Source organism: Pimephales promelas, chromosome 2 (genome assembly GCF_988280905.1).
Source record: "Pimephales promelas chromosome 2, fPimPro1.hap1.1, whole genome shotgun sequence".
Lineage (NCBI taxonomy): Eukaryota > Metazoa > Chordata > Actinopteri > Cypriniformes > Leuciscidae > Pimephales > Pimephales promelas.
The window spans coordinates 13,093,883-13,154,830 of NC_142770.1; the positions used below are offsets into that span (position 1 = coordinate 13,093,883).

The 60,948-nt window shown below is 37.8% G+C and overlaps 3 protein-coding genes across 4 annotated transcripts in view; 2 read left to right on the forward strand and 1 right to left on the reverse strand.

The window, feature by feature from the left end:
• The window catches only part of foxq2 (forkhead box Q2), a 1,748-nt gene extending 133 nt beyond the window's left edge, over nucleotides 1-1,615 (forward strand). Inside the window, exons 1-2 of the mRNA XM_039695023.2 lie at nucleotides 1-544; nucleotides 1,252-1,615. The exon at nucleotides 1-544 is cut by the window's left edge and continues 133 nt beyond it. Coding sequence (XP_039550957.2) covers nucleotides 149-544; nucleotides 1,252-1,608 — 753 coding nt within the window. The 5' untranslated portion in view covers nucleotides 1-148 and the 3' untranslated portion in view covers nucleotides 1,609-1,615. The remainder of the gene's footprint in view (nucleotides 545-1,251) is intronic.
• An 18,138-nt stretch (nucleotides 1,616-19,753) lies between these two features.
• Nucleotides 19,754-39,786, forward strand: onecut3a (one cut homeobox 3a). Its single transcript, XM_039695013.2, has 2 exons — nucleotides 19,754-22,058; nucleotides 33,702-39,786. The coding sequence occupies exons 1-2, from the start codon at nucleotides 21,002-21,004 to the stop codon at nucleotides 34,004-34,006; spliced, it is 1,362 nt and encodes a 453-aa protein (XP_039550947.2). The 5' UTR covers nucleotides 19,754-21,001; the 3' UTR covers nucleotides 34,007-39,786.
• Nucleotides 39,787-39,909: 123 nt separating this feature from the next.
• atp8b3 (ATPase phospholipid transporting 8B3) lies at nucleotides 39,910-58,300 on the reverse strand. 2 transcript variants are annotated; one of them, XM_039694995.2, is made up of 28 exons: nucleotides 57,997-58,296; nucleotides 57,074-57,124; nucleotides 53,981-54,072; nucleotides 53,479-53,592; nucleotides 52,355-52,453; nucleotides 52,141-52,202; nucleotides 51,933-52,005; nucleotides 51,617-51,687; nucleotides 50,940-51,031; nucleotides 50,664-50,822; nucleotides 50,250-50,338; nucleotides 49,580-49,773; nucleotides 49,272-49,480; nucleotides 49,172-49,194; nucleotides 48,154-48,310; nucleotides 47,542-47,730; nucleotides 45,797-45,909; nucleotides 45,543-45,707; nucleotides 45,326-45,437; nucleotides 45,169-45,244; nucleotides 44,288-44,408; nucleotides 42,876-43,062; nucleotides 42,158-42,381; nucleotides 41,896-41,979; nucleotides 41,575-41,799; nucleotides 41,344-41,482; nucleotides 40,529-40,659; nucleotides 39,910-40,449 (listed from the first exon to the last, which is right to left on the reverse strand). In XM_039694995.2, the coding sequence occupies exons 2-28, from the start codon at nucleotides 57,096-57,098 to the stop codon at nucleotides 40,216-40,218; spliced, it is 3,459 nt and encodes a 1,152-aa protein (XP_039550929.2). In that variant the 5' UTR covers nucleotides 57,099-57,124; nucleotides 57,997-58,296; the 3' UTR covers nucleotides 39,910-40,215. The 2 variants fall into 2 exon arrangements, with proteins under 2 accessions (XP_039550929.2, XP_039550930.2); XM_039694996.2 differs by lacking the exons at nucleotides 42,158-42,381; nucleotides 42,876-43,062 and having other exon boundaries at nucleotides 57,997-58,300.
• Between the last annotated feature and the right edge of the window lie 2,648 nt (nucleotides 58,301-60,948).

Here is a 60,948-nt window from a genome sequence, read left to right on the forward strand (position 1 = left end):
TGTTACCGAATTAATTGTTTGTTGGACTAATCTTGAACGGCGCTTCTTGAAAAGACAGAACGCACAAAGTCGAACCAGGACAAAATGTTAGTGGGTTCCAAAAATTGAATTTTCAACCACTAAGCGACAGAGATCCAACAATACAGAAATGGAGGACAACACATGCCGCAGAAATCGAGAACAACTGGGACTTCAGTTCACCATTGACTACCTATTGTACAATAAGGGACGCAACACTGAGAGCGCAGAATCAGAGCACAATGTCCCTCCATCTGAATGTCTTCAAACCACAGTCGACGAAACCGAACAAAAAACTCTCTCAGAACAGGAGAGCGAAAAATCGGAGGACCAGGAAAACGAAGATAACGAATGTGAAGAGGAACATGAGCAGGCGAGTGAGAAGAGTGAAGGAACGGATGAGAAGCCAGCGCAGTCTTACATCGCCCTCATTTCCATGGCCATCTTGGATTCAGAAGAAAAGAAACTCCTGCTGTGTGATATTTACCAGTGGATCATGGATCACTATCCTTACTTCAAAAGCAAGGTATTGTACCTTTGAAAGCAACTAAGCTCCTTCAAAGAGTTTATCGGCAATTTTGCAACAAATCTCTTGTCATAAAAAAAAGTCATGAATATATGATCAATAAGTTATGACATTTGTTTTTACATTGCTTTAACTAAGTCATTTTCAACTTTTTTTATAAGTTACACAAGATTCGACTCATTTTCAAGTCAGTTTAATGGAAGATAAGTTAAAATGACTTAAACATCCAAGTTGATTTTACTTAAGAAATTTGTTTTTACACTGCAATTTGTAATCACTCCCAAAACATTATTTTCTAATAAGTGCTAAGGAAGTCTACAAACCGTAATCCACTGCGTTTGGCAAAGCACTTCTTTAAAAGACCTACTACACAAAGACAAGGAAACTCAAACCACAGCAAAATATTGGGATCTGATTTGGCTATATCTAACAAAGTCATTGGATCTTTCTCTGTTAAACCAAGTTTGAATCCCATGATCTGACTTACATTGATATTTTTATCGTTAAAACTAAAAGATTTGACTCCAAGTGAAAATGCACGAGACAATTTTGACGGGTAATTCTTAAATGACACTATCCCTCCGCAATTTCTTGATACTAATTTATACACTGACCATTTTGTGTATAAACCTTTCATACTCAAAGGTCCGAGTATCATCTTTGACTTTCATACGAGCCATAATTCACATTCTCTACTCTTTAAACAGGACAAGAACTGGAGAAACAGCGTCAGACACAATCTCTCTTTAAACGACTGCTTCATCAAAGCCGGCCGCAGTGACAACGGCAAGGGCCATTTCTGGGCTATTCATCCGGCCAACTTTCAAGACTTCTCTAATGGGGACTACCACCGGCGTCGAGCCCGGAGAAGGATCCGCAGAGTAACGGGGCAGCTGCCCTTCGCTCTACCTGCGCACTACCAAACACTCGGCCGACAGAAACGGACACCGTGTTGGTGTTGTCCACCATCCCATCCGTTAATGATGAGCTTCTCGCCCAGAGTCTACTGGAGCTGGGCTGCACTTCAAACACATTGCACACCATCCCTTCATGGATTGATATAACTGAATCAACCCTGAAATAATGTCCGCATGTAACAGTGTTGGAAATTTAATTGTACAAATGTTCTAATTCATCTTGAATACGTGCACATTTATTTGTAAAATGAAAAACAAATAAAGTTAGATAAAAAAAAGTAGGCTATTGCATTTTCTTATTCATTGCATCCTCTTAAAGGAGTATAATGTTACCACAAAAAAAAAACTCTTAGCCTATATAATACAAGGTCACACACATGGCACTTACAATGGAAGTAAATGAGGCCAATTTTTACAGGATTTAAAAACAGAAATGTGAATCTTATCATTTTATAAAAGCACTTGTTCTGGTAAAATATGTGTATTATTTGAGTTGTAAAGCTGTTTAAAATCAGCGTTTTTACAGTTCTTTTAGGGTTTATGGCATTGTGAAGTAAAATTTAAAATAACCCTACATAGAAAAGGTTAATAGGTGATTTTTTTTATGTTAAAGCTCATTGTTTTGCCACTTTTGAAACAGTGATATTTTAAGGTTTACAAAATGGCCCTATTCACTTAAGTAACTTATAATCCCTTTTCCCCCCATTTTTGTGGTATATAACTGCATCGTGCAATTAGAGATAGAACTAATAAGGTCCATAAGGATAGAACAAAATCCTGTGCGCTTAAACAGATATAGGCAAACTGTGAAATTAGGTTAAAAAATCTTAGAGGGCAACATAACAAATGATTAAGACTAGTAATACAATAATACCATTTAATTTCTCACCAAGTGTGTTAGTGTGCGAGCATCACTTTGGGAGGACGTTATGCGTGGTGTAAAAAAGTGAACACATTCCTCACGGATGTGGCCACTCCAGATAATAATTAGACAGAAGAGCTCAGAAGCCAAATCTTTAGTCTAAGAGATTTCGGCAGGCTGCCCAAAGCCGACTCCGGGATAAGTACCCAGATAATCCCATAAATCGCCATGCAGTTTCGAAAAATAGGAAGCTTATCACACAGCATAATCTGGTAAGCGTTCCTCGGGTGAGGACCTACACTTCTGCCGGAGAAGAGGGAGGGGGGAGGGAGGGATGAGTTAGCCGAGCGTGGGGCGAGATGTAGCCTCAAAAGTGTATTACCGTGAGGAGAACAAGAGGGTCATGAGCTAATGTGGGACATCTGGACAGAATAATTAGTGGCTAAATTATGATTTCGGCTTACATCCTTTCTGACGCCTTCTCTGATTCCTGTCAGCTTCAGGAAGATAGCAGTCTTGACCCACTTCACTTTCGAAAGGATGAACTAAAGACGCCATGTAGATGTAGGCAGTCATTCGCATAACCCTGACCTGCCTGGAGAAAAAGAGAACTCAAATTAGTGACCCTATTATACATTTTTCAGTCAAAATTCACATTTATTCCTGTAAAGACGCCACTGCTATGAAATAGATTATTTAAATTTAATATAAAGCTAACACTTGTTCAGAGAGGTCTTAATGATAGTGCACATTATATAGACACCTAATTATATATTTAATTGCTAATTATTTAATGATAAATTTAATATATATTAGTGCTGTCAATCGATAAAAAATGAACTAATTAATCACACGTTTCATAATTAATCACACAGTAATTAATCGTGATTATCACACCTAACATTAAAGTTTTTAATATATTTTTATATTGTAATAATTTCACATTTAAACTCCAAAATAATGTGGAAACAACATAAAGACAGAAGCCTATATTTTAAATATTTGTTTAATACTTCAATACATCAGGGCTAAAAAAAAAATTACATTGGCTCAGTCAGACTGGTTCAGATTTGTACATGCCCTGGAAAAATGCACAAAAAGTTTGTTTTTGTTATTTTTGACCCATGTAAACAGTGCTTTAAGATTTTCAGGAAGGATATACAGAAATTGAATAAAGTTATCAAACACTTCACAGTCTTCACTGCATAAATTATCAAATAAATATAGATTAATCCTTACTAAAGCTAATAGTTATTCAGTCAAGAATGAGTGATTTATTTGTTCTTTGATTATCCTTAATGACAAACAGCAGCAGGTTTATTAGGCTGCTGTCACTTTAAGAACCAAAGTTTATTAGGCTGCTGTCACTTTAAGACCCCGGGCACATCAAGTGTATTTGACACAACCCATTTTCATTTAAGACTTAATTTAACTGTGCTTGTTGTGAGAATGCTTGACAAAACTGGCATTTTGGTAAAGTTTTGTGTGCTTTATTTATAATATATAGCTATAACAAATTAAATGTGTATTTTTATCAACCAACAAAAATACAACGCATATTTACTTGAAGAAAAAATGTTCTCCTTTTTCATTGAAAGATAACTGAGATATACTGTATATCCACAATTATGGGAGAGAGGAGTGGGAACCTACCCAAAAAACAAGGGTTTTAAGCAATTATCAGTTCCAAAGCCATCTAATTAAATTTTCTCAACCAAATCTTTCTTTTCTTTGCATTAATTTGCTTAATTCCCATGAAAGGTCCTCGGCATTAAATCCTCTTGCCTTTGACAGCTTTAGGACGTTAATTCTCTTGCATATGTGTGCCTTATGTTTATAAGATACAAGCTGTTGGTCAGGTTGCAATTTGCACTCTCTCTCTCTCTCTCTCTCTCTCTCTCTCTCTCTCTTCAGCACAAACTCACACAGTTTTGAGTGAATCTGTTTCCATTGCTGTTAGCTATTTTTCATATAATTTTTGGTCTATCATGCATATCAAACTGAACTGCAATCATGATGTGATTTCACCAGAATGGCAAAAAAAGCTCACAGTGTAAATGCTCAAGTATTTTGACTCCCATCTCAACACAGTGCATCTCTGGTAAAGAGACACACATGCGTGCGTTACTGACTTCTGTTCATTTTCTCATTCTAATCAAAGGCCTGTCCCCTCAACCCCATTAAGCTGTGGAGGAGTGCTTGGTGTGTTGATCCCCTTAATCTAATTAGGTACATGGGAGGGGGCGGAGATTAACGCCGGAGACGTGGGGCTGATTAACGGACAGTGGGGTAAGAAGAGATGAGTCGTAGGGCAAAGGCCGATCAAAACATTCTGGCCCCGGTTTTAGTCCTATTCAGCATTCCAAAGCTGATTTGATCAAACGCCTTCACGGTGCCAAAGCTTTCTGCTACCTGGTGATTAACTGTGCAACGTAGGATCAACACAGTTTGCTTAAGACAGACTTACCCCAGATCATCAGACATTTGAGGCACCTAACAGTACAGATTTGGATTCTGAAGCGCAAAGGCTGATACTGACAAGTTATTTTCTTTTCTTTTTTTTTCCTGAATACGTATTACAATATAATTTACTATAAGGTGCTTGGGGAGATTCTTTAAAAAATAGCTTGATTAATTGCAATCAGAATGACTGTTAGGGTGAAAGTATCGTTATCTTTGCATGACCTTTCAGGTTTGTTTTATGTTTAGCAATCTATACACAATGTAAACACTAGGTGGCACAATACACTCATTCTACTCACAGGAATTATTTATCCAGAGGAGCAGGCGCCGCTATTTTTAACTTGAATGTGCAAGACGCTTCTAGACTGATTTATTTTAGCTGTTCTACAACAGTCCCTTACGGTGCTGGAGGTTGCAAACTGATAGCCTATTTGTTAACATGTTATATTATTATCATTATCATAAACACGCTGGTTTGCAGCGCAAAATAATCGGATTTCTCGCACATTCACAGGAAATTATTTCAATGGTATCCGCTGTTATAAGCTCATGGATAACAATACATTTCTACAGCTTATGGAGTTTTTTTTGCCTACTGAAATTCTCTGTAAGATATTTTTGCAGTTTTTCGTCAGCAAAACGACCCAAAAAACACATTAAATAACTGAACAACCCACTAAAGAGATGTAGCCTCTGTCAATCCCTCATATAGCCTCGCTTTCATTCCCGTTAAAAATCAAAAATGGCGCCGCTGTAAATAAGGTCTACAACTGTGGACACAAGAACGCCAATGTGCTTGTTGAGCATTTAATTTCAAAACCAACCCTCCACATTGTATGTAAGTCGCAACCAAGGGAAACCATTTGGCTACAGACTATAGCCTATTTGATGTGATCTGAACCTGCAAAGAAAAATCACTGTATATGAAAACAATAGAATATGCTTTACACTCTAATAATATGTGTTTAGTAAGATAAAAAGCAACCAATGACCTTCTGATTTAGTTTTCCACCTAAAACCGTTTGGTTTTGTCCAGCAGGTGGATCCTAAACCCATAAAACCACTGGGCACTAAAACAAAGGACCTTGGCAAGCGTCAAGCATCCCCTCTACCTCCCTATCTTCATATATCTCCAGTGGTTTCCATGGTGACAACTCTTAGACCTGCCTGCCAGTGATCTTTTCTGACCCCTAAGGGTAACCTTTGGCCTGAGGGGTCATGGCCAGGGTCAAGAGGTCAGAAGTGGCCAGAGGGCAATAAAAAACACTTCTCTGATTGGCTCTCTTGCCAGCCCACTTATTTTAATTTTGAGGCTTAAGCACAGTCCTCGTCCCTCAATTCTCCTGATGAGAAGACTGTAGCTTCCCACAAATAGATGGACACTTTGCAAGAATCTCAGTCCGACATGGTGAGCATTTGATTACTCACTATGTGAGGCGTATGAATGCATCAGAACACTCTTGTGAAAACAGAAAACGTAGCATCGATCATATTCCCTCTGTGTGAATGTGTGGGTGTGTGTTTGTATGAAACTTCTTGTTAAGAGCTACGGTATCTGCTTTGCATCACCAAGCGGCCTATTCATTTCTTTCACACTTCGTTCTTTATCAGTTGAAGAGAAACGGCAATGAAGTGCTTTTAAAGACGATAATGCGTCTCCTTCCACTGCCCTGCATTGAAAGGACTTCATTCCATATCCCTGTGCATAATGGCGTCAACTAAATAGCCGAAACATAATGTAAAACCTAGCGGTCACATGACCATCCACAGTCCCGTAATTCATCCTTCGGATGATGGGTCGTCAATATTGATTTATGAGCGTAATGGTCATGGACTGATAGAAGGGTATGATGATGGGGGGGGGGGGGGGGTAAGAGAAGATGGAGAGAAAGAGATAGAGAAGGATAAAGGGGGTGCAAAGGTGAAGGTGGACGCAGAGTGAGAAGGAAGAAAAGGATGGCGTCTCCATAACAAAGACACCAGGTTCCTGAGAGATGGTTCTGCTGTTGTTACATTAAAGAATATTCTTTAATACTCTGCATTACAGTGACATTTGTTGTTGCATCTATTACAGGTGTAAAGTCAAAGACAAAGTGCAGAGCAAATTACACGTTGTCCATTATTGCTTAGTATTATCCATACTGCTTTTTAAATTAACTTAATTTACTTATATTTCTACTTAAATTAAAACAGTTCATTTAGATTTTATCACATTATGTATGTGTATAGGTTAATTAACATTTTTACAGTTTAATAGCCTGATAACCTTTTGCAGTTATGCAATTATTTATACTACTTGCTATTTATTTCATGTTTTTATGAAAATAGTTCAAATAAGGTTATTTTCTATTGCACTTGATCAAAACCGAAAGAGCTCTAACTTGACCAACATTTCCACATTCTCATTAACCTACCAGATCAAAATATATTCAAAGGAAGCACTCCTCATATACAGGTCAACAACCTGGTCAACCTATTACAAAAGATCTCTGAAGGACTCTTAAAAGGTATTTTAGGAGCAGTGACCTGTCACCTTCTAGCACTGACTCTAAGCTCCTGACCCCACTTACAGACACTAGTGACACCATCACTTAGTTCCTTCCTCCTGTTCATCTCATTAAAACGGCTGTTTACTGTTCCACTATAGCAAGTGTTAGGTTGTCGTATCATAATTTCTGTTATAATGAAAAACAAAAATAATGTTTTTGTTTTTACACTTGGATACATACATATATTTTCTTTTTACATAAAAATAGGTATTTTTACCAAACAGTGTTTAAATTAGCCTAGCTGCTACCACAAAATTTTAATTAGGCAACAAATTAGAAGTGCGTTAAGTCGAACATGAATAGTCTACCGAAGCTGTTACGGTCGGTACGAAATGGTAAACAAACAAACCATACACAAAAAAACTTTATTTAAGATTTAAACTGTTGTAACTAACAAGTAATATGCTAAAGTTTAAATCTATAATAAATTCGTTTTTATTATATCTTTTGCTTTGTTGGTCTTCCTCGTTAGACGGTCGATGCTGTGTGGAGGACAAAACGCTATTTTATTTTCGCGAAAGGAAGCTTTTAGCATAGAAATGACTTGAAATGCCCTAGGCCTATCTTCTAGCTCAATTCACACACGAACTCACCTTTCTTTTGTCTTCGCTAAAGAGTGAATATGATGCTGCCTTCAAGAGCACCTAATTCTGCTTCCTGTACAGAGTCCCACGAGGCATGGCACACAGTGGCGGTTCTACTTTGAATTACACCCAGGGCGAGACCCCCTTCGAGCGCCCCCCCCCCCCCCCCCCCCAAACCAAACCAACCAACCAAAAAAAAAATAAAACCACCCCAAAAATAAAATCTCATTCCGTTCATTTGAAAAACACAGTGAATAGAATCCAGTTCTTTTGCTAGATTAATCTAACTTTAAAGGGAGGAAGTAACCATTAGCGCATTGGTTATTGCCTTGAATTATGTGCATGGCACACTTTTAGTTATGACTTGTTAAAGTATACTTTGTCACTAAATGGAGTATTTAAAAGTAAAATCGTCAGAGAGACACTTAGGCCTATTTTGTAACACAATACTTATCTCTTAAATAATTTTGAACAGCTATCATATTAACAACTAACCAAACTGTTATAGACCTAAAATAGCTTTTGTAGCCCTATGTCACTCTTAAAATGTCAGAGAAAAGGACAGAATCAGAGATTATTTAGAAAATAGAAAATTGTACTTTGCATATTATAGGCTACTATAAAAACACATAAAGTTGATCATTATGTAAATTATTTTCATTTCATGAATATAGTGACCAACATGATCACAGAATCTTGTTCAAAAAGCCTAATACACAATGAAATCAATTCACCAAGTTAATAACATTAAAGATTTGTTTTTAAGGAGTGTCTTTTATTTTACCTACTAAACTTAAAAAAAAGGTTAACACAAAAGATTTAAAAAAAAATATAAACCTCATATTTCAGCATTCAATCATCTCTATAAAAAGAATGAGTCAATAAAGATATATTCCTGACATTTATAATGCACAGTAGCTGATCTTTTAATAGTAAAATTCGGTCCGATTTTCCCATGGCTGTCGTTGCTATACAACCATGCACTGCGCTCTCCACAATGGCAAAGAAGTTTTAGTAGCTAATGTATTTCCACCACAGAAAAACGCTTGCTGAAGCTCTGCTAAAAGAGTTATTTACGGAGAAGAGAAAAACAACCCAAGTGTTTGGGTGCACGTGCACTCCCATACTGAAAAGATTATGAGCGCGCCTCCCGCGAGCGCGTAATGAGCGCGCTTCCCGTGCGCCTAATCGCCTATTTGAAATAACGACCTCAAGCGCGCAAAAGACGCGATACGTGAACTAATCAAGAGACCCCCTTGACATCGCTTCTGTGCACGGCACCTTCTCCGCAAGCAGGGGCGCCATTGCCAATAATTGAATTGAAATGATAAAAAATAGAAAACCTTCGCGGGACAGAGGATTTTTTTTAACTGCTCGTGCCGCCCCCCATGTGACATAAAGAGATGCCGCCCCGGGCGACTGCCCGGTTCGCCCGTGCCTAGAACCGCTACTGATGGCACATCACGTCATAAAAAACATTAGGCCTAATATATTTTACATTACTTTTCACATCATCACTGTCCTTTTCTATCACTTAATTTTACATGACAGGTCTGTACCAAACATATTTTTGCATAAAGCAAGTTTACACTGACACTACCTCAACGAGTTTCTCATGTAAATACGATGTTGCTGCTTGGTCGTTAATGTGCTATATTTTGGAAATAGTAAATAGGCTTTGTGCATGCTCATTAGATTCAACATGTCAACTAGCTCAGGAAACAGATTTTTGGAATAAATTGAATTAATGAATTGAACATAAAATTACACAATGTTTTTCTCATTTGGGACAATTGCTTAGAATTTTATTTGAGCTTTATACTAACATAACATGCATTAGCCTTTATTTACAATCATTACATTAGCCTAGATTTTTACAGTATACGCTATTCAAATACTTCTCCCTGCACAGCTGCATAAGGCAAGTCTACAAGGAGCTGTTTGTGGGAAGAAACGTGGTTAGTGACACCATTACAATTGACAGAGGTTAAGAGATGTCAAGACTCTTGGAGAGGAAAGAAGGACGCTCTAAAACTATAGGACGAACACTCTACAGGACCTCTTGACTGATTAGCTGCAGTGTCCTCCACTAAAGAGGCTCATGCAATCACACACACATTTAACACAATGACGATGCAACATGTCGAGGCACACAAGAGTGCTTTTCTTGAGACGTTGCGATACGAAGCTGTAACACCTCTGGTTCCCGTTCATGTTCTCTCACTCTCGAGAAAGCTGCGACCATAACAGCCAATGTCCACTCTCTCACATGAGCAAGCAATACAACAGCTGAAGGTATGGATCTCATACACTATTACCAGAGGTGCGAGGAGACCAGTGGTCTCACATAAGAAGGCCCGAGACTACGGAAATGGATTTCTCACACTTCAGAAAAGTGATGGGCATATGGACAATAAGGTGTGTCAGCTCATGTACAGCTCTTACAACACACATATGAAACAGTATGCCTTCATATAGCATTTTCTTAAAATACATATTTTGACAAAAATAAAAAAAGTCATTTAATTTACAATTATGACAAATACATGAATACATTCATTGTACCTTTTTGAACACTATAGATAGTAGTAAAGAAAAGCTAGATAATTGATCATGTATTTGAATAAAATTGACAGAAATTGTGACAGATTTTGCAATGATGAAGGTTGTAACAAATGGAAAAGCTTTGAAACCTTTTAAAACATGCAATGAATCAAGGTTTGAAATATCATCTGAGATTATGTGGCCTTCACTGATCCAAAGCTAAATATCCCAAAAGGTCAACATCTATGGCCTTCCAGGTCAGTAGCTGGACCCCAACTTTTGGCAGGTTCTTCAGCAAATGCAGTATAGACGCCTATTTGAAGAAACATATGTGCTCAATTGAGCTAAAAATCTTGCAAACAAAACTTTCGTATCTAGATATCTCCAGGATTTTTGATTTAATGTTCTAATCGATTAGTCCCGCAGGCCAAAACAAAAAGCGAGAGAGATTAAAGACCTGCAAAAGTAGACCCCGCAATATTTATCAATTCTTCTTCCTCTGGGCTGTGATGTAGAAAATGTGAGGATGCAGGGAATGGCTGACAGTGATAAAGAGAGGAAGGAACAGATAGGGTTGTTGGGGTGTGGATGACGGTTCTCCACACCTTCGCTCGGTTCCTTCGCTTTGCCTCTCTCGAAAATGTTTTTATTATCCTGTCAGGTTGCAATTTGCCTAACTGCAAATACACACAGCAGGCTTAATTAAGACTTTTTGACCAGGGAGACTGTCAAGTCCGGAAACATTAAGGAGATGAAACCAGGTGTCGTAAAGATAGATGGACACCAAAATGGAAGGATGAGGGACGAGGAGAACAGAAAGAAGGGAGGGGGAGGAGTGCCCGTGGAGTTCAACAACGTGGTATTCTTCTGTTGCTCTGGGCGTCCAATTGAGATGGGGAGGAAAACATGGGGACAAACGATTTTTATGCATTAACAGCCTGGCGGTGGAGAGCAATAACAAGGACGAGACCGCCGCTAAAATGTTTGACATCCTGCGCAGGGATCAATGCAAGTCCAGCTTCACGCATTAACACGCCATACACACGTATCGCCACACATCCGCCTGCGATACCGGCCCAGATAACATAGCCTGCACCCCAAACACTGCAAAGTGCAGGCCAGTCGCCCTCAAGGACAGATCAATTGGAACTTCCTCTCAAATGTGGAGATAAAGGCCTGATAATGATTGAAATTTTGTATTTTCTGAGAGTTTTGGTAGAGTAAATTGGTGAGGTGGACTCATTTCCTACAATGGGTCAGACTCAAAGAATATAAGGACAGTTCACCCAAAAATGAAAGGTATACTCACCCCCAAGTTGTTCAAAACCTTTGTGAAGAACTGTTTTTGTCTGTACAATGAAAGCCAGCGGGGTCCAAAACAACACTGGACTCCATTGCCCCTATTATATGGACAACAACCATTTATCCAAATATCTTCTTATGTGTTCCACAGAAGAGAGAAAGTCATGCATGTTTGGAACAACATGAAAGTGAATAAATGAATTTTCATTTTGGGGTAAACTGTCCTTTAAATGCTGCAGAGAGAAGAATGAATAAAAAAATGTGTTTCTTACTGGTAGACTTTCGACATAAAATGACCCAACAGACACAGATTAAAGTTCACACAATGTGTTTTGGCAACATAGTTTAAGGAGCCGAACTATGCCCCGTGAGTCAGCCAATCCCACAATGCACCAGAACAGTTTCAAAACAGGCAAGCGTGAGGAGACAAACAAGATCACCTGCTTCCAGTAGAAGCATTCATCTTCTAAACAGAAGATTTCAAAAACCTGCATTTCACAGTCAGCCCCCACCGCCTTTCTCTTTCTTCCTTGTTCGCTTTCTCTCAATTCCCCCAACTCCATCCAATGAAAATCAATAACCTATTGATCAGTTCCCTCCATTTCCATTATGCCCCGACGACAAAAGAGCCTGCGATTGTTGCAGCAAAATTATATGCTTTTCATCCATTTTGCAAATGACTAACTTGCAGAATTCATAGTGTACTTGAATAGGATTGTCTGGTAAAAGTTAAGCATGTCAGATCACTCCAAGGAATTGAGGACATGTTGAGGAGCAAAGTTGATGAAGATGATCGTGTGGTGTCTGGCGATTCAAGGGTTTTATTAAAAGTGGAAAACACGTAGTATTTGAATGCGTTTTCTGCTTTAATGTTGACACCCCCCTTCCTTACCCCATAAAACACATCCAAAGACTCACTCACACACACAGACCATAGACAATGCTACAGGCAAAATCAATATTTCGAGAAAGAAAGGGAATATTTTTAGCAGTGTTTGATACAAAATGTTTGGATAAATCATGACTGTGGTAAACGAAGGGAATTTGTGGAAAAAAAAATAAAGGATGCAAAACAAAGAGACAGAGAGCATCAAGAATATCTCTAGAATAGAAACTGGAGATTTCAGCAGGTCAACACTGAGGGTCAGTGGGACATTATTATGTACAATATGTAGATGTACAGATGCTAGCCGGGGTTGACGGCCCATTTAATTCGATGTCAGTGAAAAAGATGCAAAAACAAAATGCTGAAAAGCCTTCACCCAACAAAATCCTGAAAATCTATATTCCCAAGAAAATTCCAGTGGCGAAAAAACTTAACAGATTAAATAGATTCGGGTCATAAAATAATAAGGGAAATAAAAGGAGTTTAAGAGCAAGACTGCAAATTTATATTTATGAATTTATTAAATTTACGTATAAGACGTATAAAAAAATATGGCATTTCTACTTATGTACTTGATTACAAAGGAAAGGAAAGGAAATGTCAGTCTCTGACAGCCAGTCAGAGATGGCAGCTGCATTAGGTTAAAAAAAACAACTTTACATTCTCTTGTTTTCGTTTTCAAAATTGTATGTTGTACTTCGTAGTAGGTTACATATTTTCTTTTTATTTGCAGATAGGCCTATAGCTTGCCTTGTGGCGAGAAAGAGTATTTTGGGAGCTATGAGTCCATACAGCTCCCTTGCCAATGCCAATTTGATTGACTCCAATCATGTCAATCCACGCTCAGTCCAAATCCTATTGGCCGGAGACTTACGTTTATCCAATGACACCTGCTCTGATTGGCCGAATAAATAGAGGGGGGTGGAGGGGTGGGGGCATTGATTTATCTGTGGTATTAGGAGATCAATTAATCCCTATTGTGTGTGCCAGCACAGATAGAAACCAATGTCTTATTGCTTATGGCTTGTTTCTGCATGGCGAAGATAAGGATCCCCCATCGCTTTTTCCACAGACAAATTTGAATCCAGCACAGAAATTCAACTCAAACCGCTTAGCCTTAGCGATTTCTAACATGTCTACAAGTGCAACATGTAGAGTAGTCAAAAACAGACAGACAGACAGACAGACAGACAGACAGACAGACAGAAAGAAAGAAAGAAAGAAAGAAAGAAAGAAAGAAAGAAAGAAAGAAAGAAAGAAAGAAAGAAAGAAAGAAAGAAAGAAAGAAAGAAAGAAAGAAAGAACAGTGGGTTTGTGTATGTGGTTGGTGTGTGTGTGTGTGTGGGGGGGGGGGTGCTGATTCCTACTTTTCAGTTTAAATAAAGATTGGCGCTGGATAAGGGCCATTAATGGAGGAATCAGACAGGCCTTGCTATGTAGGACAAGAGCTGACTGCAGGGAGGTGAGTGGAAGGATCGATGCACAGTCGATACACTCAACACTGCTCTGTGTAGCAGAAACACACACACTGCGGGGTGAGCGCGTGCGCGAATGGGGGGTGGAAGAGGGCATCTGTTCGGATCTGTCGAATCGGGCTGTGAATTGGAGAATTTAAAAGAAAAAATATCTCAACTTGGGACGGATTCGAGGCAGGTGGACGGACGGTTTTGAGGCTATTCAGAAAATGGCGGTGGTATGTGTGTGTTTTAGCGGCGGCAGGTGGGAGTAACGGAGACATTTGGCTATAGCTACTACAGAACGATGCTTTTAAAGCGAGCTTAAAGACTTCAGTATGATATTGGCTGCAATAGCATTCTCCCCCTCTCTTTCTCTGGGTCACTCTCTCCTTTTTTCCCCTCACTCTCACCGGAATTGATCGAGTATGCCTTTTCAATCCATCTCTCCTTCGCTTGTCGCCTAGCAACCGGTGCTTTCTCGGCTGTGGAGGCTGGGAACTGCCCCCCTCCTCCCTCTTCTCAGTCTAAAGCCTTGTATTGAAAGCTGAAGGTGCGCCGCACATACACACATGTACACAGATATTGATGACTCTAAATTCACGGCTCTACCAGGAGTTATTACATACTATAAATGAAAACATTCTGCAAAATATACAGTAGTAGGCTATATATTGACTTTGCATAACCATTTTAAATGCTGAATATGATTCTTTTAAGACCAAAAAACTATTCTTGTTCACATACGGATTAGGACAATTAAACCAAATCGATTTAAAAATTGTTATGGGCTTTTTCAACTTTAAAACCTCCAAAGTTAACATAAATATTTTTATATTTTTAACAAAATATATTTTAACAAAATATATTTTTAAATCTTCAGTGCAGACAATATAATGTGAGACCCAAATAAGTTACAAGAACAATGGGCAAAAAAAATAGGCCTAAAACATCACCAATCACAGTTATCAATGCGGTTAATAAATGTATGAACTAATATTAGTTCATTATTATGTTGATAGACGTTATCATTAGGATATTAAAATACTGAAGGGAAAAGCAATGAGCTGGTGTCTGACATGTGGTGTTAGCAGATATTTAAACTTTCAGTGAAATAAACATTTCATGTGAACAGATCCTTTCATGGCTTTATGCAAAATGATAACACATCTTAGTTATAATTCAACACACCTTACTGAGGGAAAAGTAAACAAAAATGGGTATGATTTAATAAATCATAAAAAATGACTGGAAATAAAATTTTATTTATGATAAATAGCCTATTAATAGACTATACAGCTGCCAAACATGTTGCATGATTAGCGAAGATGTCCTTTTTGCCCCGTTTTACATAGCCTACTTCTAGACTTACAGCAAAGCAAACCTCATCTTCTTTCGAAAAAATTAGAGGTCAAATAAAAAAGTAAAGTATGACATCTGTGAAACAGGCTATCGATATAATCGATCATATTTAAATGATGATGCTGTCTATCCTGAGAAGGCAAATACCTTTCTGGGTGTTTTAAAATGTGTATCACATGTGCAGCTGTGCATAAAGAAAAAATGAAACCACGTCAGAATAATATCGATACATTTAGAGAAAAAGAACACGCGATATAAAGACACATACAAAAATATGTTTAGCATATTCAATATGAAACATATCAAACAAGCTCAAATGATGTAATTTATTTAGAATTTTATACGACAGAAACAGTCTTTTAATGTATCGTCGTTATCTTATGATGAGCATTAGGCCTAAACCAATATTTTTTAACGCTGATATTTATGAAACAACCCGTAGGCTACATTAAAATGAGTAACGGGTCTAAAAAACTAAATAGCCTACATTTAATATTAGCCTATACTTATCTAAATTATTAGTCTACAAAAAGAAAACCAGTTAAATAACGCAAATTTCTAACAAAATATTTTCTTTAACTACATTTTCTAATGTTTTAAATTCCGCGTTTGGCTAAGATGGAGCATTTTCTGATGAAAAGCTTTATACCAATCGATCAGAATGCGGATATATCGATCAGCGACCAGAGCCATAGATCACACGCTCTCTTTCGCCCAGCATTGTCAAATACACAGGTCTCTAAATACACTGAGAATCCTGTTCCACCTGCAGAGCAAGGCTCAATCTGAGAAAAAAATGTATTATTTTAATAGCCATAGAGATTTGGAGTTAAATAAGCAAAAACGGTTATAAAGACAGGAGAATGTATTTAATGTTCATTTAGAAAAAAAATCACTTTATTTTATGGTGTCTTTGTTACAGTGCAATTACACATCTAAGTACTAAGTAATAATAATTAACGATGTTACTACTAGCCTATAGGGTTTTGTGGTTAAGGTCTGTGTATAATTACACGCAACTAGTGTAACGAGTAAGGACACTGTATAAAGGGTTAGTCATTTAACTAAAACATCTTTGTTTTGTAGAACCTATTTTATTTGGAAAAAATATGAATTTATTCGATGTGTTCAACTTACGATATGTCGCGTGTCGAGTGTCCTGGATAAAGAATAGCACGTTTCAATAATTTCTCCGAAGCGCAAATTATTAATATAGGCTAAACAACTTTATAAGAAAATGTGACTTTCCAAATAACTTGTTTAAGTTAAAATGACCGTGTAACCAGATATTTTGTCAGAAACAATCCAATACTTATGCTCATGTTTTAGTTAAAGCATAACGTTGTGTTATATAGGCTACATTTTTGTGAACAATAAGTTATGGCAACATATGTTTTACATTGCTTTAACTCATCAAAATAACTTAAGCAATTTTAACTTTTTTTTTTAATAAGTTATACAAGTTTCAACTTTTTTTAAAAAGTCAGTTTAATGCAATTTAAGTTGAAATGACTTAAACATCCGAATTGGCTGACTTAAAATTTTAAGGCAGCAACTTTTGTTTTACAGTGAATAATATCAAAACATGGGTGGAATATTTTAAGATGTTACAGAGCCAAATCTTGAAGACTTCATTGTCTGAAGAAAAAATAAATTTCAACGCCTCGCCTAACTCTGCTGCAATGGTCAGTTCAACAGGACTGCTTGACTTCTGCCAATAAACCGATTCAAGTAAATTTACTTTAGGGTGTGATCGATCAGCCAAGTGATACCACTAATGCAGTCAAGCATATTTGTGTCTATCTTTGTCACACTATGTGATAGAAACAAATCAGACCCACAGAAAGAATATCTGGACCTTTAAAGCACACTATATAAAGCACTCATTTAATCAGCTTTGCATATTCGAATGACAGGTATAGGCTATGCAACGACAAAATACATTATATTATTAAATATATAATAATACATGAAAAGGAAAACACAACTGAAATTTAAATGAGTTTGAGCTCAGAAAAAAAAGTTGAGTTCACTCATTCAGAAAAAAAGTTAAACGGATTTGTTTGAAGTTAAGCGAAATAAAATAAATTGTTAAATTACTTAACTGTTTATTTTGCTCTTTGAATATTTCAGGGTAATTAGTTTGCACACACATATTGGCAAATACTGATTATCGGAAGGCCTAATTGCACATTTAAAATGAAATCACAGTCATCTGTCATAACGACTGGGACCACTAATTTTAAAAGTATTTTTAAAACTAACAAACTAATTTTCAAGAAATTTTTGACAACATTTTCTATCTTAAATTTAATGTGTAAATAACTATGATATTATGACAAACTATGATATTATGAATAACTATGTAGGCCTATGATATTAAATATAATGCATTACAATGCAACCGGTGGACACACTTCTTGTTTGTAGACTTACACCCCCTTAGAAATGCAAAATAAAATATTGAGCATCTATGGCTTTCCTAGTCTCTATTTGGATATCGACAGCTTTAATATTTCATATGAGAGCCACAGGGTACGTCTAGCTCATTTGAATATTCGAGCGAAAATTAAATCAGGGTCTGCTCTCTAATAATGTATGCAGCAAGTACAATGTTGCACTGTAAGCTCCAAGACATTATTCAGAGAATCAAAACACTACATTAGAGAATAGTAGCTACAAAACTTTACCCCCTAAAGAATTCAAATTCTGTTGGGTGGATTAAATAGGCTATGCAAAAGAAACAACCTCTTAACCCACACAGGCCCACACAAATAATTAGTAGGCCTAAGTATTAAAATATATCATTTCAAAACAAAGGCGAATGTATTTGTTGCAGCATTTAGTCAAAGCAATTTTACAATTTAAGTAGGCCACTTCCTAAAATCTTTCCAAAATACAAGAAATATTCATAGAATTACACCGAAAAAGTTCATCATAATTATCATATAAACTATCAAAGTATGTACATGTAACAACATTAATCCTTAAAACAATTGACAGTCTCTGAAAAAAACTGATTTGTCACCCTTATCAAAAATAAAATAAAATAAAAAGTAGTTAAGGCTGCAATACACGATATGTATTATATATACAGTTTGTACACACACACACACACACACACACACACACACACACACATACATACGTTTATATTTATATATATATAAACGGTACGATCTTCTCACCCGCAAACGCATCAGCTGTTGTGCATCTCTACATTAAACCGCTTTCAATTATCCTGTCATAGCCGAGCATGATTTTGTAAATAGCAAGGAACAAATCAATGCAATAATCAATTGTGGTTGTGTCCAGATATATGAACCAGAAATATCTGAACCATTTTTTGCCTTGCATACGGCCGCCTATAGACTCATTACATTATCACTAACCCATTCAGTTCATTTAGGCTATGCTTGCAATTAATATACCCTACATTAATAGACTAAAATAAACATTGGAAATAATTAAGGATTTAGTTGCACATAGTCAAATAACAAACAGTAATTTATCTTAAAAATATATATAAGCCTACGTACAACCACACTTTATGATATATGAGATTGAGAATAGAAACAGTGAAAGGACCGTGAATTCTGCAAAGCATGCAGCAAAGATTTGTGAGCGGCCTAATTTATTTTCAATAACACTGATTGCAAGGATCAATAAAGAAACAGCAATCCCAACGGACAAGGATGTTTTCCTAATGTCATAGTCCTATTCATCATTATAATAAAATCGGAATTTCCTATCTGAACATTTGCAGTGAAGCTAAATGGTGAAGTTAAGCTTCAAACTAAACGTTGGTTTATTTTTCTTGTTGTGTTGTTGACTATTTTGTGGCACGTCCAGCGATTAAGATCCAAGGAAATTCGACCAAATTCGATTTTGGTTGGCTATATAAATATGTCCATGTTTTTCTTCCGTTTTTGTTTAATGACCGCAAATAAACGATGGGCCTATGATAGACCATGACGATGGGAATTCACCCTTAGCAAGAGAAAACATATATATTACATTTATTACCCATCCCATTCTGAACGATCAATTTATTGATTAGCGACTGAGGCATTAATAATAGGAGTGAACCGGAAGTGATCATCTGGAGAGAAAATAAAACTGTAGGCCTATGCATTGTCATATTTATTTAGTAAAATGTTAGCAATAGGAACTATTATTTTTAAAATTTAAAAAGGTAAAATATAAAGGGTAGCTATTTACCGCTTTTTACTAAGACATTCAGTTTTTGTAGGACCCTACATGTATAAATTGCTTAGCTATAGCAATTCAGTGTTGTCATGTCAAAAGACATAGATGCTCATGTCTCTGGTGAATTACAAATGGCAGGCCTGTAAGTAAATGGAACAACAAAGTAAACAAATGAATGTGACATCATACAAAACAGAGAAATAGGCAGGCTCCCTTCAGCCTATAATGAAACTGTTTATTGTGCCTAAAAAAGTGAACATTGAGTGAACAACACCTCCTTTCTCTTTTAATGTATTTTTTTTTCTTCTGATGTTCAAAGCGTGGCGTTAATTATATCACGTAAGTTTCTGTCACAACATAAAGTCTCACAACTGCAAATAGCCCATTTGGTTGATAATGACGTTTCTTTAAACTTTCAAGCGTTTAACACAAATATGATTAACCATGTGATCTTGTGTCGTTCAAAAGGAATTTGGCTATCTTATCTACTTAGGGTTTGGGAAATCCATTAATATTTAACCATTAAGATGTCGCGTACTGGCGCCAAGTTAAGCAACTTTATCAGGAGAAACCATGGATCGTGTCCATAAGGAATCCCCAATAATTCACAACAACACTGCTGGTGTCAAAGTGTGCAGATGTAAAAAAAAAAAAAAAAAAAACTCGATTTCGGTCTCTTAAAGACAGTGGAGGGACGAATTGTGAGAGTAGGCGAAGTGAATCTCTACAGTCTCTACAGTATTGATGACGTCAGCCCTAGTCTGAAAACTGTGTAAGCGTACACCATTTAAAAGGCTTTTGCATCATGATTAAGTTTCACAATGATATTTTTACTCTCTAGTTCTTTAGAAAGCACATAGCCTATAGCTGCTTATTGGTGATTCAAACTACCGGTAATCAGAAACCAATAGGCTGAACAACTTGAATAAACATTAAATTAACTCAAGATCCCCACATAACAATAATTGGTTCTGGAAAATACAAAAAAAAAGATTTTTGCTGAATCTAAGAATCACCGCAGAACCTTTATTTTGTGGGTTGCGCGCGCCCGTGCACTCACATCTTAATATATTGCGCGGTCACGAGACAGACACTCTCACTCGGTCAGCTTCGACTGTCAGTAGTAAGACGCGCGCCACGGCGATAGATACAAGCGTTTAGACACCAGGCGTACGCACATGTGCGTGGTGAAATGCTGGATTGACTAACACTGAAGATCTCGGGGATCAATGGCGCGCGGCTTTGAGATCGTTTAAAATTTATTGGAAGGGAGAGTGTGAGAGAGAAAGGAAAGAGAGAGAGAGGGAAAACAGTGTCTTTCAACAATGGAACTTACAATGGAAAACATTGGGAATCTGCACGGCGTGTCACACTCCCATCAAACGGGGGACTTGATGAACTCTCCTCACGCGCGACAGTCAACGACCCATAGGAACTTGGTGTCATCGCACGGCAGGTCAGCGATGGTGTCCAGCATGGCCTCGATACTGGACGGTGCCGGGGAGTATCGCACGGACCATTCGCTGTCCGGTCCTCTCCATCCAGCGATGACCATGTCGTGCGATTCGAGCATGAGTCTGAGCAGCACTTACACCACCCTGACGCCGCTGCAGCACCATTTGCCTCCCATATCCAACGTCTCAGAGAAATTTCACCATCACCCGCACCCTCACGCTCATCACCATCCCGCGCACCAGCGTCTCACCGCTGGAAATGTCAGCGGCAGCTTCACGCTGATGCGGGATGACCGGGGCCTCGCGTCCATGAGCAACCTATACGGTCACTACTCCAAAGACTTGTCCGGGATGGGACAACCTTTATCGCCTCTTTCCAATGGCCTTGGGTCTTTGCACAACTCCCAACAGACTCTGAGCGCGTACGGTCCGAGTGCTCACCTGGGGAACGACAAGATGATTTCCACGGGAGGCTTTGAGTCTCACGCTGCGATGCTCGGCCGGGGCGAGGAGCATCTGGCGCGGGGTTTGAGCGGGCATGGGGCGGGCATCATGTCTTCTCTCAACGGCATCAACCACCACCATCACCACCACCACAGTCACACGCACTCTCAGGCGAACGGGTCTGTGCTCTCGGAGCGGGATAGGCAGGCAGCAGGTGCCGGCGGACAGGGTGGGTCAGGGCAGGTGGAGGAGATCAACACCAAGGAGGTGGCTCAGCGAATAACGGCGGAGTTAAAGAGGTACAGCATTCCACAGGCCATCTTTGCCCAGAGGATCTTGTGTCGCTCTCAAGGAACTCTGTCGGACCTCCTGAGAAATCCCAAACCCTGGAGTAAACTCAAGTCAGGTCGGGAGACTTTCAGACGGATGTGGAAGTGGCTGCAGGAACCTGAGTTCCAGCGCATGTCAGCCCTTAGGCTTGCAGGTGAGTAAAGGTCACTTAAGTTTCCTCGTGCAGAAAAAAAAGGGAAATCAAAACAGTCACACAAAATCTATATCTATGTTACCTTTATTCAAGATAATGCAAGGAAATAATGTAATCAATATATCGTGCATGGACCTAATATTCTTTGTTCTTATTATTTGTGCTTGGTTTCTCACGGCTCATCTGAAGGCATCTGTTCCTATTCATAAAGATCAAAATACAGACGATATGAATAAAACATTCAACAAAAGCAGTGTATCCTTAAATGAACTAAATATTTCAGAGGCATCTAAAATGATTCAATTTAATAAATTTGCTAATAACCAGAGCAAATATAGAAACATAAACATTAAACATACAATTATTAGAATGTTAAATGAAGATGAAATCAATTAGCGTCTAAGTAAGTCCATCAGCTGCCTGTTGCAGGTGTTCAGGCTTGTAAAAAGGCCATTGAAGGTCAACACTGAAAGTAAAAACTGATGTTTATTTTTTTAAAATAATTATTTCTAAATAATTTGGTCCCAATGATTTCAAGACATTAACAAGCATCCAACATGTCATCAAGCTTAATTTCTTTTCATAAATGTCCCCTTTTCATTTTACTTCAAACTAAAAACAATGTAGACAAATGTGTAATCTCGACCTTAAAATTTGCCCACAGAAAATGTATAAAACTAAATAAATAAAAACAGTGTGTGTGTAATACCTTTGATAATGGTTGGAATAGAGGCCGCTGACCCGTCAAAACCTATCGTCTCACGTCGTATTTCAGTTGTGGGTTCAATTAACCAGGATATAGTGGCATATTTTAGTTCCAGTCAATGCCCCGTTGAAAAGCACTTAATGGAATGTAAATTGTTCCTTTGCGCATTTAAAGTTGTTCTGGTAAATAAAGATTTAAACGCTATTCAATTGTCCTCTTAAGTGCCGTTGCTGTTAAAGCTAATTGGGCATCAGATTTTTTTCTTCCACACCCTATAAAAGTGGGGTACGTAAACGGAAGACGAACTTTCCACTTAATAACTTAAATGTGGTAAAGTTAAAACTAACTGGTAACTAACTCAATGTCTTTGGGGCAACTTTGTCTTCAGTTTCACAGGCCCTACACTTTACAATGCGTCCATATTACAACAACCCAATACTTTAATTACACGAACACTGTAAAGTGGGACCCTTGAGATCATATATATATACACACATACATACATACTATTTTAAATATTATATGTATAAATTATTTATTTGAAATAGACTTCTACAAACATGCTTTAAGTGAATTCACTGTTGTCTATTTTATTGTCTATTGCGGAAAATTGTAGTTTCAAAACCCCCGGCATTCTTGGTATAAAATAATGCCCTTTATAAAATAAAAGCCCTTGGACGTTCCGGATCTATAGTAAATTTAGCTCTATGAGGAATTGCTATGCTATGCAAATAACAAAAGCAAGTGCAATTTAAATGAGCCATTATGCACAGCGCGCATGTAGAAGTTGGGGGGTTGTGTTTCAGAGTCTGGGAATACTCGTTCACTACATCAATCAATAAATTCAAATTACTATTCCAAATTCATCACAGTCACAAAAATCAATGCCGTGGCACTGCTTGGCTAATGTGAAAATGCCCCTGTCTGTGGGATCATTTGGTATTGTTCTTCTGGGGCGCTGAAGCGTTTTTTTTTTTTTTTTTTTGACAGTGGGCATAGTTCGTGCTGTATAAAAAACAAACAACAAAAATATTTACAAATATTTAATAGGCTACAAACGACAAATACAAGCAGCATATATTAATTAGGCATAGATCGCACGTACATCTGACAGATAAGTGCAAACCTCAAATACGCAATGCGCAATGTTTAAAGATTTCATTAACAATGAAAACAATTCGTCTCAGCATTTGTGCCGTATTCCACACTCAATCTCAATGTATTTGGCCCAATCAATACAGCGATCAATAAAGATAGCCAGTACATCTATCAATTATACCGGCTCAGCACTCTCTCCCATTGGACTCTGGATTTACCTTCTATTTCGTTAGGAGGAAGGATGTAGATTTCACTGTGTATCTTATGCGGTCTAAGGAAATTATAATAGCCTACAATATTAAAGTCTATCAAAGCGATGCATCACTACAGGAAAATAAATGTCTCCTTTACAGGTCTATATTTAAACCAAATGTAGCCTAATTTAAGGCCTATACATTTCTTGCATTGCAACCCTTTGAGAATTATACCCACCACCTTGCCCATTCGATTTTTTTAAACCACTTGACAATCTCTGTTAAACTATAAGAATTGCTCTCTCGCATGAAACTGAGCGCAATCAATCAATTTAGGATTGGTACAAGTTATATAAACACACACACTTTAACAATTTTTAAGTGGAGTGTTTACTTTTCACTCAACATCATCATCATCACCATCCTCCTCATCAAAATGACTTCCAGTCTCGCCTCCAGTTCCCAGCCCACGAGGATGGACGCGATTGATTTAGGATTAGCGAATCGAGGCATTTTCAGGGGAGACGGGTTTTGGCAGGCCAAGAAAATGATCGATGCTGACCTTAATAATTGATAGAGCCAGAAGTGAAAAATGAAGATTCGGTCACCTGTTTGGTAAACAAGTGCATGGAATCTGTTTTTTAATATTATTATTTAAAGGTGTTCGAAAAGAATCTTAAAATCCATGACCACGCCTCCACACACGGTTGTCTGTTAAAACGGTCTAAGGGTCTATAGCTATAACAAGCAGTGAATATATCGATTTCAGTTGCTAGTTTTGCTATTTCAGCTTAAGTTGAACTGAATGGGAGAAAATTAACTTTCGTCTCCTCCCCCCTTGGCCTACTGTATCATTCTAATTTTAAAGCTGTTATGGTTTCTCAATTGTGCAGATAATTTAATAACTTTCAGGGGGTTAAATTTCTCACATCTAATTCCCTGTTGAGGTACCCAATTTGTTTTTTTAATGCGAGCTAAACGTTTTTAATGATATGTAAATCTAAAAGTGTGAATAGTAAATCTAAAAAAACAAAATGATAATGACACTTACTAGCCCTACTACTATTAACATACATCACTGCTTTATATTAGTGATATAGTCCGATAGGCCCATTGATCCAAGCGAAATGCGCCCGAGAAGCGAACTGTTGCCATGGTAACCACGTACGCGAACTGTCCTTTAATTTAGGGTATTCCACCTTATTTTAAGCTATAACTTTTGTGGTTACGCTGCTGAAACATTTATTTAATACGAAGGCTACTTATATGAAATAATATAGCCTAGCTATAGCTATAAGTTTTTTTGTATTATTTCCAAACAACGTGAAAATCCGCAAAGCTTTTGCTAGAGACGTTGGTATTGCAGCTATTCTTGATATGTCCACATATGACAGATATTTACTCCGCTTTACATCGTGATATTACGTATATACGTATTCGTAATATACGTATTTGCAACATTTTTCCCATTCTGTAAAGGCCATTGTGGCAGACAACATATCTTGTGTAAGCCAATGAGTTGTTAACCAGCTCCTTACTCCTGTTCTATAATAGCTGAGGACAGAGTAACAGATGTACGCGCCACCATAAGATGTAACATTGTTGCTTTTATAATGGGTGCAGTAGGCTACTGTCTCCGCGAGCTTAGATTTTCATGATCAATCTCTGTGCTCGCCCGCCAAAATGGATCGATAGGAGAGAGTTGACCTTTAAATCAAATTGCTAAGAGACCGTGCCGCCTAGGAGGAGAGCATCAAAGGGTTAAATTGCATTGCGTCACCACTAAATTTTACCAAGGGGGGGATTTAGTAATTTTATCATAGCTAATACTACAGAACAACGCCTCCGAATAGTTTGAGTCACGGCACAAAGCACTTGGGCATGTAGTAAATATACTTCAGTTTCTGCCTTATTTGAACCATACTGACCTGAAAGCTATAATTCTGCCATATGTACTGTACCTACAGTCCCTGTTTTTTTCTTCTTCTTCGCATCAATCCAAAGAGCATGTGCAAAACTTGGCCGTGCAATATAATTTAAATGGAGTGATACAATTGTACATTAACAATTTGCAATAATGCATGCTAATTGCTAATGGCAAATATAGGCTGTAAGAATAAAATTCCAATGGGCATTTAATGCTTAGATTATTATTATATATATATATATATATATATATATATATATATATATACTGTATGTGCATTTAACAATGGATGCACAGTCCTCCATTGACAAAACAAATATAAACATTAAAAAAAAAACTAGCCAATGTGGTCAGATTCAAAACCACATGTACTCTCCTGAGGCTGAGAGACTGGCTGGTTTCTGACACATCTTGAGGCATCAAGGGCCATTTAACAGAGCAGTGACTCTATTGGTGTGCTGTTACATCATTTACAACCCACAGCCTGCTAAAATAGTCAATCAAACCATTTTGTAAAAGCTGTGAAATCCAGAGCCCAACAATGTTTAGTGGCCCAACACAGTTGAGAGTTTTAGTTTGTCAACATTTTGAAATCTTTGGTCTAGCAGATAAAGACATAATAATGATCCTTTAGGTACAGGGAAAAAGACCATCTTCTTAGAATACCCTTCAATAGCATGCTGCTTTAGAGATTAAAAGATTAATGTTCTTGATGTTACATTGCTTTCCCTGATCAGATCGACAGTACAAAGAAAAAAGCTAGAAAATGTTATTCTAGCATCAGGCTATATAAACCTCTTTTTGGTTTTGACTGAAATCTTATCTTAAAGAGAGTGCAGTTGTACGTGTTCAATGGCATCTTGAGCCCACACAAGAAATGAAACCTATTGATTAATCCTGTGGTATTTTCAGAGGTTTTAAACGTTCTTTCAAGACTTGAGCAGGGTGTTTGGCCCCTCAACCATTCAGACATCTTAAACTCACTTCACTGTAATTGTAGGTCAAGCAGTCTTAACAACCAAACCCATTCCAATGTGTCAATAGAACGGATGTTTGACTGAACAGTTTTACTAGACCGTTCAATAATTGATCTCACCACAACAGTCGTGTGCTAGGATCACGTCAACATTAAGCAATGCTTAGTTCTTAAGAGAAATGAAGTACCTGTTCTTACAGTAGTTAGACCACAGGTTTGGCCCTTTACCTCGCCCACTACCATCCTCCAAGGCTAGCTCAGCAGAATCAGCCCCTGTCAAAACATCGACCTTTGAGACGATTAGCACCAAGTCACGCTGATAAAAACGGCAGACATCCAATAAATCAAATAAGAGAAAAAGATAAAATCAATCCATGATAAGTCCTAAAGGTAGCCTACCAGCCAGTTGTTTAAAAGGTGAGAGACTTTTAAAAGTCACACGCTTGTTTAGTCACCTGATAGAGAGAGCGGCTGGAAAAAGGTGTAACCTTATTAGTAATGTTTTAGAGAGAGAAAACGCCTCACTTCACAGCATACTAACCCCACATATCGGCTGTTTACATCAATCCAAACCCAGGCACCCCCCAACAGATTATCCATTATGAATTCTGATTTACACGCACTGATGTTAAATATATTTACACAGCACACAGGCATACTCATGCAAAACACACCACTGCTTATCTACAGTGGAATAGTTGCTGATGATAACAATTCATGTCCATACAAGGGCAATATCATGACACACTGACTTTTTAAACACCGTTGGATAGGCCTCTATGGGAGCCACTCCGCTCCCAATTTCAGCTCAGCCGCACTCTATGCATCGATCCTAGTCAGACTGGTCGGCTGAGCGGCGCGGCCAGTCATCGATCCCTGCACTCCCTCAGTCCTCCCACTTGAAATCCAAGAGAGCGCGCATACACCTCCAGCTTTCACAGGAGACACCATTTATTTATTTATTTATTTCTACTTTGTGAAGTCAAGAATCCTCGGACTGAAGCCTTGGAGTTTGTTTATTATAGCTCCAATTTGCTGCTGATGAAAATAAGTTTAACCCTCAAAGACAAGAACCTTCCATGGGCCTATGAAGCTAAATGTAGTATACTTCAAACAAAGAAATGACTGCCTTTGATGACTGGTACATTGTTTGCCCCATACATTTCGCTGTACCTTCAAAGGCACACACTGTATTCTCCAACATCAATAATTTATCACATTTTGACAACAATTTCATATCATAAGCTTTGAACATATAAGAAACCTAAACCATCTGAAACACTGAACATAGATTGCTGGTTTAGAATATATACTGCTACAATTTATAAAGCTTATACAGGCCATGTTTATTTTCATTGTATGTATTTATTTAGCTGACGCTCTTATCCAAAGCGATTTACAATAACTAGGGGTTAAGTGTCTTGCTCAGGGACACATTGGTGTCTCGAGGTGGATTCGAACCTGGGTTTCTCTCAAAGGGATGTGTCTTATCCACTGTGCCATCACCACCACCTTATGCGCCACAGGAACAAGTGCACAGCACTTTTGTGGTCGCTCTGAATCGCTGACGAAGAGTAATTACTTGGTGAAGTGGATTTACCGTACTTAGTTAGCGAAAGTTATCGTAAGCATTGTAATGTTTGAAGACATTATAACAAATGTCAGAAGACCAGGAAGATTTTAAAACAAGTGGTTCATTCAAAAATCCTTACCTTCATGCTGTGGAAATACAAGCCTGAAGACAGAAGAGAACACAATAAATACAGCGCTGAAAATACAGTAGGCGAAGCTACATAAGCTCTAGAATGTGAAGCTGTCATGCCGTGTTGAGTTTTGGGTAACTGTCTTGTTTAGACACCATATTAAGAGGATTGCACTGCTAGTGAGTGTTTTGATTTTCTGTAGGTCATTCATGCTGCATTGAGAATTGCCATAGTAACTCGCATCACCGTTCAGGGAGAAAACTGGACAAGTTAATACTCTCTGACGAGAAGACGCCAGATAGCAAATAATGTCACTGATTAAAACCAATACCTATCACTCAATACAATAATCACATTGCTGAGCATTTTTGAACATTTTATATTTTGTTTGGTTTAACATTACCTTTGTAATTGACTTTGACATTTTGTTGGCTTGTGAATATGCAAAACTTGCACACAGCCACTACAAAACCTGAGAGGCTGCTCACTGCAGAGCCATGGGTAGAGCGTGAAGTCCAACTCCCCCTCTCTGGATGTAATTTGGGCACAATTGTTGAAGCATGAAGGTCCAACCACACCCATAACTCCATCCTTCCACCCATTAGGTCCACAGAGGTGGAGATGGACTAGGTCTAGCTCAACCCATGATGTCCAGAGAGGTGGAGCTGGTTGTCATTTGGCATTTGACATTGTGAACAGGATTGTGCAAAACGACAGTGAAAACATCCTATTAACATGCATTAAAATAGCCTCTTTTCCCTGCAAACGATGCCATGAAGAATGTGAATATTTCATTCAAAGGCACAAACAAAAAAGGTGCAGGTATCAGCTATAGGAAGCAGAGGGCGATCTCTAGGAGATGGAGGCGCTGCCTCGCAATAAGCATTTTCAAAAACTGGGTAAAATAAGACGACATTTATACTTACCCTTCAACCATCAAACATTAAAAATTACACTTAAAAGTGTAAAAGCATTAACAAATTTTGACCACAGACCCCCGATAATTACACATCACTAGTAATAGGCCTTTGTCTTTGGTAACACTGGAACATTGAGTGATAATGATTCGAAGTGATTTCTGTCATTGTCACAGACAATGAGTAGTCTATTATATTTACCTGCCTTAGACACATTCCAAACACTGCTAAAAAGGATTAGAAGTGAAAAAGGGGAGACAATTTTATTTTAAAGCATCTGTGTGAAAACAAATCTTGAAAGAGGCATGAGGATTTGGGGAGGAAAAAAAAATAGATTCTTAGTGCATTCCATTGAATAATTAATGTAATACATGGTAAATTAAATCATGAGCATACTACAAATGCACACAGTGGCCTAGTCTTTTTAGTCGAAATAAGAAAATAATCAGGAGGGAAAGAATGCAGTGACTGAAAAGAGCTCTTGACAGATATTATTGTCACACCACGTCACAATAAAATTACACGCATTACGTTATTCTCTTGAAGTCTGAACATGAGAACATTAAGGAAATTGTACCGCTCATTCGGTCAAATTGACAGATAAGTATTTGTTGCATTTGTTTTATTCTTTCAGAGTTGGTCTAAAACTAAAACTCGTTAGGGAAAGTATTTAAAAAAAGATTCGCCACAGAGGTTACCATAGCAACAGAACGCTAATGAACACTTCGCATTATCGTACGTTATGTCGACCAACATAAAAAGGCCTACTGTCATAAAAACGTTGTAGCCTATATTTACACGAATAAACTCGAATGTTTTGTTTAAACAAGATTAAAGTCAGTTAACGTGAACATCCACAGTTGCTCTCAGAAAATTTGATTTGCGATCATGTCAATAGGCTAACCTTAACTAACCGACCTTAACTGTTTGAGCTGTTATTTCAAATTACCTAAATATTAGAATACTGATCTTTCCTTATTGCATTACACTAAATTTAGTCGAGTATTTAGAGAAAGCCTTGAGCACAATCTTGTTTACAAGAAGAGCTTACTAATTACTAACACAAAACTAGTAGGCCTATTCTAGCAGACAAAAAAAAGGGTTGAAAAAAATAACTGGACTTAATTTATTTTTTGTCAAATACTCAGATAAGTATATTTTTGACTGAATGTGCAGCCTAAAGTTTAGGCCTAAAAAGTGCTTTTGAAAACATGAACATTGCACTGCCATACAAGCATAAAAAGATCAAAGAGAGTTGAGGAATGGTTAATCTGAGTGCTTTCAATCTCATTACAAAACCCATTTACATAATCGAATAGTTTAAGCCTCATTTATAACGAAAACGGAAAGAAGAAGCGTTCTGCAGACATTTGCGGTGAATACGGAGTCATTTAAAGACGTAGGCCTACCTTCGATTCACAAGTCGAGACTAATTAACACTTTCATAAGCCATACATAACTGAACGCTTGCAGCTGCTATTTTTTAGCCATTATTCTGAATCATACTGCAGTGTGTCCTCGTTTGTCATTCCCCACACCGCACAGCACGCAGCGCTATTAAATTGGTATTATTTCGAATTTAGACTCAGCGCCCCATTGGTACAAGGCAGGCATACCGTAGTTTCTGGCTTATTACCAGAACAATTTTCATGGAACTATAATTAATTAAATTAAATGAATTCCAAAAACGAATTATTTACGGATGTATCGATCGGTAGGCCTACTGAACAGGCCAACCCCGCTATCATTATGTTGCATGAACGTCAGAAACTACACTAGCCTATCCACCTAGTCAACTTGTACAGTTAGTCTAACTGATCATTTAAAAAATGTGCTATTTCTAGAAACATAAGCATTAAATTATCTCTCTGAACACATTTTATGTGGTTGTATTGCGTAATTGACTCAAATAACATATTTAGCCCCTTGCATATAGCCTAAGTGATCATTTAATCTTTCACAAAAATCACCTAGCCTATAGGTTACTGAAAAAAAGACAGAAAGAAAGACAAAAAGAAAGAAAGAAAGAAAGAAAGACAGAAAGAAAGAAAGAAAGAAAGAAAGAAAGAAAGAAAGAAAGAAAGAAAGAAAGAAAGAAAGAAAGAAAGAAAGAAAGAAAGAAGACTGCAGTATGTTTAGAATTTGTTAAGTTTATCATCAAACGTTATAATAAGCGAGTGTCAAAAATCTCCCCCGAATGCTTCTATTCACTCTTTGTCACTCATTGGCTTTTTTCCTGTACAATATATTTGTGGTTCTGTCCCACACTCTGCTCACTGTAGCTCTAAAGTCTGCAGCTATCGATTTTTTTCCTTTTCTACGCCGCGCTTGGTTCAGTAATCAGGGCCCCCTTCCCAACCGATCGATCAATATTGATTACAAAATCTTACGCCTGTAAACCGTTTACACCAGGGAATAGCGGCAGCGACACCTGCTGGTTGACTCGGGTTATAACACCAAACACAGCCTGCTCGGTTTGTTGAAATTCTGAGGGGATATAAACGTGTGTTGGAGAACTGACAACCACTGTCAAAAGGCAAATGAATTTCAAAAACAATAGGCTCCAGTAAATCGTGCTGAAAGCCAAGGTCGTCTACGTCAGATACGCTGATGTCTGTTTTTTTTTTCAGGCGTAGTTATTTCAGGCGAACACCACAGACGACTAATAACAATTTAAAAAAGGCTTTATAGCTTCATCATTCACTTCAGACGCGGCGCTTCGAGACACCTTTATGCGATAGGAGCAATGTTGTGCGCAAACAAATATTATAGGCACGTTAGTACCGTCGACATTTAAACGGTACACTTCCAAGTGTACAATGCATTTAATGGCGTGCGCCCGCGCGCGCGTGTAAACGCAGAGTGGCTGATATAGAATCTGAATATGATGGATGCGGTCCAGGCAGTTAGACGCCTGTAGTAAACAGATTTGACTGCGAGAGGTGACTTGATCAATGGGCCTCAGCTCAGTGTAATTAGATACATGGCACCACAGTTTGGCTCCAGTCACTCCACAAATGCACACAAGATAGATAAAATCCGAGTAAGACGCAAAGAGCTGCTGCTTTTACAGGTGACTGAGGTAAGAAATGAATGATCCATTCACAAATAATGCTGAGAGAGGCAAAAGGTCTGTGAGTGCATTGGAAAACAAAACAATAATACAATGTAAAATATATATATTTTTTAAATATGTTACATAACATAATTGCTATCAAGTAAAAGAAAACCCTGCTAAAAATGCCACCGGATCATCTTTTCACACAATAGAATTTGTAATTGCAAGCTGTGTAAACAAACTAAAACATTTCTTGGCGTAGGCTACTCATGTTTCCACTTTGGTACAACACTCGCAATGTTTACTGCCCTCAAGTAGGCAGCCAGAATCTCTCTCTCTCTGTGTTGCCAGGACAGAAACATACAGGAAGGTGGTGTGAGTTAAAGGCAGTTCGAAAATACCCTGCCTCTCTTAGGTTTGTGCCCTCCAGTGGCCTTTGTTTGAAGTCGCAGACTACAGACCTGCTGGAGGGGCGTTCAGACCGAAGTCTCTGTGGACGACCCCACCTCCAAAAACAGACACATACACACTAAAATAGGATGAGTCAATATCCCCCTTGCGTCTATCTATCTATCTATCTATCTATCTATCTATCTATCTATCTATCTATCTATCTATCTATCTATCTATCTATCTATCTATCTATCTATCTATCTATCTTTCTTTCTTTCTTTCTTTCTTTCACAAAGACCCCTACTTTTGTATACCAGTCACTCGCTCTCCTACTGTGAGCCCAAACTGCATTAATATTGAATCAAACAGCAGTGTCTCCAACGACCAGGCTGAGATGCTCACCGCTGGCCTACTCTGTCTGCTCTCTTTAAAGGGATGATTTTTGACCTCCGGGGAGATAGAATGGATTTGTCTTAAATCACTATTAATCCACAGCCAAACAGGAGAGTCTGAATATTTTCGACTTCCTGCAAAGCCGTTCATCTGTGGAATTTGCTCTGAAATAGGGCATTTCAGTATGTAGAGCAAACATGAGGCTAATTATTTTTTTTTTTTCTTTGTCTACTTCCCTTTCCCTGAACTTTTCTTATTCATCCTCCTGATCCCCACAGCCTGCAAGCGCAAGGAACAAGAGCAGCACAAGGAACGCAATATGACACCCAAGAAGCAGCGCTTGGTCTTCACCGATCTGCAGCGCCGCACGCTCATCGCCATTTTCAAGGAGAACAAGCGGCCCTCGAAGGAAATGCAGGTGACCATCTCGCAGCAGCTGGGCCTGGAACTCAGCACCGTCAGCAACTTCTTCATGAACGCGCGTCGCCGCTGCGTCGATCGCTGGCATGAGGAACACCATCACGGTCATGTAGCCAGCCCAGGCCAGCCGGGCACCTCCGCCACCACCTTCTCCAAGGCTTAAATTTAAACCCCTTTCCCCCCTGGGTGGCTAAGACTGGATTTTCATTCCAACCTCACATAGTCACCCTTTGCGTGCCAATCAATCCCACTGCTGCCAAAAAACAAAAAAATGGCGACGTTTCACGTAAATGCAACCTTTTACTTCTTTGGGACTGTTATTAAATCAAGTCAAACATCTCCACGTGGAAAAGCACCACATCATTCTCGCATAAACCACAAAAAAGTGAGCACTCTTCGTGCATTTGAGGAGCACTTTCATAGCTCACAGCACAGACGGCTTGTTACTCAAGCGAGGTTGTCAAAGAAAGCCACCACCTGCATCATCACTCTCAGGCCCATGGCGGCACAATTCCCTAATGGCCAGTTGTTTCTCTGAGGCTCTCAGATCATATGCTAAGCTAATGAATTGAGAGACTAATCGATACAGACAGAAAAGCGAAGGACGTCGACCTCTACTGAAGGTGAAGCTCCTGCAACAAGGACTCTCGCGTTCACCCAGCACAGCTCTCCATACGGTTTATTTTGCACAGATGGAAATGGAGGGCTGCGACGTTTCACTGCACTTGAGGTTAATGCATGTTCACAATTCAAACTGTCCGTGATGCAACAAGTGAATCATTTGAGAACTGTCCTCAAGTCTGGAGACAAAATACTGGACCATTTTCAGCAATGGTGCACCCTTTCTGATCTCGAAAAACTGCGACCTATGATATTTCAAGTATGAATAGAATATTTTTCATTCCGTATAAATACATAATAGGCCAAAGGTCAAGACAGGTACAGCCAAAACACAACGAGAGGCACATTTTAACCTTGTATGGAAATATTTGTTACAAAATGGTACATTTACACACAACTGAAATCTTACTGACAAATCAAAAATGTTATGTTTATCCTGCAAAGTGGACATGGGTAAACACAGTCCAAAAAGTTACATAAAATCTAGTGCCAATAATGTTTGCCTTAATATGAAAGTTCACATACCGCAGAGTAGTTCAGAGTCCACACCTAAACCGGCATTATGTGCCATAGCAACCAACAATCATCTTTTAAAAAGAATCAGAATCTTTTTTTTAAAACATAAATTATGAAAATAATTAATGCTTTAAATTATTCAGTACATCTGGTCTGTGATAAAACCAACTGAAAAGGTAGAAATATCAGCAACATAACAGAAAAATAAATCTTTATCCCCTAATCCCCTTTTTTCCCACTTACTTTCTCTTCATAATATTAAAGCGGGTAATTGGTACAAAATATTTCTATTTCTTATCAAACTTGTGATCCATGTATACGTAAGGCATCGATCATTTGAAAATTAAAAAAAAAGGAAAAAAAAAAAGACTTTCTAAAAGAATAACCAATCTTCGGAGGACTGCAGCTGGACATCTCTGCATTGCATGTGAACTACCACAGGTCATAACGGAAGGAACTTTCACTGACCATGACAGAGACATTTCTCTCTCTTGGCTCTGTTGAAGAGCACACAAAACAAAAACAAGAATTCCACCCGAAATTCCTCCGCAAAACCTTGAAAAACCCTGCCAAAATGGGTGCGAAACAAGGGCACAACCTTACCTCCGTGGGGAGATGTTCAAAAATCGAAGGGGAGTTTTTTTTGTGCGTCTTTGAATGCAACAGTAGCATTTCTGGAAATGTTGCAGGACTTGCTGAACAGATAAAAGTTGGCGGTGTGTTAATGCAAAAATGCTCTGAGCATTGGAGTTATAAGCAGGCCCAGATGGAATCCGCAGAACTACGGTGGAAAAATCAATGGAATTCTGTGGAATGAATTCAACCATGGTGCAATGTGTAGCTGAAAGCATATTCAAATTAGCCAACATATTTCATAAACGAATATTCAAGGAACAGCAGAATTCTGTGAATGACATGAATGACATTCCACACGATCTTTCTGCTTAATTATACACACAGATTCCATGTGGGCCTGGTTATGTGCATTAATAGAGCAGATTTGTGCTACACAAATCAGCAGGTATCTATATGTACATTACCTGATAAAACTGACCTTTTGTTTGTAGTGAGAACCAGTGTGGCTACCTCACTGAGCTGGGTGGTTTGTGAAACAGCCACTGATACCAAAGATTCTTTGACCTGCCAATCCTGTGCTGCCAACGGGAGGAATACTCAAATACCAAAACCCCAATAGCATAACCAAAGCTGTTACAGGTGCAAACAAATAAATGGATTTTCACACATAAGATGACATACATACTCTCACAGTGCAGTCAGACTGCATAGCACCACACTGAGGGATGAGGCTGCTATGCAGATTGAGTTGAGTGCCTTTTTCCTTCAACAACGGGTGGGACTGCTCTGGAACACACACACACACACACACACGACACACACTGTGGGTCAGTTCACACACAGAAAGCGGTTTTTGTTTGTTTGTTCAATTTCGCTCCTTTTTAACAGTTTTTTTTTCGGTGTAAACCTGCGCTACACTAACGTTTTTAACCGTTTCGCGGTTTTTGAATTTCTCTCGCACCGTCGCGGTTATTTAAAGGCGACGCATCGAGTTTAAAAACGCGGTTCTAGATCGTATGCCATTTTCCATGAACGCTGTCAGGCGTTTTTTTAAACGCCTATGTGTGAACAGCACCTTGCACAATTACTTGAACATACAAATGTACACTACTTAGGCATAGACATTGAAGCACAGGGTGATTTTGACGTTAGTTTGACATAAACTGGTGTTTAAGCACTTTATAATGCCAATTTTATTTATTGTTTTTGGCACTATCACTTAACTGAAATTATTTGGGCTAAGAGCCCTGGAAAAATGCCCAGCTTTCTTTTACATTAGACTAATTTCTTCATTTCATTTGCACTGTATATAATTACAAAAAGTTCAAAAAGTTCAATGATAATATTGAAATATATTTTGCATGTCATACACCCTGATGTCACTCAAAATGCCTGAGTACTGTACCCACATGTGGCCTATTTTCATTAACACTAATTTAAATCAAGCTATTTCATAAACTTTTGACATACGCCTATACCAAAATTGACTTTATTCTAAGCTACATGGCTGGCTACAATTAATATTTTACACTGATTTAGGTCAAGAGCAGGATTCAAATAAAATCAGGTTTGTGATTTTGATTCATGAGAAGAGGCCATTTTAGAAGACACATATTGAACCATTTCCCTCTTATATTTCTCCCATTGGAAACCACATGGACTTGGCAGGAAGGTGTTGACAATTGATTCTGAAATACCTCAAATGTTTTGTGTAAAGTTTATGTAATTTAGATTAAACTAATGCTAATTACAATGAGTACACTAACACTGCTAAGACTAATAATAGTTAGTTTTTGAACTTGTGACTTGAAGCTTTATACTGTTAAATTGTGTTTTTGTTGGTGTTGTTGTTTGGTTCACTCATTTGCCAATTTCTTGTTTATTATTATTATTATTTTGATCGAAGGTGTTACTTAATTCTTTATAAAAGAAAGACATTTGAATGTTTATAATGAAAGACATGACACAAAGGAAAAGGATTTGAGAGTGAAAGAAAAACAACATTGAAAGATGACAGAAAAGAGCAAAATCACAGTACGCTGAATTTCCAATATATGTATCATTTTTTTCTAATGATTTCAGTTTCAGCATTAGTCAGACTTTAACTATATGTTGATTTTTTTTAAAGCTAACTAGAGTGTGTTAAGTGCTCCTAGCATTGATTTTAAAAAATAATGAAAAAACAAACTCCTCCCATTTAAAGTGGTGAGGATACTTTTTTCTGCATGACTATTGTATACTGTACAGAGTAAAGCTGGATCGACCTGGACTTTGGAGGGAGCGACTAGGACGAATACACCACGGGAACGTTGGAGATGGGTGGGAAGGGTGGTAAAGGTGTTGGAGGGGTCTTTGTTTTGTAGAGTTTTCTGTCACTGTTGTTTTTCACTGGTTGTGTGCATGTATTGTTGCAGCCCTCTCTGCCCTCCTTGTATTTCTTTTATGTATATAACTCTTTAGTGGGGCATGACCGTTTATCCTGGGCAACTGAACTTGGTCATGTACCTAATGTACACACGTCTCTAAAAATGTAATCTTGTGTGCATTTGTTTACATGTGGCGTGTTTCTCGATTTGGGTTGCACACCATTTCACGCGAAACTGGAATGCTACCAGACAGGTTTTTTTTTTTTTTGCAACAGACCCCTCCAACCAGAAATGGTCTCTCATTGACTGTAAAACAGCATCATGTACATCATGTTTCTCTCCGGGTCTGTCAGCAGATTCAACCCCCCAGTCACACTGTGCTCTTCCTCTTCTGTTACCTGTCAATCAATCAGAACCAAGTGTCTTTGTGATGGTAGAAGACAATCAGTTTCAAAACTAGGAGAAAAAAATGGTAGAGAGAAGACAGGCTGAGAGGAGGAGGAGGAGGAGAAGAGGAGAAAGGAAGGAGGAAAGAGGCTCATTGGTCAAATAGGTGACTACTGCCCTATTTAGCTTGCAGTGGTGCTTATGATGTGCAACATTAGCTAACTTTGCAACCGCTCTTCCCTGTAGATTTGTATAGTAAAGCATAGGAAACATTTAGGTGTTTTAAGAGGTAAATTTAACTTCCACAAGCAATTCTAGCCACCAAAATGGACAATAAATATAAGTTCCATGCTAAACATGATGCTAACACCCACTTTAGCATCAAGCTACATTGTTCTCTCACCTAACTAACCTACTCCAACACTGCTGTACCAATTAAAAAGAGCTAGCGCAGACAAGTGCTAACATTTGCGCTAACAATGCTCTTCAACCACAAAACGGTCAATAAAGAGCTGCTGAGACTGGTAGTCTTTGCACAGAGAACTATGCAAAAATACAACAAAAAGAAAAAGCCTTTACCTCAATCTTAATCAATGTTGCTGGTTCAGGCTCTTTTCCACTTCAGTCACTAGGATGATGTCACTTGCACCAATTATTGAAAACTTGAAATGTTATGTACCTGCTAAAACCATGTTTAAACCACTAGTTTGAACTGGCTTGCTAGGATTATTGTTGTTTTGTTTTTTTAGGTGTTTTTGGGTGCTTGGCAGGCTGGGAGACCAATACACTGATAACCTAGCTATGACAGCAAACCACCTTAAGCTGGTTTTAATTCTTTATTTTTAAAGCTGGGAATTTAACAGTGTAGCAAGTTCGCCAGATTATTATATATCGAAACACTATGTACACTATGGGAAGAGTGTGTGCAAAACAAATAGCTCTTAATGAAAACGATTACATACACAAACTCTCCTTAGAGCACATCTACCCAAGCCAAAGACTGATTCAAGGGTAAAGACAATCCAAAAAAACAATCAGTGTGTGTTTCTGAAGCTGTCGCGTTGCCCTGGCTGACAATAATTTATGACAGGTGCAAGGATTCATGAATTGTAGCATTCAAGTTCAATGTAAACACCTAGAAACCAATATAATGAAGGACAAAATACCTGTCTCCGTTCAAAATCTTCTGTAGAAGACTTCCCAGTTTTAATATCCTGTTGAAGCTTCACATGCACACACAAACTTGTTCTCAGGCAGCTGTTAAAGGTTAAAGGGCATGTCATCATGGAGAGCCTCATTCCTCCTCCTGTCCTACAGGGGGAGCCAGAGAGCCTGTGGAGCACTTTTCATTTAGTGCAAATGGACAGGAGACAAATTGGAGTAATAACTGTTACAGGAAAAAAAAACAACTAAAAAAAGGTAATATGGGTAAATTGCGTGTTTTGAAATAAAATAAAACCATTGTTGAACACATTCACACTATTGTCTGTTTATTTATCTAGCCTGGATTGGTTTGCAGCAATAAACAAACCCCCCCCCCCCCCCCCCCAACATTTTCAGTTAAACATATTTATTTGTAAAGCATTTTTTTGTGCAAAAATACAAGTATATTTAAAAGACCAAATATTACAAAAACTAAAGATCATGGGATTTAGCTAATCAACTGTTTGTCCCTATTTATGCTTACAGTACTTACTTTTTTGCATTTTGAAATGTACTACAAACCCAATCCAAAACGTACAATCGAGGTAATATATCGCTATCAATTGGATTACGTGTATGATGGGCCTCCATTTTGGAAATGCGGCAAAAATCCTGGGTTTGTGGACCACTGACCTTTGGTTACAATATTTGCTACAGACATTTCTGTCACATTTTTAGTGCATGACAAAACACACTGAAGATGCTAGCATGAAACATCACCATTCATTTCTCTATGTGAACCCTGTGGAGATTCTTTCTTCAGACCATCTGATGTAGCTCTCCCGTCCTTTGGGGGCGCAGCAGAATGAATCCCAACTCCTGAGGTGATTAACTTACCAAAGCCTTTCCCTTGGGACATCGCATAGGATGAACGACGCTGAAAGGTACCTCTCCGAAACCTTTGCAGCTCAACAGACTCATTCTTTGAACTGTGTATCTACATAGGAAAGTATGGTGAGCATAATCAATAACACAACATGTAATATGTATGTTATGTTAATTAGAAAAGGATCTACCTTTTGTTTGTTGGGGTTTGTTAATACAACACCTAAGGCTCGTATGGTTATTGAGGGGAGGACAGCAATACAGGTGGTCACAAATATGGTCAGCCAAACCTCAGGGGTACTGAAAGCATTTGGTGAGGCTCCTGAAAATTCAAGATTCACATATTCAATAAGGAGTTCGACATTAAAGGATTTCCGGCTGAAATTCACAGTACAGACTTCTTACACTCTTACATTTGCCCTCTGGTGGCCTACATGAATACATTTTCGCAACATTTCATTTTGAAAACATGAGGAAGGGTTCAAAATTGTGATTCCTATGTACAATTTTATATTTTATATAAGGTTAATATAGAAAAATGTTCAGTTAAAACTATGTGTAAAATAAATGTTATATATATATATATATATATATATATATATATATATATATAATGAATGAAGGTTAATAATCATTCATTTGTACATCCATTTTATCTAACCTTTTTATAATGTTCATCCAGTTAAGATTATTTTGAAAATCTATATTATTATTTTTACAAAACCTTTTGCGGTCATTTGTGATTACGTCATGTGATAAGTCATGGCAACAACTAAAATCATTGAAATATATTTTTTGTTAATCTAAAATAAAATAAAAACCCAACTGATAATTAAAAAAATAGCTAAAATTGCTCTTCATAATGACTGTATTTAAAAAAAAAAAAAAACAGAAATCCTGATAAGGTGATAAATAGAAAGTTTGCTACATGATTAAATGTATTTTATCTCTTCATCTAGAGATATGCAATTTATATGAATAATTATTAATCTGCAGGCATGAATACCCAGGAAAAAGTAGTCTTTAGGTGAGGCAGTGAAGAGGCGAGCGCTATGGAGAGCCAGTGTGGACAGAAAGAACACCACTAAACTAAAGATGACTGCTGCGATGTTCCACTTGGTCCAGAATTTTGTATGTAGAATAACCTAAAACCGGCAAGACACGAACAAGATAATACACTTATTATCACTGTCATAATAAGTAAATATTGCAGCCTTTATTTATGCCGTCTATTTACCTCGACAGTGGTGGTGAGCACCACAGACGTTTCCACCGTAACGGCTAATGTCTGAAAATCGAGAGCAGAGTACTGCAATATTCCCATAGGTATGAAGAAAAGGATCATGGAGGTGTAGAGAGAGTAGAGGAGTGTGACGGCCAGAACAAAAGGATTGAAAAGCTGCTTCTTCTGTCCAATGGAGTAGATCTCCGGCCAGCACAGACAGCTCTTGGCACTCACGTCCTATCCCAGAGTCAATGTAAACGGATAGACTGACAGATGAACCAATCAGCTTTTGGATTTGTTGTGATTGGTCAAAATGCTCTGTATTTGGCTTACCTGTTCAAAAAAACCCAGGCACTGTATAGGCAGAGACGTGTACATTGTTGTGTAGAGGCTAATAAACCAGCTCTCGTACATGGGCTGGAAAAGAGAGCAGAAAATGCACCAAAAAAGCTGCTGATGTCATTTATTATCAGATAATGTTGCATGTTGATTTAATCTCAAACAGATCTCAGTTTGACTGTAATAGCAGATATTTTCAGAGTGCGGTTGGGGTTGGTGGGTGTAAAGTGGATTAAGTGACCTAGTTGCTCTATACCTGAGCGCTGAAGCCATTGTAGAAACTGTACCAGATATGCACCAGAGCAAAAGCAGTGGTTTTGTAGAGGAAATAGCGCAGAAGGATGCAGATGCGATAGTAGGACCAGTGCCCGTGCACCAGCAGCAGCCTGAGGAGGAAGCTGAACTGTGCCAGAGCGAAATCAGCATTCTGCACCGCCTGACTTCCCTCCATGCCGCAAAGACCCACGCCGATATGTGCCGCTGGTGAATATCGGAGATTTTTATTTATTAGCAAAGTGCAAATTTGATTTATTTAGCCAAATAGCAGATAATGATGCATTAAAATTAGGGCTGTGCAAAAATTAATTGCGATTAATCGCATCCAAAATAAAAGTCTGTGTTTACATAATATATTTGTGTGTGCTGTATATAATTATTTTGTATATATAAATACACACACATGCATGTATATATTTAAGAAAATGTGTTATTCATATATAAAATATTTATATTTATATAATATAGATTTTTTATATATATATATATATAATTCTTATATATATACATGCATGCATAGGTATTTATATATACACAAAATAATTACATACAGCGCACACAAATATATTATGTAAACACAGACTTTTATTTTGGATGCGATTAATCACAATTGATTTTTGCACAACCCTAATTAAAATAGTTAATTTTTTTTTTTAAATTATTTTTTTAATTATAAGTTAAAAACTGTTTTTTCTCACTCTTGATCATGTTCACGTCGTTGGCACCATCTCCTATTGCCAAGGTTATCGAAGTCGAATATTTCCTGACCATCTCGACCACTTCGGCCTTTTGTGCCGGTGTCACACGGCAGCAGAGCACAGATTGGCACTGATCAGAGAGAGCAACAAACTTCGCCCCCCATTCTGGTGTTTTGGTCAATTCTAACTGTAATGTACATAAAGTTGATAGTAAGACATACTGAGATATTATTACAATTTAAAATAACTGTTTTCTATGGTAATATATTTAAAATGTAATTTATTCCTGTGATGGCAAAGCTGAATTTTCAGCGTCATTGCTCCAGTGTTCAGTGTCACATGCTGCTTAAGAAACATTTCATATTTTGATTCTTTGATGGATAGAAATTACTAAAGTCTTCTATCTAGTCTTTTTTGTGACACTTTTGTTCAATCTAAGATGGAAGCTTGTTTTCACCACAGAATAAAAAATAGGAAAAAGATAATTGCGACTTTTTATCCGTCCTTCGAATGACACATTAAACCGAGGTCCTGACTCTCTGTGGTCACAAAAAAATCCCAGGATCTCTTTCGAAAGAGTAGGGGTGTAACCCCGGCATCCTGGCCTCTGTCCATCATGGCCACCTAATCATCCCCATATTCTGATTGGCTTCATCACTGTCTCCTCTCCACCAGTAAGCTGATGTGTGTGGGCGTTCTGGCGCAATATGGCTGCCGTCACATCATCCAAGTGGATGCTGCACATTGGTGGTGGTTGGAAAGCGCTTTGAGTGCGGAGAAAAGCACTATATAAATGTAATGAATTATTATTATTATTATTATTATCATCTCACAATTCTGACGTGATATTAAGTCTGAATTACGAGTTATAAAATCAGAATTGCGTGATATATGGTCGCAATTGCGAGACAAAGTTAGAATTGCGTGATATTAAGTCACGATTGCGAGACATAAAATCAGAATTGCGTGAAATAAAGGCGTGATTGCGAGACAAAATCAGAATTGCATTATATAAAGTCGCAATTGCGAGACAAAGACTGAATTGCGTGATATAAAGTCTTAAAGTGATTGCGAGACAGTCAAAATTTCGTGATATAAAGGCGCAATTGCGAGACATAAAATCAGAATTGCGTGATATAAAGGCGCGATTGTGAGACAAAGTCAGAATTGCACGATAAAAAAAATTGCGCTGCAAAGGGGGAATTGCGTGATTTAAAGTCACAATTACCTTTTAAATTTTTTCTTCAGGGGTGGAAACAAGTTACCATAATTTAACACATCCTCCTTGCTGAACAAAAGTATTAATTTCTCTTTTAAGTCTTCATTTTTATCACACTAACCCATAACCTTTAAACAGTCGTGATATTTTTTATCTATTTATAAAATCTAAACATTTGGCTTTAAATGCTCACCAGTTCAGGACCCGAGATGACAATCGCAGCTTTGCTCTTCTCTGCTCTCCTGTCTGTGGTCCAAACCTCAGTCTGTTTAGACATGAGATGAACATCTGGAGAAGGAGACTCTAGAAGCTGCCTGGAGAAATTGACAACAGTCATGTTGTGTTATATTACGTGTGTATGTGTATCTTTGCAACACTGTGCATGTTCTAACCAAGTGCGATTCAACAAATTTCCAGCGTCAAGTAATTTGTCTGTAATTGTAATTTTGGAAGAACAATGACAATAGTTGTTATTTTTTATGTTTAATATTAACATTTTAATTTATTGTTAAAATATATATATAATATATTTGTAAAATAAATATTTTATTGTTATTTTTTAATTATTATTATTGTTATTTTTCTTTTTTAATTATTTAAATAGTATAATTATACATTAAAAAAGCTATTGCAATTTTGGAGGAAATAATAACAATAGTGATTGTTATTTTTGTTGTTTAATATTTAATTTTAATTTAATGTTATTTAATTATCATTTTGACTTATTTATTGATAATAATTTTTATTTTTTAATAAAATATTTTATCGTTGATTTGTAATTATTATTATTGTTATTATTCTCACTAGTTATTTAAAAATATAAATACATTAAATTATTAATTTTATTAATACAATTATTTATTAATAATACAATTATATTTTTATCATTTTATTAATTAATATTATTATACACATATTTAAAAAAAAAAAATGATGTGGACCAAACTAATACAAATTTAGCTTATCATTTAGTTTGGCTAGTTTTCAAATTGTGATGAAGCATTTGTCTTGTCACAGCCACAGGTAATTAGGACAAAAGCTCAGAATAATTAGCATAATAGGAACGTTTCTGACCTAAGCTCCTCCCCTTCTATCAGGATAGTGTCTGGATCCATCAGTTTGCACGCATATCCCACATTCACAGCCGTTTCTGTTGAAAGGCAGTAGCAGACAACATAAATTTATTTTCATTTCGCTTCTTCAAACCAACTTACATGTTAAAACACAGCACCTGTTTTGTCTCCCGTCAGCACCCACACCTTCACCCCCGCCCTCCGCAGGGTGGCGATGGTCTCGGGTACACCTTCCTGGAGACGATCCTCAATAGCCGTCACACCCAGTAGCTACACAAACAGGATTGTTTTATAACACAATGCTAAAACATTCGACTATTTCCCTTAAGTTGACTCCAGAGACTGATTTGTTTCATAATAACTCCCTTTGAGTACCGTTAAGTCTTTTTCCATTTGGTCATATATGTCTTCGAGCGCAGTGTCCTGGTTACCCGTCGCTGTGCCCGCCTGACTGAGGGCACGGCTCCACTCCGTCCACAGGGTTTCGGGAACAGAGCGCACCGCCACACACAGAGTCCTCAGACAGCCCTGAGCAAACAGCTGACAACCACACACACATCCCAACACATGAACAACTGCGTCGTACATCAATTCTTACTCAACCACGTTTCCTCTTAAAGTCGCCTCACCTCTAGAGCTCTCTCGGTACTCTCCTGAAGTGGGCAGTCTCCCTTAAGCCTCTCCAGAACGACCATATCTGCACCTTTACAGTACAGCTTCAACTGTCCTCCAGGGTCCCGCACTACACACACACACACCCATACAGTTAAGCCCAAAGTATACTTTGATTTTTAAGCGTACGCTAGAGTATGTGTACAGCATGCATAATGTAAATTTCGTCATCAGTGTGGAATGCGATCGTCATCCACCCGTACTGTACGCTCAGCTGGCATATGTGCCGTGATTTTTTTGCCGCAAATGAGTTTGTCCACACACTCTCATGGAAATTCGTAACCTTTTTACGTTTTTACAAATTCGTACAATCTCATTGGCATGCTTTCGTATGATCCGCAATCACACCACTGATGGTTAGGTTTAGGAGTGGATCTTCATTCTCGTAAAATATTTATGTGTTCTCATGAAGTTTGTTAGCGACAGCAACAATATACCCTTGCATTAGTGAGCACTTGAGTGAGGGGGTCAAGAAAAACATACAACTCCAGCTTAAACTAATACAAAAACATTTTTATCCTCTGGAAAGAAATAGCTCAGAATGAATCTTTCTAGTGCGCATGTGTTCAGTGGACGCCATCAAATGACAGAATTTGAATTTTTGGGTGAACTATCCCTTTAAAGGGATACTTAAAGGGTTAGTTCACCCAAAAATGAAAATTCTGTCAGTATTTACTCACCCTCATGTGGTTCCAACCCCGTAAGACCTTCGTTCATCTTCGGAACACAAATTAAGATATTTAAGATATTAAGATCGCTCCTGCATACAGTCCATAGGCTTCTTGAGGGACTGGCTCTTGCTGTCCCCGAAAAGTCATTAAAGACATCGTTAAAATAGTCCAAGTGACTACAGGGGCTCAATCTTAAGTTTATCAAACGACGAGAACACTTTTGTGCGCAAAAAAACAACAAAAATAACGACTTTATTTCAACTATTCACTTCCTTCTCCATGAGCCTGTAAGTCAGTTAACGTAGTGTGATTGCGTAGAGCTACGTCACACGTAGGCTCACTATTGGCCGACGCTGGTCATGTGTGTGTGATGCGTGTGACGTACAATAACAGAAGCTTACGCTATTAAACTAGTAACCTGACTCGCGCAGAGGGAGAAATAAACGAATAGTTGAAATAAAGTCGTTATTTTTGTTGTTTTTTTGCGCACAAAAGTGTTCTCGTCGTTTGATAAACTTAAGATTGAGCCCCTGTAGTCACTTGGACTATTTTAACGATGTCTTTAATGACTTTTCGAGGACAGCAAGAGCCAGTCCCTCAAGAAGCTTATGGACTGTATGCAGGAGTGATCTTAATATCTTAAATATCTTAATTTGTGTTCCGAAGATGAACGAAGGTCTTACGGGGTTGGAACAACATGAGGGTGAGTAAATACTGACAGAATTTTCATTTTTGGGTGAACTAACCCTTTAACTTTTTTGGAAATAGGCTCATTTTACAACTCCCTCAGAGTTAAATAGTTGAGTGTTACAATTTTCGAATGGGTTGAGTTTAAACAGTTGAGTTTTACCATATTTTTTAGTTTTACTTCCATAGTATGAAACTGAAACGGTCTGGTTACTGATATTCTTCTAAATATCAGAAAATCGGCTGAATGGATTCGAAACTTCGACAACTTTGGGGGAGTTGTAAAATGAGCCTATTTCCCAAAAAAGTGGAGTATCCCTTTAAGAACAGTTATTGAAACTCACCCAGCACTGACATGCGTCTCCTCTTGCTGGTGAAGTCCAGGATGGCCAGGAGCTGGTAGTTTCGCGTGAGGCCCATCTCGCTGATGGTGAGAGTCTCACGTGTGCGAGACAGAAACACCCAGCCGAGCTCCCGCGCCGCACAGACCAGAGCCTCCTCATCTGGAGAGGCAGCCTGGTAATGAGGCAAACCTGTATTCATAAAACACAATTTACTTTTTTACACGTCTTCCTATTTTATAATTGTTTCAGTGCAATATTCCATCTAGCATCTGTTCATTGGAGTTAAAGGAGTAGTTCACTTTTAAAAAAACTTTTGCTGATAATTTACTCACCCCCATGTCATCCAAGACATACATGTCTTTCATTCTTCAGTCGAAAAGAAATTAAGGTTTTTGATGAAAACATTCCAGGATTTACTTTAATTTATTTTTTTGTTAACTTTGGGGCCCCCTGGTGGCCAATAGTCATATATTCTAAATAAAATCTATTGAATTGCTGCCCCAGTAATTATATCTTGCAACCATATTTAATCCTTTCATCTTCATTACCTCTAGCAAATACAATGTTGTGATAAATTGTGATAATGGCAGAATAAATAGCATTTCTACCAACCATCACTCCACTCGCTCATGACAGTGTGACAAAGGGCCAGAGCGGTGAAGAACTCTTGGCACTCAGGGCTGCTCCGTTCACGTAGCTTGTCCACCAAACGCTGGTCGGAAAACTTCATTCCACCACAAGAAAACCGGTTCCAGCTTAAGTCTAGTGGCTTGATATAGAAATAAAATAGATTTAGAAATAAAAGTGTGATGTGTTCTTCTAGTCTGGGTCAGTAGATTTAAACCTCTTAAAGGAGTAGTTCACTTTTAAAAAAACTTTAGCTGATAATTTACTCACCCCCATGTCATCGAAGATGTCCATGTCATTCTTTCTTCAGTCGAAAAGAAATTAAGGTTTTTGATGAACACATTCCAGGATTTTTCTCCATATAATGGACTTCAATGGGAACCAAACGGTTCAAGGTCCAAAAGACAGTTTCAGTGTAAACTGCAAACTGTTTAAAGGGCTTTAAACGATTCCAGACGATGAATAAGGGTCTTATCAATCGCTCATTTAAATTTAACAAAGTTTAAGTTTTATAAGCTCAAATGGTCGCCTTGCTGTGTTCTGTGATGCGCGTTCGTTACTCTCCTGTTTGAACTCGTTCATCAAAATGAACGAATCTTTTCTCGAGTCAACTTGTTCATTTAGTTTGTTGAATGAACCAAATGACACGAAAAAAGATTTGTTCATTTTGATAAACGAGTTCAAACAGAAGAGTCACGAACGCTCATCACAGAACAAAGCATGGCGACCATTTGAGCTTACAAATCGTCTGGAATCGTTTAAAGCCCTTTGAACAGTTTGCACTGAAACTGTCTTTTAGAGCTTGAACCGTTTGGTTCCCATTGAAGTCCATTATATGGAGAAAAATCCTGGAATGTTTTCATCAAAAACCTTAATTTCTTTTCAACTGAAGAAAGAAAGACATGGACATCTTGGATGACATGAAGGTGAGTAAATTATCAGCAAAAGTTTTTTTTAAAGTGAACAACTCCTTTAAATAAAGAATGAACCTCTTAAATCATACCTTGAATTCCCCTGCCGTGTCACCTGAACAAACAGACAGATGTCATTATTGACATTTTAAAACACAGAAGCTGAAAAGAGTGTCAAAGAAATTGACGGACCGTAAATGTGTCCGGCGATGAAGCACTGTCGAAAGAGCAGACGGTTTTGTGTGAGAGTGCCGGTTTTGTCGCTGAGCAGGTGGCCCACCTGACCCAATTCCTCATTTAGGGTGGTTGTACGAGCCTGAGCAGGGCTGTCATTGTCCTCCCAGTACATCTCAACATCCCGGCTAATCAGAAAACAGTGCACCATGTGGATCACTTCAAATCTGGTGTGGGACAATGAATCAGTGAGCAAAATATTCAGAGATAAAAAGGATCTAAATCTCAAAGAAAGGCATCATGAGAATATGGAGAGCCACTATTACGTTATATAGAGAGACATGGGCATTGAAGGACTAAGCAAAATGATGTAGCCCCAGAAGGAGAGGAAGCCCAGGTAAGCAGGCGAGGAGTCACGCTGCAAGGCAGACACAACTTCGTACTGAGGGGAAACCCTGTACTCAAATAACCCCGCACCCACAGCGAGGAGGAGAGCCGTCATCACCATGAAGAGCAGACTCTGAAACATAAGATACAGTCATTTAGGCAGGGAACAGATCCATGATAGGAAACATTTATAATATCTAAATAATATTAGTTTGTCAACTTCACGTGATGCATACCATACATAAAATACAAATTTGCATTCTTGTTATGAACATTTGAGACGTGCAACTCCTAAATTATGTTTTTATTTTAATTTCTAGAAATAAACTTTAAATAATATTTATACTGTAATATATAAACAGTCCAGAGAGGGTAACAACATTGCTAATCAAAATTAGAAAACGGAATAGAGATTATTTAATAGTCTTCCCACTTATATTTTTTTTTTGTAAATTAGGTTAAGTATTTCTTACTACAATTAATCAAATAACTGATTATGAACACATAGGATATGATATTTAATTGTTCTATATAGTCAAGAAAGCCAGATAATAATTGATATAGTATGTCAACTAAGAGTTGCGTATGAAGTTTCTTCCTCTCTCTTACCACCAACACCGTTTTGTTTAGTAATATTTCCACCCGTGTTTTCTTCAGTTTCAGATGGCCACAGTTTTGCAGAATTTTACTATCCGAGCCTGTTGAGGTCAAAGAAATCCATTTAATTTTTCATTTGTCTCAGGCCATCTCTACAGAACCCTTCAAGGGACAGTGATGGAAAAAAATTGGATGTGAGCAAAAAATATATTTCATTGCTCTTGCTTTCTCCCAAAACCTTTGTATTTTTGCAAGTTTCTCAGGGTAATGGAAAATATTGGCGAGAGAATGCGAAAGCATTGAGATTTTGACACATTTTCCCTCCCTTTCCATATTTTTTTTCCATCAACATATCCATTTAGGCCGGGGCTCTGTAAATTTCCACCAGCTGTCAGCATTCACCTTAATAGCACAGATTTGACTTACCTGTGTATATGGCCAGTCCATAGGCTGTGTCTGTGTTTCGCAGTACAGTTCCTCGGAGGAGCAGGTGGTCTGTGTCCAGAAGGTGGCGCTCTCCTTTCCAATGTAACTCACCTTTGAAAGAATGCAGGTTACCATTTGGTTCCTCACACCACACAATACCTAAGTTGAAAAGAAAGAGAGCGAAAGATCCAAAGGTAAAAGAAATGAATAGAAAGCTTATCTTTTGGTCACTGCGAATGAATGGCTCCAATGTTTGCCCAAAAAGTCCATACAAACCATCAAAAGACCCCAGGTTTGGCTTAGCTGAATCTCCATTCAGCTCAGCATGGGTTACACTGAGAGCCTGGCGAAACTTCAAGTTGGTTTCTCTGCAAACAGCCAAATAATACAGTGAAAACATGCTACATTAGCATTAGAGCTAATTTTCCACAACATTCACCATAATAATCAAGTGCATATAGAAACAAGTTTAGTGAACTGCTTTGAATATCACAGTGTGATTTCATTCTGAGTAGTTTAGCCCAAACAGCAGAATAATACCATGAAAAAAATGCTAATTAGCATTTGTTAGCATTTTCCACAACTTGTATTTTACTACAAGGAATATTTGTGGGTTTACTTCACCATAATAATCAAGTTCATAAAAAAACAAGTTTATTGAACTGCTTTGAATATCACAGTGTGATGTCAGCCTGAGTAGCCCAAACAGCAAAATAACACCATGAATAAAAATGCTAGTTAGCATTTGTTAGCATTTTCCACAACATGTATATTACTACAAGGAATATTTGTGGGTTTATTTCACCATAATAATCAAGTTCATTAAAAAAAAAAACAAGTTTATAGAACTGCTTTGAATATCACAGTGACCATTTGTTTATCTTGTTTGTGTGTGATATCATTCTGAGTAGTTTAGCAGTTAGCTTTTAGCTGCTGTGAGAAGTTATGCTTACCCATCAATGTCTGCCGTTTCTACATAGCAAAGGCTGTGTGGCTCAGTGCTGCACAAGAGTAGCAGATCTGCCTGAAATCAACAATAGGAGAAACTTAATCTGCGTCAAACATAGCTAAACATGTCTGTAGTTAACCTGAAGGTAGGAAATGACTTGATCTATGCACTACAAATCAATTTGAGACAAAAAATGGTTTGGTATTTGTGTGTACTGCAAGGCAATTTAGATTTTAAACATGACATATTTAAGTGTCCACTGTCCAGATTCTCTTTTGGGCTGCTGTAGCTGGGTCAGAAACACAGATGCACACACTCACAGGTATGACCTTGTCCTTATGAATCCGGAGAATGTCACCAACATGTACATCTTTCCACTTAACAGTTTTGAAGCTGGAAATGAGATATTAAAGAGAGGAAGACTTTTGAAGTGAAAGATTCTCTGTAAATCTAAACTCAGATGATGACGTGTTTGTTTTGCTTCTGAGAAGCTTTGGTCTCAACTATCTCCAGGCCAGTATTACTTACCCCTCAGGAGTGAGAATGTCACACGGACGCTGGTTAATTTGCGCATCACTGCGTCGGCGGCCCTGAGAGGCGTAGGAGTAGAGGGAACATTGTGCATAGTGCAAGTAATGGGGAAATGGCTGAAAACTGAGATACTACTGGCCTTCAAACTTCTATATTAGGGAAAGTAGCTTAAAAGTATTGGTTGAGAGAATGTCAAGAATGATAGACTCACCACGTCGGTTGTCAGATCTTTAAATCCACGCACAAGCAAAACAAGCATCAGAGGAAGCATTGTACTGTACCAAGGGATGGTTGCAATTATAGGAACACACTGTAAATGAAACCAAAGATGCACAAAACAGCTTCATTTTTCACTTAAATTAGGAAACTTGTTGAAAAGTATGCATTTATACGTAATTATAAACAATGTATTGTTATTAGATGTTTACATGTATACATATATATGGCCGGTAACAGTGGAAATATATATGTATATATATATTAGGGCTGTCAAACGATTAATCGCGATTAATCGCATCCAAAATAAAAGTTTGTGTTTACATAATATATTTGGGTGCACTGTGTATAATTATTTTATATCTGTGAATACACACATGTGCTTGTATATATTTAAGAAATATTTTCATGTATATAGATTTTTATATAATTTATATTATATATAAATGTAAATGTTTTATATATAAATAATATTTTTTTTCCTAAATATACATGCGTGTGTATTTATATATATACAAAATAATTATACACAGTGCACCCACATAAACACAAACTTTTATTTTGGCTGCGATTAATCGCGATTAATCGTTTGATAGCCCTAATATATATATATATATATATATATATATATATATATATATATAGCCTATATACACAGAATCACATGGCTTACAAAAATCCTCATAAAATATACTTTGTGACGTATAAATTTCATCCATCATGCCAGTTCAAAGAGAGACTCAAAAAGGGTCAAGAATAAAGGATATAAGTGCCAAGTTGTCAAGTACTCCAAGATTTATGAATTGAAACTCAAATATTTACTCTGAATTAAGTGACCTTCTCATTTATTCAATTTATTTTAAGAAAGGGTGATTGTCATTTTCAGCCATGACTATGTAATTTTGACTTTTTCAAACAGCGGGTGTTTTCGACTCACTATTTGCCAAAGAGCATGTGTCATTCATCGTTTCATCATGAACTCGAGTGGCCACCTTGAACTATAGTTTTCTATAGTATTCATTTGGGAAAAAATGTGCTAGTCAAATATTCCTCATGGGCTTGGTATTTAAACTTAAATTAACTGCATGAATCTTTGTATCACAGAAAAACTCCACAAACCTGCAAAACCACAATAAGTAAGAAGAAAAGATTCGCTGCTCGTTGGAACTGTTCATACAGGTTGAGGGGCAAAAAGGTCAGAGGGGTGTATTTGTAGCTCCGCACCACATTGTCCTGGCAACAAAACCCATTAGAAACATGTTAAGTAATGAATTAAAACTTAGCACTTGCTTTCAAACCAGCTGAAAAGATCAACATATGAAGCAGGAGGCAGCCCAAAGGTATACAATGTTGTTTAATGCTTCCATAACTACTTCTCCCTAGCCAATATGAGAGATGGTCCAAACTGTAGAACACAAAATCCAGGGGGAGGGGTTGGATCCAGATCCAACTCCTCCACCTGACATATACCTAAATCTACCCATCTCTGCCCCTGATCCCTAACCCCACTCCTAATCCTACCCATCTCCACCCCTTAGATCGGGATCCAATTCCACCCCCTGGACCTCGTGTACTGCCATGAGGTGCTACTGCAATATGAATCAAAACGTTTCTCACGTACAGCGTAACGCCCCCAGCGGAAACAGAGGAAAGATTTTCGGCGACAGGACTGATGAAAATGGCGGCCATTGGCCCGCACCTCCCAACTGACTCCTGAGGGGTTAAAGTAAAGAAAAGATGATTGAACATCACATCATCCAAAACATTCAATGTTAGAAAGGAATCACCTTAAAGGAGTAGTTCACTTTTGAAAAATTTTGCTGATAATTTACTCACCCCCATGTCATCCAAGATGTCCATGTCTTTCTTTCTTCTGTCGAAAAGAAATTAAGGTTTTTGATGAAAACATTGCAGGATTTTTCTCCATATAATGGACTTCAATGGGAACCAAACGGTTCAAGGTCCAAAAGACAGTTTCAGTGTAAACTGTTCAAAGGGCTTTAAACGATTCCAGACGATGAATAAGGGTCTTATCAAGCGAAACGATCGCTCATTTAAAAAAAAAAATATATAACAAAGTTTAAGTTTTATAAGCTCAAACCAAATGACACGAAAAAAGATTTGTTCATTTTGATAAACGAGTTCGAACAGGAGAGTCATGAACGCGCATCACAGAACAGAGCAAGGCGACCATTTGAGCTTATAAAATGTAAACTTTGATTTTTTTTTTTTAATGAGAGATCGTTTCGCTTGATAAGACCCTTATATAAAGCAAAGGCCACAACCTGCAAACATGATCCTATGCCGACAGCCTTGGTTAAGGCATGTCTTCCAACTTTGGGTCCAACACTGGTCAACATCATTAACACCTCGCTGTCATCTGGGATGGTCCCCACCAGCCTCAAAACTGCTGTGGTGATCCCTAAACTTAAAAAACCGGGCCTGAACCAAGACGACTTAAACCATTACCGTCCTATCTCAAACCTACCTTTCATATCTAAGTTATTGGAAAGGGCTGTGGCTTCCCAACTTAACCATCACATGCTACAGCACAATCTCTACGAGCCTTTTCAATCTGGTTTCAGGACACATCACAGCACAGAAACTGCCCTCATCAAAATCACAAATGACCTTCACATGGCAGCTGACTCTGGCCATGTCAGCATCCTGATACTCCTTGACCTCTCTGCAGCCTTCGATACAGTCTCCCACCCCATTCTTCTTACACGTCTCTCTGAACTCATTGGCCTTACTGGTACAGTGTATTCCTGGTTTAAATCCTATCTCACTGACAGGCAACAATACGTCGCCCTCAAGGGGATCTGCTCTAATTTGGCGCCGGTCCTGCATGGCGTGCCACAGGGATCGGTCCTAGGCCCACTGCTATTTAATATTTACATGCTGCCACTTGGGATGATCGTCCGAAAGCATGGATTACACTTCCACTGCTATGCTGACGACACTCAGCTCTACATCAGCACTAAGCCTTCTACTTCGCTTCCACCAGTGCCACTTACTAACTGCCTGAAGGACATAAAGCACTGGCTGGACAATAACCTCCTCAAACTGAACAAAGACAAAACAGAACTCATGGTGTTCGCCCCGCTGTCACTTCTTAAAAAAGTTGATGACTTCACATTGGATGTGGATGGCTGTTCAATCTCTGCATCTCCACAAGTACGCAACCTGGGCGTCATCATGGACTCCACTCTCTCCTTCCAACAACACATCAAAAACGTCACTAAAATTGCTTTCTACCATCTCAAGAACATCTCCAGACTCCGACAGTGCCTCACCAATTCTGTAGCTGAGGCCCTCATCCACTCATTCATCACCTCTAGACTTGACTACTGTAATGGTATCCTGCTCGGTCTACCCAGCAAAGCCACTGATAGACTTCAGTATGTGCAGAATTCTGCGGCTAGGATGCTCACACGCACAAAACTTGGTCTTCACATTACTCCTATCCTTATGAAGCTACATTGGCTGCCAGTAAAGTACCGCATCAAATATAAAATCCTCCTCCTGACATACAAGTCCCTGCATGGACTTGCACCCCAGTACATTATTGATCTTCTCCATTCCTACACTCCGTCACGGTCCCTGCGTTCTTCTGACAAGAACCTGCTTGCTGTCCCTAAGTCCAGGTTTAAGACATTTGGTGATAGAGCTTTCTGCGTTGGTGCTCCGTCACTCTGGAACAAACTTCCCCACGAGATTCGCTCTGCCTCATCACTCTCAACATTCAAAAATCAACTCAAAACACACCTCTTCACTGAGGCCTTTGGGCTCTAGCTGCCTCGGCCCCGTGCCTCCTCCTTAACTCCCCCCTCCCATTTTATGTCCTTTGTTAAGCGTCCTTGGGTACTTTGAAAGGCGCTATATAAATTAAAGTTATTATTATTATTATTATTATTATTATTATTCATCGTCTGGAATCGTTTAAAGCCCTTTGAACAGTTTGCACTGAAACTGTCTTTTGGACCTTGAACCGTTTGGTTCCCATTGAAGTCCATTATATGGAGAAAAATCCTGGAATGTTTTCATCAAAAACCTTAATTTCTTTTCGACTGAAGAAAGAATGACATGGACATCTTGGATGACATGGGGGTGAGTAAATTATCAGCAAAAGTTTTTTTTAAAAAGTGAACTACTCCTTTAATTTTTAAACACTAAAATGTGGTTAGTATAAAAAGCATGCATTTAATAACTAATTTCCTGAAGTGGTTTACTGACTGTGATTTCCGTTATAATTATTGTAGCATGCAATGTGTGAATTATAGACACTGTTGACTCAGATTTATTTGTTTTATTCGCTTTTTACATTTCATAACAGTAACATTCATAAAGACAAATGCAAAGATATTTTAAGGGGAAAACACATGGGAATCGCTTAAAAAAACAAGGTTCTCACCTCCATCAGAGGTATTAAATGTAATTTAATTAAATTTCCAAGCTGAAATAAATAGTCTTCCCACAACATATTATGTGCTTTGTAGAAACACTCGGATGTTAATCTGTTTTTTAAGTCCTGCCATACCTAAAATAAAATTTTGAATGTGGAGGATTTTTATACCATTATATTATATAGAATAAAATGCTAGTTTTCTGTTTATTTTGGACAAGCTGAATAACAGCATAAAGGCTTGTGATTGTGAATGTACTGAACTGAATAATTACGGTTTGAAAGATAAATAAAATGTCAGTAACCAACCTCTCTCTGTCTTGCTACCAGTCATGATGGAGTAATACACAGAGATTGAGACTGTTGTGGAAAAGAAGGATGAAAATCATATTAACAGAGGTCAGTATGACAGTGTCCAGTCTCGCAGGCACTTGCATAAAATCTGTTATTCATTATAGACTGTTACCATGCTTACCTGGGACAAATAGACAATAAGAGTCAGCAAACAACTAGCATGTTATATAACATAGATAAATGTTATAATATGTCATTTAGTTGTATTTAAAAAAAATATAAGTACATTTTGTTTAATATATATATATATATATATATATATATATATATATATATATTATACTATAAATGTTCAAAGGTTATTATATACAACATACTGACATACTTCATAAATTAAATAAAGGAATGCATTATATGTATTATTAATGTTAAAATATGTAATTAAAAATAAAATATAGTAATATATATATATATATATATATATATATATATATATTATACTATAAATGTTCAAAGGTTATTATATACAACATACTGACATACTTCATAAATTAAATAAAGGAATGCATTATATGTATTATTAATGTTAAAATATGTAATTAAAAATAAAATATAGTAATATATATATATATATATATATATATATACACATATACATACACACACAGTACTATTTAATACCTGGTGCATACAATAATACTGGATTAGGCTATATGATAAATGCACTAATGATAAAATGTTCATCATATTGGGAGATTCAGAAGCATGTGAACACTGAGGAATATCCAATTTAGCATGACCTGTCCCATCCCTGTCTTTGGAAACGGGAATAGTAGCCTATTCCATCCAGAAATAGAGACATTAACACTCATATCGAATTAAACAAACTAAGTGCTAAACTGTGAACACTGGGGAGTTTCACCCACAAAACACCTCACCTGCTTACTGTTTTTTGTTCCTTGATCACAGATCCCACAGGGCTCACTTTCCGCGGCGCTCTTCTCCCCAGCGTCTCATGTAGGTCGCCTAAATCACAGATCCAGGTGTTCCTCCGCGCCAACAAACTCCTGAGTCTCATGCATATATGTTAGCGCGTTTGCTGAATCATGTCTTTTTCGCTCTTCTGTTTATCTCCAGTGTTGTATTTGGGAATAAACTTCTCTCAAACCTCCTTCTCTCCTGCTCTATCTCCTACCTCTCCAAATCTCCACCCTCTCAAATGCACGACTGGGAATTGTACAAATGCGCTCCTCCAGGTAAAGGAGGGGGCTGGAACTCGATATGCACTATCCGGCAGCACAGGTGGGAAAAGAAGCGGAGAGAATAAAAGAAGGGAATATTGTAGGCCCAACATGAAAAGTTGGGAAAAGGAAAAAAAGCAATAAAACTTAAGTTCGTATTTCGTAAAAATAATAATAATAATAATAATAATAATAATAATAATAATAATAATAATAATAATAATAATAATAATAATAATAATAATAATAATAAAAAAATTGTAAAACTACCGCCGAAACTTTTTACGCTCTCATTAGATCCCTTTGGATTTTATTGCCGCAACCAGTGTTGTAAATATTGCGTTTTGGGGGAGACAAGACCCCGACGCGGTAGCCTACTCATTAAATAAATATATGTAGACGCTAATATAGAGTGAACAGGCCTTGTCAATCCATTAACTACACGGCATTAAAGAACGATATCTTTGGAATCACATGAACGATAAAAACATTGACAGCCAATCAGAATCCACCTGACTTTAGCTCGAGTATTTAAAGCAGCAGACAACATAACGTGTGCAGCGAGTAGACTTGTAATAAACAGAACAATAACGCTATGCTGTGGACGCTATATATTTATTATTATTATTATCATTATTGATGTGAACAGGATTTTACACTGTACGAGTGACTTAGAACTGGTTAGATGTATAGGCTGATAAGTTTATGAAATGCAGCGCTGCAATGGTTGACAGATATCTGACTTGACTTAAAAGACATAATATGACATAAAAACAGCAGACATTTATGAAAACTGCATTTTCATCAAAACATTGTACCAGTTGAATCATTTGTTGTCAAAACAGGTTGTATTTTATTGATTCAGAGGGATACTGGCCTATTCACGGAAAAAGCATGAAGTTATGTGTTGAGAAAAGAATCTTTCATTTTATATTTCCATAGTGTGTATACTGTGCGCAGTATGTAAATGTTCTGCATGAATGGACTACATTTGCCTAAATATGTATAGAACAAACAATGTAAGAATACAATACAACATGCACGACTTGACCTTTTGCATTGGTCAAGCTGTAGGTAAGTTTGCACTCTGCCATAAAATAATTGTTTTTAAATGGTCAATAGCCAACCACTCACATTTGGTAGATTTGTTAAATGTGTTGATCTGTCTGGTCAGGGTTCTCCTAAAAATATATTTGAAGTGGCTTTGCTGTTATTTCGTAAGTCTGATATTGACACATGTGCAATATTTCATATAATATAATATACTATAGAAAAAAGGCTTTCGTGCCATTTAACCACCATTTCTCTTTGTGTACCAAGCACTGACTTTGATTTTGTCGTCTGCCACTTAAAATACTCAAGCTCTTAAAGAATAATGGTTTCTGATTGGCTGTCGATGTTTTATCATTCATAATCTGTATAAAATTATTTGAATAATTATTTGAAAATATTTGAATCGTTATTATACTTATCGTCGTGAACGTGCCATAACTCTCCTGTCCCGTGGGGGCGATGCAGATGGAAGCCCAACTTTTGAGATTAACTTTCTAAAACTTTGCCTTCAGCGAGAGGATTAACAATGGTGAAAGACATCTCTACAAAAACACAACTGCAACTCAATATTTTGATCTGTGGATCTACACGGTATATAGAATAGAAACATTATTAGAATAATACCTAAAAAAGAAAACTGACTATTGATGTTTTCACAAATGCTCCTGCCAAAGTAGAGGTAGAGAAATATGTTCATCAAAAGGATGACCACAGTGACGATTTTGAGGAAAAAAATAGATAAGAGGGTATGACAGAAAGAGCAACACTTAATGGTGATTGCTATGATGCTAAAAATGTTCCTGTGATGCAAAAATGGTCTAGCGATAACCTAGAACAGACAGAAAAAGGAAAAATACTGATACTCTTGAATCAGTTTTTGCATAGGTGCTGCATGTCACCTAATGTAAATACTGTGGCCATCAATCATGCTCAGCAGGCTATGCAATCAAATAGGTTTGTGAATCAAGTTACCTCAACAGTGGAAATCACCTGAGATGTGGGTAAATATATATTATGCTGTTGTGTATAGGCTTGTAAACTGTTGAGGAATTTTAATCTCGCATGTATTAATATGATTATCGGATCTTATGTTTCATTATTTCTATATTATGTGTTCACCTCTATGTGTAACCACGGAGGAATGTCTTATGGTTTGGAGGAAGTGATTTGTTCTCCCTTATCAAGAGTGGAGCTAGGCACCAGAGGACCGGCCGGGTCAGTGGTCATCTTAGACTGGGAGGGGTAGAGGGGGTTAGTAAATCTAACCTGAATCCTATGGCTTCGTGGAAATTTACAGAGAAGGCTCGGCTTGCAGTAAATAACCTTAGAGAGGGCTATTTAGTCTTCACCCCGGCCTGTGTTCTGGGCGTCACTCCACTTCGCAGTGATCTGTGTTGGTGACTGAGCCTTTTTGTTCTTGCAAGAATAATAAACCTTTTCCTTTATTAATTTGACTCAGAGTGTCTCTTACGAAGTGATGTCTGTTTATTGAATTTTTGCCTTAACAAAACCATCTTTCATTTATACAGTCATGTGAAAAAGAAAGTACACCCTTTTGAATTCCATGGTTTTACGTATCAGGACACAATAAAGCAT

Bases quoted from the DNA above. Each gene is read 5' to 3' on its own strand.
- onecut3a (XM_039695013.2), top strand. From the start codon at position 21,002: ATGGAACTTACAATGGAAAACATTGGGAATCTGCACGGCGTGTCACAC. The intron at 22,059-33,701 runs GTGAGTAAAGGT...TGATCCCCACAG, and splicing joins GTCAGCCCTTAGGCTTGCAG to CCTGCAAGCGCAAGGAACAA.
- atp8b3 (XM_039694995.2), bottom strand. From the start codon at position 57,098: ATGACTGGTAGCAAGACAGAGAGAG. The intron at 52,006-52,140 runs GTAAGTAATACT...TCTCATTTCCAG, and splicing joins GACATTCTCACTCCTGAGGG to CTTCAAAACTGTTAAGTGGA. The intron at 41,483-41,574 runs GTAAATAGACGG...TGCCGGTTTTAG, and splicing joins TGCTCACCACCACTGTCGAG to GTTATTCTACATACAAAATT.